The 72,089-nt window shown below is 42.9% G+C and overlaps 2 protein-coding genes across 9 annotated transcripts; one reads left to right on the top strand and one right to left on the bottom strand.

Moving 5' to 3' along the window:
• The first annotated feature begins 23,725 nt into the window (after positions 1-23,725).
• LOC124000176 (lysine-specific demethylase 2B-like) lies at positions 23,726-69,860 on the top strand. Of its 5 annotated transcripts, none has more exons than XM_046306374.1 (21): positions 23,726-23,857; positions 28,203-28,347; positions 29,212-29,290; positions 29,441-29,487; positions 30,083-30,261; positions 30,354-30,460; positions 35,139-35,232; positions 35,654-35,807; positions 36,008-36,123; positions 41,064-41,190; positions 41,521-41,930; positions 42,042-42,128; positions 60,873-61,109; positions 61,237-61,380; positions 64,075-64,161; positions 64,318-64,650; positions 64,944-66,004; positions 67,084-67,247; positions 67,959-68,120; positions 68,400-68,618; positions 69,250-69,860. In XM_046306374.1, the coding sequence occupies exons 2-21, from the start codon at positions 28,221-28,223 to the stop codon at positions 69,429-69,431; spliced, it is 4,116 nt and encodes a 1,371-aa protein (XP_046162330.1). In that variant the 5' UTR covers positions 23,726-23,857; positions 28,203-28,220; the 3' UTR covers positions 69,432-69,860. The 5 variants fall into 5 exon arrangements, with proteins under 5 accessions (XP_046162330.1, XP_046162329.1, XP_046162327.1 ...); XM_046306373.1 differs by lacking the exon at positions 23,726-23,857 and adding an exon at positions 27,436-27,611 and having other exon boundaries at positions 60,876-61,109; positions 64,327-64,650; XM_046306371.1 differs by lacking the exon at positions 23,726-23,857 and adding an exon at positions 27,436-27,611 and having other exon boundaries at positions 60,876-61,109.
• LOC124000177 (calcium release-activated calcium channel protein 1-like) lies at positions 24,802-28,528 on the bottom strand. 4 transcript variants are annotated; one of them, XM_046306376.1, is made up of 4 exons: positions 28,389-28,528; positions 28,171-28,283; positions 26,376-26,541; positions 24,802-26,072 (listed from the first exon to the last, which is right to left on the bottom strand). In XM_046306376.1, exons 3-4 carry the CDS (start codon positions 26,487-26,489, stop codon positions 25,512-25,514), a joined length of 675 nt encoding a protein of 224 aa, XP_046162332.1. In that variant the 5' UTR covers positions 26,490-26,541; positions 28,171-28,283; positions 28,389-28,528; the 3' UTR covers positions 24,802-25,511. The 4 variants fall into 4 exon arrangements, with proteins under 4 accessions (XP_046162332.1, XP_046162333.1, XP_046162331.1 ...); XM_046306377.1 differs by having other exon boundaries at positions 28,398-28,477; XM_046306375.1 differs by lacking the exons at positions 28,171-28,283; positions 28,389-28,528 and adding an exon at positions 26,717-28,043.
• Positions 69,861-72,089: the final 2,229 nt, after the last annotated feature.

Raw genomic sequence — 72,089 nt, 5'->3', positions numbered from 1 at the left:
TGTAGGTTTTTTTTCAGAAGGGGTGCAACTCTCGCTCTCTTGAAGACGGAAGGGACGTAGCCAGCGGTCAGGGATGAGTTGATGAGCGAGGTGAAGTAAGGGAGAAGGTCTCCGGAAATGGTCTGGAGAAGAGAGGAGGGGATAGGGTCAAGCGGGCAGGTTGTTGGGCGGCCGGCCGTCACAAGACGCGAGATTTCATCTGGAGAGAGAGGGGAGAAAGAGGTCAGAGCACAGGGTAGGGCAGTGTGAGCAGAACCAGCGGTGTCGTTTGACTTAGCAAACGAGGATCGGATGTCGTCGACCTTCTTTTCAAAATGGTTGACGAAGTCATCTGCAGAGAGGGAGGGGGGGGGGATTCAGGAGGGAGGAGAAGGTGGCAAAGAGCTTCCTAGGGTTAGAGGCAGATGCTTGGAATTTAGAGTGGTAGAAAGTGGCTTTAGCAGCAGAGACAGAGGAGGAAAATGTAGAGAGGAGGGAGTGAAAGGATGCCAGGTCCGCAGGGAGGCGAGTTTTCCTCCATTTCCCCTCGGCTGCCCGGAGCCCTGTTCTGTGAGCTCGCAATGAGTCATCGAGCCACGGAGCGGGAGGGGAGGACCGAGCCGGCCTGGAGGATAGGGGACATAGAGAGTCAAAAGATGCAGAGAGGGAGGAGAGGAGGGTTGAGGAGGCAGAATCAGGAGATAGGTTGGAGAAGGTTTGAGCAGAGGGAAGAGATGATAGGATGGAAGAGGAGAGAGTAGCGGGGGAGAGAGAGCGAAGGTTGGGACGGCGCGATACCATCTGAGTAGGGGCAGTGTGGCAGGTGTTGGATGAGAGCGAGAGGGAAAAGGATACAAGGTAGTGGTCGGAGACTTGGAGGGGGAGTTGCAATGAGGTTAGTGGAAGAACAGCATCTAGTAAAGATGAGGTCGAGCGTATTGCCTGCCTTGTGAGTAGGGGGGGGAAGGTGAGAGGGTGAGGTCAAAAGAGGAGAGGAGTGGAAAGAAGGAGGCAGAGAGGAATGAGTCAAAGGTAGACGTGGGGAGGTTAAAGTCGCCCAGAACTGTGAGAGGTGAGCCGTCCTCAGGAAAGGAGCTTATCAAGGCATCAAGCTCATTGATGAACTCACCGAGGGAACCTGGAGGGCGATAAATGATAAGGATGTTAAGCTTGAAAGGGCTGGTAACTGTGACAGCATGGAATTCAAAGGAGGCGATAGACAGATGGGTAAGGGGAGAAAGAGAGAACGACCACTTGGGAGAGATGAGGATCCCGGTGCCACCACCCCGCTGACCAGAAGCTCTCGGGGTGTGCGAGAACACGTGGGCGGACGAAGAGAGAGCAGTAGGAGTAGCAGTGTTGTCTGTGGTGATCCATGTTTCCGTCAGTGCCAAGAAGTCGAGGGACTGGAGGGAGGCATAGGCTGAGATGAACTCTGCCTTGTTGGCTGCAGATCGGCAGTTCCAGAGGCTACCGGAGACCTGGAACTCCACGTGGGTCGTGCGCGCTGGGACCACCAGATTAGGGTGGCCGCGGCCACGCGATGTGGAGCGTTTGTATGGTCTGTGCAGAGAGGAGAGAACAGGGATAGACAGACACATAGTTGACAGGCTACAGAAGAGGCTACGCTAATGCAAAGGAGATTGGAATGACAAGTGGTCTACACGTCTCGAATGTTCAGAAAGTTAAGCTTACGTAGCAAGAATCTTATTGACTAAAATGATTCCAAATGATACAGTACTGCTGAAGTAGGCTAGCTGGCAGTGGGTGCGTTGTTGACACTACACTAATCAAGTCGTTCCGTTGAGTGTAATAGTTTCGACAGTGCTGCTATTCGGGGGCTAGCTGGCTAGCTAGCAGTGTTGTTTACGTTACGTTGCGATAAAAGAACGACAATAGCTGGCTAGCTAACCTAGAAAATCGCTCTAGACTACACAATTATCTTTGATACAAAGACGGCTATGTAGCTAGCTCTGTAGCTAGCTACGATCAAACAAATCAAACCGTTGTACAGTAATGAAATGAGATGAAAATGTGATACTACCTGTGAATGCGACCGGGTTGTGAGTCTATACGGTAGACGTTGGCTAGCTGTTGGCTAGTTGTCATCATGAAGTGCTTTGAGAGACTAGTCAAGGATCATATCACCTCCAGCCTACCTGACACCCTAGACCACATATGTCAGAGTCAAGGCCCGCGGGCCACATCCGGCCCGCAAGAAGGTTTTTTACGGCCCCTGGGATGATCTTGATTTATTATTAGAACCGGCCCGCAGACCGCAGCAAGCCGGCAGCCCGCAGATCTTTTACACGCACCAATACTACATTTCCCACAATGCAACGTTTACGTCCTATGCATGGCACAACTACGGGGGCATGATTTGTATGAAGAGGTGTCAAGATGTGTAAATGAGATGGAGCTGCCTTGGGAAAAACTCATGGGTTTGACAACCGACGGAGCACCTGCGATGTGTGGACACAGGAGCGGACTGGTGGAGAAGATACGGGAAAAGATGCAAGAGGAAAACGCGACAGGTGAGCTGACAGCTTATCATTGTATCATACACCAGGAAGCGTTGTGCGGTAAAGCCTTGAAAATGGAGCATGTAATGAGCATCATCACGCGCACAGTTAACTTTATCAGAGCCAAAGGTTTGAATCACCGCCAGTTCAAGGCATTTCTGACGGAGTTAGAAACGGAGCATGGTGATTTGCCTTATCACACAGAGGTGCGATGGCTAAGCCAGGGAAAGGTGCTTCAAAGATGTTTCGAGCTTCGTGAGGAGATTTGTCTGTTCTTGGACAGCAAAGGGAAAGACACAACACAACTCCGAGACGAAATGTTTCTGTGTGAAATGGCTTTTCTGTGTGACATTACGAGTCATCTGAATGCAATGAACTTGCAGCTGCAGGGTCGGGATCGTGTCATCTCTGATATGTACAGTACAGTGAAGGCATTTAAAACCAAACTGACTCTGTGGGAGACGCAGATGCGGAAAGAAAATTTGAGCCACTTTCCCAGCTGCCAGACCATGAAAGAGAAGCTCTCTACCAGTGCGTTCCCGAGCGCACAGTTGGCTGATAAAATAGGTATGCTTGCCGCTGACTTTCGACGCCGATTTGCTGACTTTGAAGCACAAAAAAGCAGGTTGGAACTGCTCGGTAACCCATTTGCTGTTGACGTGGAAAGCTCACCACCAAACCTCCAAATGGAGTTGATTGACCTCCAATGCAATGATGCACTGAGGGCAAAATATGCGGCAGTGGGTGCTGCGGAGTTCGCCCGTTTCCTCCCCGACACAATGCCCCAGCTGCGCATCCAGGCTGCTCAAACATTGTCTATGTTTGGCAGCACATACCTGTGTGAACAACTGTTTTCTTTGATGAACTTGAACAAAACATCACACAGAAGTCGACTTACTGCTGAACACCTCCACTCAATTCTGAGGATTTCCTCAGCTCAGAGCCTTACCCCGAACATTGATGAACTTGTGGAAAAGATGGGACACCACCAAGTATCACCCCCAACCTCAAACAAGTGAACATTACTGTGCAATCACATATTTAGAGTTTTTACTCAGTTCAAGTTTAAAAGTTAAAGTTTAATATTTGTTTTCACTGCATGTTACTTCTCCTTAAACAAAGTGTTGTTTTTGATTAATAGATTTTTGCACTTTATTTTATTGTATTTCAATCCAATTATATTTTAAAAATATTTCAGTTGAGTGGATGATAGAAAATTGCTATTATTGTTTTTTTCTTTGAAGTAAATTTAGCCCACTTTTGCTAAAATAGAAAATATAGGCTACTGATGGTGCCTTGAATACCGGTTTCTTTCATTTAATGTTCATGTTATGGGGATTTTTATATAAAGGAAATTTGTCTTTTGTGTCTGTTGAAAATTAAAGATTACTGACAGAGCCATAAGAAAATATTGCTTTATTTATCTGATCATATTGGAATATATTTGTTAGGTTTTCAGTAGGTTCAATTAGGTTCACTAGACTATATGCGTCATTTAAAAAATTTTCAATGAACATTCGAACAGTCCGGCCCTCGGCTTGTAGCTAAATTTTTTATTTGGCCCTCCGTCCATTTGACTTTGACACCCCTGCCCTAGACCCACTTCAATTTGCTAACCACCCCAATAGATCCACAGATGATGCAATCGCCATTGCACTGCACACTGCCCTATCCATTTGGAAAAAAGAGAAATACCAATTTAAGAATGCTGTTCATTGACTATAGCTCAGCATTCAACAACATTGTACACTCCAAGCTCTCGCCCTGTGCAACTGCATCCTGGACTTCTTTACAGGGCTAGGGTCAGTCTGTTATATCTGGAGTATTTCTCCAGTCTTATCCGGTGTCCTGTGTGAATTTAAGTATGCTCTCTCTAATTCTCCCTTTCTTTCTCTCTCTCGGAGGACCTGAGCCCTAGGACCATGCTTCAGGACTACATGGCATGATGACTCCTTGCTGTCCCCAGTCCACCTGGCCGTGCTGCTGCTCCAGTTTCAACTGTTCTGCCTGCGGCTATGGAACCCTGACCTGTTCACCGGACGTGCTACCTGTCCCAGACCTGCTGTTTTCAACTCTCCAGAGACAGCAGGAGCGATAGAGATTCTCTCAATGATCGGCTATGAAAAGCCAACTGACATTTACTCCTGAGGTGCTGACTTGTTGCACCCTCGACAACTACTGTGATTATTATTATTTGACCATGCTCGTCAATTGTGAACATTTGAACATATTGGCCATGTTCTGTTATAATCTCCACCCGGCACAGCCAGAAGAGGACTGGCCACCCCTCATAGCCTGGTTGCTCTCTAGGTTTCTTCCTAGGTTTTTGCCTTTCTAGGGAGTTTTTCCTAGCCACCGTGCTTCTACACCTGCATTGCTTGCTGTTTTGGGTTTTAGGCTGTGTTTCTGTACAGCACTTTGATGTATCAGTTGATGTAAGAAGGGCTATATAAATACATTTGATTTGACGGGCCGCCCCCAGGTGGTGAAGGTAGGAAACAACACCTCCACTTTGATCCTCAGCACAAGGAGGCATGCTCAGTTACCTTCTGTACTCCCTGTTCACCCATGACTGCGTGGTCACGCACACCTCCAACCCAATCATCAAGTTTGCAGACGACACAACAGTATTAGGCCTGATTACCAACAATGACGAGACAGACGACAGAGGAGGTGAGGTCTCTGGGAGTGTGGTTTCAGGAAAATAACCTCTCACCCAACGTCAACAAAACAAAGGAGCTGATCGTGGACTTCAGAAAACAGCAGGATAGGAGCACCCCCCTATCCACATCGACGGGACAGCAGTGGAGAAGGTGGAAAGCTTCAAGTTCCTAGGCGTACACATCACTGACAAACTGAAATGGTCCAGACACATGGACTGTGGTGAAGAAGGCACAACAGGGCCTCTTCAACCTCAGCAGGCTGAATAAAATTGGTAGTGAGGTTTGCATCACCATCATCAACTACCTGCCCTCCAGGACACCTACAGCACCCAATGTCACAGGAAGGTCAAAAAGATCATAAAGGACAACAACCACCCGAGCAACTGCCTGTTCACCCCGCTATCATCCAGAAGACGAGGTCAGTACAGGTGCATCAAAGCTGGGACCAAGAGACTGAAAAAAGCTTCCATCTCAAGGCCATCGGACTGTTAAATAGCCATCACTTGCACATTAGAGGCTGTTGCCCTATATACAATTGATGTCGGAAGTTTACATACACTTAGGTTGGAGTAATTAAAACTCATTTTTTTTTCAACCACTCCACAAATTTCTTGTTAACAAACTATAGTTTTGGCAAGTCGGTTAGGACATCTACTTTGTGCATGACACAAGTCATTTTTCCAACAATTGTTTACAGACAGATTATTTAACTTATAATTCACTGTATCACAATTCCAGTGGGTCAGAAGTTTACATACACTAAGGTGACTGTACCTTTAACTTCCTATGGCTGCAATCCCATTAACGGGATGATATGACAACAGCCAGTGAAAGTACAGGGCGCCAAATTCAAAACAACAGAAATCTCATACTTATAATTCCTCAAACATACATGTATCTTATACCGTTTTAATGGTAATCTTGTTGTTAATCCCACCACAGTGTCCGATTTCAAATAGGCGTTTACAGCGAAAGCACCACAAATGATTGTTAGGTCACCACCAAGCCACAGAAAAACACAGCCATTTTTCCAGCCAAAGAGAGGAGTTTCAAAAAGCACAAATAGAGATCAAATGAATCACTGACCTTTGATGATCTTCATCAGATGACACTCATAGGACTTCATGTTACACAATACATGTATGTTTTGTTTGATAAAGTTAATATTTATCAAAATATGAGTTTACATTGGCACGTTACATTCACTAGTTCCAAAAACATCCAGTGATTTTGCATAGCCACATCATTCAATAGAAATACTCATCATAAATGTAGATGATAATACAAGTTATACACATGGAATTATAGATATACCTCTCCTTAATGCAACCGCTGTGTCTGATTTCAAAATAACTTTACGGAATAAGAAAACCATGCAATAATCTGAGACGTCGCTCAGAAGAAATAGTCACAATAGCCGCCATGTTGGCGTCAACATAAACAAGAAATAACATGATAAATATTCCCTTACCTTTGATGATCTTCATCAGAAAGCACTGCAGGAATCCCAGGTCCACAATAAATGTTTGTTTTGTTCGATAATGTCCGTTATTTATGTCCAAATACCTTCTTTTGTTAGCTCGTTTGGTATACATATCCAAATGCTCATTCTGGTCAGCGTTACGTCGGACAAAAACTTCAAAAAGTTATATTACAGGTCGAAGAAACATTTCAAATTAAGTACAGAATCAATCATTAGGATGTTTTTAACATATAACTTCAATAAAGTTCCAACCGGAGTATTCCTTTGTGTCTTGATGAGCAATGGAACGCAAGTGGATACCATGAGGAATGCGCGTGATCAGAAAATGGCTGACTGCAAATCACCTGATAGATTCTGCTCTCATTCAGTCCCACAACACAGTAGAAGTCTCATTCAAATTTCTATAGATGGTTGACATCTAGTGGAATCCCTAGGAAGTGCAACATCATTAATATCTCAATGGGATTTCATTGGGAACTGTGGTGAATACATACCAAGCTCAGATTTCTCACTTCCTGTTTTGATTTCTCCTCAGGATTTTGCCTGCCATATGAGTTCTGTTATACTCACAGACATCATTCAAACAGTTTTAGAAACTTTAGAGTGTTTTCTATCCAATACCAATAATAATATGCATATATTAGCAACTGAGACTGAGGAGCAGGCCGTTTACTTTGGGCAACTTATTCATCCAAGCTACTCAATACTGCCCCCAGCCATAAGAAGTAAAAAACAGATTGGAACATTCCAGAAAATGATGTAATGGCTTTAGAAGTTTCTGATAGGCTAATTGACATCATTTGAGTCAATTGGAGGTGTACCTGTGGATGTATTTTAAGGCCTACCTTCAAACTCAGTGCCTCTGCTTGACATCATGGGAAAATCAAAAGAAATCAGCCAAGACCTCAGAAAACAATTGTAGACCTCCACAAGCCTGGTTCATCCTTGGGATCAATTTCCAAACACCTGAAGGTACCACATTCATCTGTACCACTCAGGAAGGAGACGTGTTCTGTCTCCTAGAGATTAACGCACTTTGGTGTGCGAAAAGTGCAAACCAATCCCAGAACAACAGCAAAGGACCCTGTGAAGATGCTGGAGGAAACAGGTACAAAAGCATCTATATCCACAGTAAAATGAGTCCTATATCGACATAACCTGAAAGACCGCTCAGCAAGGAAGAAGCCGCTGCACCAAAACCGCCATAAAAAAGTATGGTTTGCAACCGCATATGGGGACAAATATTGTACTTTTTGGCCATAATGACCATCGTTGTGGTTGGAGGATAAAGGGGGAGGCTTGCAAGCTGAAGAACACCATCCCAACTGTGAAGCATGGGGGTGGCAGCATCATGTTGTGGGGGTGCTTTGCTGCAAGAGGGACTGGTGCACTTCACAAAAGAGATGGCATCATGAGGCAGGGAAATTATATGGATTTATTGAAGCAACATCTCAAGACATCAGTCAGGAAGTTAAAAAATTGATCTTCCAAAATGGACATTGACCCCAAGCATACTTCCAAAGTTGTGGCAAAATGACTTAAGGACAACAAAGGCAAGGTATTTGAGTGGCCATCACAAAGCCCTGACCTCAATCCTATAGAACATTTGTGGGTAGAAATGAAAAAGCGTGTGTGAGCAAAGCCTACAAACCTGACTCAGTTACACTAGCTCTGTCAGGAGGAATGGACGAAAATTCACCCAATTTATTGTGGGAAGCTTGTGGAAGGCTATGTGAAACGTTTGCCCCATGTTAAACAATTTAAAGGCAATGCTACCAAATACGAATTGAGTGTATGTAAACTTCTGACCCACTGGGAATGTAATGAAAGAAATAAAAGCTGAAATAAATCACTCTCTACTATTATTCTGACATTTCACATTCTTAAAATAAAGTGGTGATCCCAACGGATTTTTACTAGGATTAAATGTCAGGAATTGTGAAAAACTGAGTTTAAGTGTATTTGGCTAAGGTGTATGTAAACTTCCGACTTCAACTGTACATTGACTTGAAATCACTGGCCACTTTAAAAATTGAACACTAGTCACTTTAATAATGTTGACATATTTTGCATTACTCATCTCATATGTATATACTGTATCCTATTCTACTGTATCATAGTCTATGCCGCTCTGATATTGCTCATCCAAATATTTATATTTTCTTAATTCCATTCCTTTACCTTAGATTGTGTGTATTGTTAAATATTGTGTGTATTGTTAAATAATATGGATCCTGATTTGACCATACATGAGATGTGTTCAGCCTTAATAGGCTGTGGATATATATATTTCTCTGGCCATGAATGAAGTAATGGCTACTGTCTTTTTTTAACATTATGACTCTATGTGGAGAGAAGGTGGGAGAGACTTGGTTTTGGTGGGAGATTATATAACTGGGTTTTGGCCTTATTTAATCGCTCTTTCCAAGTTAAAATAGGATACATTTTATCTGAAGCCTATAGAGTTGACAATGGTATTCCTCAAGGCAGTGCTATCAGTCCTATTTTGTTCAACATTATGATTAACAATGTGTTTTCGAATGTAGTTGGGGTATTGGGGCTTCCCTATATGCTGATGATGGAGCTATTTGGAAGAGGGGAAAGAATGTCTCTCGGGATCAAATCTATTCAACAAGCTATACTGGATGTTGAAAGATGGTCGATTTATTAGGGTTTTAAATTGTCAAAGTCAGTGGCGAAGTCTTGTTGTATATTCTTCTCGAAGAAGAAAGTTGCTGATAATATACAGTTGTTTCTGTATGGACAGCCTATGGGGAGGGTTTCTATGTAAAAATATTTGGGGCTATGGTTCAATGAGCAATATACATGGAAAGATCATCGTAAATGTTGAAACAAAGTGTAAGAAGGGGGTGAATCTTATGCGCTCGGTCTCTGGTTAGCAATAGGGTGCTGAAAGACAATCGATTACGGATATTTTTAGGGCTCTGATCAGGACAGCAATTGATTACGTGTGTATAGTTTATGGAACAGCGGCGAATACTTGGCTTCGGAAACTGGACAGAATCCAGTATATAGCTTTAAGGATATGTATTGGTGCGTTTAAATCAACATATATATGTGCCTTACTAGTGGAGGCAGGCGAGATGCCTTTTGATATATGGTGTAAAAAAATGGTCATTCACTGAAAAGTTGTTGAAAAGCTGTGAGGTTGAGCATCCCACTGCTACTGTTCTAGATGACTGTTGGGAATATACTAGTAGACAAGGCAGTGGTTTTGGTTGGACAGTTGTAAAGCTTGGTGATGATAGTGGTTTGAGAGAGTAAGAGGCTGGTCCTTCTGTGGTGATAGGGGATGTTCCGCCATGGTTTCTCCCAGATCCTGTTGTTGATCTAACCTTGGTAGAGAAAAGGAAAGATTGATTAGAAGTTGGTGATATAGAGAAACTGGTTGACAATTACATTGGTAGAAATGTTTATCCTTTTTTTTACCGCTTTTCACAGATGGATCCAAGGAACCAGATAGTGGGCGTACAGGAGCAGGCATTTCTGTTCCTGAATTTGATGTGTAGATATGTAGAACACTAACAAATTAACTGTCAGTATACTCAGTTGAACTGTTGGCGATAATAGTTGCCCTACAGTGGGTGGAGGACGTACAACCTGTTAAAATTATAGTATGCTCAGATTCTCTGTCTGTATTGAATAGTTTATAATCTTGTAAATCTAACAGGAGTGAGTCGTATTTTGGAGAATTGAGAGAATGGGTGTAATAGTGAGATTCTGTTGGGTCCCAGCACATTCGGGGGTGGAAGGGAATGAAATTGTAGACCGGTTACCCAAAAGAGCTTTGAAACAATATATAATTGATATTAATGTTCCACTGGGTAGAGGTGAGGCCAAATGTAAGATCAGAGCCATTTGATAGATGTGTAGCAGAGGAGATGGGAATCTGAGCATATTTACAGTGGCAAGAAAAAGTATATGTACTCTTTGGAATTACCTGTATTTCTGCGTAAATTGGTCATCAAATTTGATCTGATCTACGTCACAACAATAGACAAACATAGTGTGCTTAAACTAATAACACACAAATTATTGTATTTTTCTTGTCTATATTGAATACATCATTTAAACATTCACAGTGTAGGTTGGAAAAAGGATGTGAACCCCTAGGCTAATGGCTTCTACAAAAGCTAATTGTAGTCAGGAGTCGGCTAACATTGAGTCCAATCAATGAGACGAGATTGGAGATGTTGGTTAGAGCTGCCTTGCCCTATAAAAAACACTCACAAAATTTGAGATTGCTATTCACAAGAAGCATTGCCTGATGTGAACCATGCCTCGAACAAAAGAGATCTCAGAAGACCTAAGATTAAGAATTGTTGACTTTCAGAAATCTGGAAAGGGTTATAAAAGTATCTCTAAAAGCCTTGATGTTCATTTATTTATTATTTTTATTTAACCTTTATTTAACTAGGCAAGTCAGCTAAGAAAAAAATCTTATTTACAATGACAGCCTACCAAAAGGCATAAGGCCTGCTGTGGGGACAGGGGCCTGGGATTAAAAAAAAAAAAAAAAAAATACAATATAAATATAGGACAAAACACTACTTAAAGAGAGACAACAACATAACAGCAAAACATGACAACACAGCATGATAGCAATACAACATGGTAGCAGCACAAAAACATGGTACAAACATTATTGGGTAAAGTCAACAGCTCAAAGGTCAAGAAGGTAGAGACAACAATACATCATACAAAGCAGCCATAACTGTCAGTAAGAGTGTCCATGATTGAGTCGAATGAAGAGATTGAGATAAAACTGTCCAGTCTGAGTGTTTGTTGCATCTCGTTCCAGTCACTAGCTGCACCGAACTGAAAAGAGGAGCGACCCAGGGATGTGTGTGCTTTGGGGACCTTTAACAGAATGTGACTGGCAGAACGGGTGTTGTATGTGGAGAATGAGGGTTGCAGTAGATATTTCAGATAAGGGGGAGTGAGGCTTAAGAGGGTTTTATAAATAAGCATCAATCATTGGGTCTTGCGACAGGTATATAGAGATGACCAGTTTACAGAAGAGTATATAGTGCAGTGAAGTGTCCTATAAGGAGCTTTGGTGGCAAATCTGATGGCCGAATGGTAAAGAACATCTAGTCCGCTCGAGAGCACCCTTACCTGACAATCTATAAATTATGTCTCTGTTATCTAGCATGGGTAGGATGGTCATCTGAATCAGGGTTAGTTTGGCAGCTGGGGTGAAAGAGGAGCGATTACGATAGAGTCTAGATTTAACTTTAGCCTGCAGCTTTGATTTGTGCTGAGAGAAGGACAGTGCACCGTCTAGCCATACTCCCAAGTACTTGTATGAGGTGACGACCTCAAGCTCTAAACCCTCAGAGGTAGTAATCACACCTGTGAGAAGAGGGGCATTCTTCTTACCAAACCACATGACCTTTGTTTTGGAGGTGTTCAGAACAAGGTTAAGGGTAGAGAAAGCTTGTTGGACACTAAGAAAGCTTTGTTGTAGAGCATTTAACACAAAATCTGGCGAGTGGTATAAGACTGTATCATCTGCATATACATGGATGAGAGAGCTTCCTACTGCCTGAGCTATGTTATGGATGTAAATTGAGAAGAGCGTGGGGCCTAGGATTGAACCTTGGAGTACGCCCTTAGTGACAGGCAGTGGCTGAGACAGCAGATGTTCTGATTTTATACACTGCACTCTTTGAGAGAGGTAGTTAGCAAACCAGTCCAAAGACCCCTCAAAGACACCAATACTCCTTAGCCGGCCTATAAAAATGTAATGGTCTACCGTATCAAAAGCTTTGGCCAAGTCGTGAATCAAGAATCAAGGGCAATGGTGACATCACCGAGGATCAGTCCACGGTAAGACAAATTGTCTACAAATTGAGAAAGTTCAGCACTGTTGCTACTTTCCCTAGGAGTGGCCGTGCTGCAAAGATGACTGCAAGAGCACAGTGCAGAATGCTCAGTGAGGTTAAGAAGAATCCTAGAGTCAGCTTATACTTACAGATATCTCTGGAACATACTACCATCTCTGTTGACAAGTCTACGATACATAAAACACAAAAAAATGGTGTTCATGGGAGGACACCATGGAAGAAACCACTGCTGTCCAAAAAAACATTTGCTGCACGTCTATAGTTTGCAAAAGTGCACCTGGATGTTCCACAGTGCTACTGGCAAAATATTCTGTAGACAGATGAAACTACAGCTGAGTTTTGAGGGAACACACAACACTATGTGTGGAGAAAAAAAGGCACAGCACACCAACATCAAAACCTCATCCCAACTGTAAAGTATGGTGGAGGGAGGATCATGGTTTGGGGCTGCTTTGATGCCTCAGGGCCTGGACATTGACAGAAAAATGAATTCCCAAGTTTATCAAGACATTTTGGCAGGAGAATTTTAGGCTATCTGTCCTCCAATTGAAGCTCAACAGAAGTTGGGTGATACGACAGGACAACGACCCAAAACACAGAAGTAAATCTACAACAGAATGGCTTCAACAGAAGAAAATCCCGACCTCAACCCGATTGAAATGTTGTGGCATAACCTCAATAGAGTGGTTCACACCAAACATCCCAATAATATTGCTTAACTGGTACAGTTTTGTAAAGAGGAATGGTCCAAAATTCCTCCTGACTGATCTGCAACTACAGAAAACGTTTGGTTGAGGTTATTGCTGCCAACCAGTTATTAAATCCAAGGGTTCACATACTTTTCCCACCCTGCACTGTGAATGTTTACATGGTATTAATAAAGACATGAAAATGTATAATTGTGTGTTATTAGTTTAAGCAGACTGTTTGTCTATTGTTGTGACCTAATTTTATGACCAATTTATGCAGAAATCCAGATATTTCCAAAGGGTTCACAAACTTTTTCTTGCCACTGTATATGCCCTCCAAAGAAAGGTCAGTGGACCAGGATTCAAAGATCAGATTAGGAAAGAAGAGGTGATGTTTGTTCAATTGCATTTAGGACATTGTACATTGAACTCGGCAGGGTAGCCTAGTGGTTAGAGCGTTGGACTAGTAACCGGAAGATTGCAAGTTCAAGCCCCCGAGCTGACAAGGTACAAATCTATCGTTCTGCCCCTAAACAGGCAGTTAACCCACTGTTCCTAGGCCATCATTGAAAATAAAAATGTGTTCTTAACTGACTTGCCTAGTTAAATGAAGGTCAAATAAAATTACATCTGGTTGGCAAGCATGTGAAGGGTTTGTGTATGGTCGGTGGAACATGTGTTATATTGTTGTAAGTATGTTGAAGAGAGGGCAAGATTGGCATGTAGGGTCATTGAGGTTGGTTGGGGGGGATTTGGGGGTGGTGAGGGACTATTAGAAGTTAGTAGGGGACTTTTTTTATTTTCTCAGAAGTACTGAGTTAGGTAGGAGGATTTAGAAATGTTGTAAACCGTGATTGACCACACACTCCTGCACAGTAGGTGGCGGCATGCACGTTTAACATTGGTTTGTGGACTGCCATTATATCGTAGACGAAGAATCAGCAGCAGCAGCACTACTCCAGGAACAGGAACCTACCCCTGGCTTAGTTTGTTGACAACATGTAAACTATATTTCATCTCCAATGTTTATTGAAAACATAAATACATTTACACAATGAGCACTTGCTATCTCTCTCATCTCTCAAAATCCAGTTGTTGGTAAGCTAGCTAGCAAATTTCTGCCATATTACTATTAACATGAAATCAGTCAAAACATGTCATGGTATCAAGAATAACATTAAACTAGCTGAAACTAGTCACTTGCTTACAATTCCCCACATGGCAGTTTCTTGTCATTGTTGGCAGCTGTCTGGCCATTCAGAATCACAACAACTCACGGACTTCTGCCCGATTTAAGCGTATGCATCGTTTTTGTGATGTCAGCTAATCCATCTATACTTCAGTGATTGCCACTCATCATGATTCATGTCTATTTTTACCACCTATCTAGCTATCTTGACCTAATGTCAAATTTGCTTTGAAAGACTAGCTAAAATGAGCTGTTCACTTGGATACATGGTACAATTTGTGTTAATCAATGTTTTTTTAGCTGTAAAAGTAATGTGTAATATAAACAGGTCCTTAGCTAGCTAGCCAGCTAACATTAGCTAGCAAGTTTGCACATGAATCAGCAATTATTTTCTTATTTTGTTCATGTTTTGGTTGTCAGTTGAGCAGACATTGTAAACAAACAATATACCTATAGCTTCAAAATATAAACTATTTTCAACTACCTGTACAATGAACACACTACATCAAATCAAATCAAATCAAATGTATTTATATAGCCCTTCGTACATCAGCTGATATCTCAAAGTGCTGTACAGAAAACCAGCCTAAAACATACACACACATAACATGCGTACACATGCATACCGATGCAACTCACATTTTCACACTCACCACAAACACTGATGCTACAGTTTAGTCTTATCTATCCTGTTTCCTTGTCACTTTACCCCTACCTATCAAATCAAATTATATTTGTCACATGCAACAAATACAACAGGTGTAGTAGACCTTACAGTGAAATGCTTACTTACAAGCCCTTAACCAAAAATGCAGTTTTAAGAAAAATAAGTGTTAAGAAAAAAATACAAAATAAAAACAAATTAAAGAGCAGCAGTAAAATAACAATAGCGAGGCTATATACAAGGGGTACCGAAAGAGAGTCAGTGTGCAGGGACACAGGTTAGTCGAGGTAATAAGTACATGTAGGTAGATTTAAATGTAGATTTAAAGGTAGATTTAAACTATGCTTAGATAATAAACAGAGTAGCGGCAGCGTAAAAGGGGGGGAGCATTGCAAATATTCTGGGTAGCAATTTCATTAGCTGTTCAGGAGTCTTATGGCTTGGGGGTAGAAGCTGTTAACAAGACTTTTGGACCTAAACTTGCACTCTGGTACTGCTTGCCGTGTGGTAGCAGAGAGAACAGTCTATGACTAGGGTGGCTGGAGCCTTTGACCATTTTTAGGGCCTTCCTCTGACACTGCATGGTACAGAGGTCCTGGATGGCAGGAAGCTTGGCCCCAGTGATGTACTGGGCTGTATGCACTACCCTCTGTAGTGCCTTGCGGTCGGAGGCCGGGCAGTTGCCGTACCAGGCAGTGATGCAACCAGTCAGGATGCTGTTGATGGTGCAGCTGTAGAACTTTTTTCAGTCTCCTGAGGGGGAATAGGCTTTGTCATGCCCTCTTCACAACTGATCTTCAAGGATCTTGAACTTCTTAACCTGCTCCACTACAGCCCCATCGATGAGAATGGGGGTGTGCTCGGCCCTCTTTTTCCTGTAGTCCACAATCATCTCCTTTGTCTTGATCACGTCGAGGAAGAGGTTGTTATCCTGGCACCACACAGCCAGTGTTCTGAACTCCTCCCTATAGGCTATCTCATTGTTTTCGGTGATCAGGCCTACCACTGTCGTGTCATTGGCAAACTTAATGATGGTGTTGGAGTCGTGCCTGGCCATGCAGTCATGAGTGAACAGGGTGTACAGGAGGGGACTGAGCACGCACCCCTGAGGGGCCCCCATGTTGAAAATCAGCGTGGCGGATGTGTTGTTACCTACCCTTACCACCTGGGGGTGGCTCATCAGGAAGTCTAGGATCCAGTTGCAGAGGGAGGTGTTTAGTCGCAGGGTCCTTAGCTTAGTGATGAGTTTGAGGGCACTATGGTGTTGAACGCTGAGCTGTAATCAATGAATAGCATTCTCACATAGGTGTTCCTTTTGTCCAGGTGGGAAAGGGCATTGTGGAGTGCAATAGATATTGAATCATCTGTGGTTCTGTTGGGGCAGTATGCAAATTGGAGTGGGTCTAGGGTTTCTTGGATATTGGTGTTGATGTGAGCCATCACCAGCCTTTCAAAGCAGTTCATGGCTACAGGCGTGAGTTCTACGGGTCGGTCGGTAGTCATTTAGACAAGTTACCTTAGTGTTCTTGCGCAGAGGGACTATGGTGGTCTGCTTGAAACATTACAGACTGGTATTACAGACTCAGTCAGAGACAGGTTGAAAATGTCAGTGAAGACACTTACCAGTTGGTCAGCACATGCTCTCTCGCATTACACGTCCTGGTAATCCGTCTTGCCCTGCGGCCTTGTGAATGTTGACCTGTTTAAAGGTCTTACTCACATCGGCTATGGAGAGCGTAATCACACAGTCACCCTGAACAGCTGATGCACTCATGCATGCTTCAGTGTTGCTTGCCTCGAAGTGGGCATAGAAGAAAATGTAGCTCGTCTGGTAGGCTCGTGTCACTGGGCAGCTTGCGGTTGTGATTCCCTTTGTAGTTTGTAATAGTTTTCAAGTCCTGCCACATCCGACGAGTGTCAGAGCCGGTGTAGTACGATTCAATCTTAGTCATGTATTGACGCTTTGCCTGTTTGATGGTTCGTCGGAGGGCATAGTGGGATTTCTTATAAGCTTCCGGGCTAGAGTCCCGCTCATTGAAAGCGGCAGCTCTACCTTTTAGCTCAGTGCGGATGTTGCCTGTAATCGATGGCTTCTGGTTGGGGTATGTACGGAAAGTCACTGTGGGGACGATGTCATCGATGCATTTCTTGATGAAGTCAGTGACTTATGTGGTGTACTCCTCAATGCCATCAGAAGAATCCCGGAACATATTCCAGTCTGTGCTAGTAAAACAGTCCGGTAGCTTAGCATCTGCGTCATCTAACCACTTCTTTATTGACCAAGTCACTAGTGTTTCCTGCTTTAGTTTTTGCATGTAAGCAGGAACCAGGATAATAGAATTATGGTCAGATTTGACAAATGGAGGGCGAGGGAGAGCTTTGTATGCGTCTCTGTGTTTGGAGTAAAGGTGGTTTAGAGTGTTTTTTCCCCCTCTGCTTGCACATTTAACATGCTGGTAGGAATTAGGTGAAACGTATTTAAGTTTCCTTGCATTAAATTCCCCGGCCACTAGGAGCGCCGTCTCTGGATGAGCGTTGTCCTGTTTGCTTATGGCCGTATACAGCTCATTGAGTGCAGTCTTAGTGCCAGCATCGGTTTGTAGTGGTAAATAGACAGCTACAAAGAATATAGATGAAAACTATCTCGGTAAATACTGTGGTCGACAGCTTATCATGAGATACTCTACCTCAGGCGAGCAAAATCCTGAGACTCCCTTACTATTATTTTTAGTGCACCAGCTGTTTACAAATAAACACAGACTGCCACTCCTTGTCTTACTGGAGGCAGCTGTTCTATCTTGCCAATGCACCGGAAACCCAGCCAGCTGTATGTTATTCATGTCGTCGTTCAGCCAAGACTCAGTGAAACATAAGATATTGCAGGTTTTAATGTCCTGTTGGTAGGACATACATGATCGTAGTTAATCTATTTTGTTATCCAATGATTGTAGGTTGGCTAATAGGACTAATGGTAAAGGCTGATTACCCTCTCGCTGTCGGATCCTTGCAAGTCACCCCGACCTACCTCCCCGATATCTCTCTCTTTCTCCTGCGATTGACGGGGATGAGGGCCTTGTCGTATGTCTGAAGTAAATCCTTTGCCCCCGACTTGTTAAAGAAAAAATCTTCTTCCAGTATGAGGTGAGTAATCGCTGTCCTGATATCTAGAAGATATTTTCGGTCATAAGAGAGGTGGCAGAAACATTATGTACAAAATAAGTTACAAATAACGCGAAAAAAACACACACAATAGCACAATTGGTTAGGAGAATGTAAAACGGCAGCCATCTCCTGTGCCATTGGAATACATGACTACCTCATACCCCTGAACATCTGCTCGGTATTGGTACTCCCTGTATATAGTTGTTATTTTTAAAAACTTGTTATTCATTGTTTATTTGTATCATTTTATTCGGATCCCAATTAGCATTTGCCAAAGCAGCAGCTATTCTTTCTGGATTCCACAAAAAAAAACACAAAACATGACAAGTAATATAACACTGATACACAAGGATAGTCACACAAATGTAAAATACAATGAAATACAAACAATACAAAAAAACTTAAAAAATGGTATGTTAGTGTGTCTGTGTGGCCTTGAATTTGTTTTGGACTTGAGGACTGTAAATAGACCCCTGATGGCATGTCTTGTGGGGTATTTTTTACATTTATTTTTATTTCACCTTTATTTAACCAGGTAGGCTAGTTGAGAACAAGTTCTCATTTACAACTGCGACCTGGCCAAGATAAAGCTTAGCAGTGTGAACAGACAACACAGAGTTACACATGGAGTAAACAATTAACAAGTCAATAACACAGAAAAAAGAGAGTCTATATGCATTGTGTGCAAAAGGCATGAGGAGATAGACGAATAATTACAATTTTGCAGATTAACACTGGAGTGATAAATGATCAGTTTTTCATGTACAGGTAGAGATACTGGTGTGCAAAAGAGCAGAAAAGTAAATAAATATAAAAAGTATGGGGATGAGGTAGGTAAATTGGGTGGGCTATTTACCGATAGACTATGTACAGCTGCAGCGATCGGTTAGCTGCTCAGATAAAACCCTTTTTCTGTATGTATGGGTGTCTGAGCTGAATATTATTTGATTATGCAGACAATCTGGAATTTTCATTACAGTAATACTTCTCATAACTAGAAGAGAAGCAGTTAATCTATCGTCAACCCTCAACCAGGATAGACTGGCATGCATGTTGATGTTAACTCTGTATGCGCAGTTAAGGGCAATGCCTGCTGTTCTGTTTTGAGCCAGCAGCAGCTTTGCTAGTTCTTTCTTTGCTGCACTTGACCATAATACCGGACAGTAATCAAAAGTGTGTGTATTGACATTCATATTGCACTGTACAGCTTTACCTAAGGATAGGGGATCAATGAAATGGGTTATCAGTCTACTCAATACCCAATATATTTTTTTCTAACATCCTCTTCAGAGCTACGATGCTAATGTTCTCTGGGTGTCACTGAGTAGACTGATAACCCAATCCATAGAAGCTGTACAGTGAAATAAGAATGCCTCCAATGCAATTCTAAAGTCTAATAGATCCAGTGTGATTTCAACAGATTTTTGTCAAATTAAACGTTTGTTGAATTTGTTGAAGAACATTTCAACCTCGTTTAGCATGATCTATTTCAGTATGGCATGATTCCACTATTTATATTATTTGCATTTGACATTCATTGAGAGACCTTTATGTTGAAAGCTAGGCTGTGATTGAAAATAAGAATTTGTTCTTAACTGACTTGCCTAGTAAAAGAAAGGTAAAAAATAAAATATAAATAAAATAAAATAAAAAGCAAACAGCAAATTCCACTGTTGTGGCTAATCTTTATTGTGGTTAGCTTCACATAGGTGGGTCTGACCACCATTAATCAAATAAGAACCACTAGTTCAAGGTAATAATAAAATTTATGCCATTTAGCAGACGCTTTTATCCAAAGCGACTTACAGTCATGTGTGCATACATTCTACGTATGGGTGGTCCCGGGGATCGAACCCACTACCCTGGCGATACAAGCGCCATGCTCTACCAACTGAGCTACAGAGCAAGTGACGTCACTTATTGAAATGCTATTTAGCGAGCACCACAGCTAACTAGCTAGCTATTTCACATCCGTTACACTCACCCCCTTTTGACCTCCTCCTTTTCCGCAGCAACCAGTGATCCGGGTCACGGCACCAATGTAACAGTATAACTCTAGAACGTCCTCTCGCCCATACCCGGGCGCGAACCAGGGACCTTCTGCACACATCAACAACAGTCACCCACGAAGCATCGTTACCCATCGCTGAACCACTACTTCAAGGTCTCAGAGCAAGTGACGTCACCGATTGAAATGCTATTTAGCGCGCACCACCGCTAACTATTTCACATCCGTTACAATAGCATAGATATTGGTGAATCATTGTGACATGAAATACGAGTGATAGTGTAATCAATGTGTAATAACTATGTAAAAAATTAAAAGTTAAATTATGTGACGTGCAGTCATATTCGGGTCCTGATTGGTCAACATGCTTAGACACGTCAAATAGTGTTATTTGACATGTATATTTTTTGACACTCAAAGACCCAAACGGCGTTCCATACCATTCAGTCTTATAGTCATTTATAATGTTTACAAACATTGGAGCAAAACAAGCTTATATTTTGGGTTCTCATGGAGTGTGACAGTTTATACGTTTTTATTTTATAAGTTAGCATTCAGAAGTTATATTCTTCAAGGACCAATTGATATATAATTTAGTCCAAAAATGGATGTAGCAACTACAGATTGACCCTTTTAAGTCTATCAAAAGTGTGCGAGTTTGAGCATATGTCCATTAGGCCTATGGATTTATTTTATCAGCATGAATTGGATTGAACAATTAAAGCCCCACTTTTATTCCATAGGCTTGGATCCGCACTATGCAGCTGTTACAAGAGAGCATTTTTGACTGGCTGTCCACAGGTTTAAAAAACAATGATTGATAGGCATCTTAAACTTCTTGAATTGAACCATTATGGGTTCAGCTACACATTTTAGATTTGTGAACAGCCATCCACAACAACCACAATCCGTAAGCCTCTTTTCCCGCGATTGATCCAACTAATTTGGCGTGTCATCGTATTTGGCTCTGATTTGTGGTCAGACTCGTTCAGGTGGAACAAATTTAAACTTTCGCATTTTTTCAATACTGTTTTGAATGTCATTGAGAAAACAGAAGTGTCATATTTATTTCTCGCAAACATCCTTTCTGAATGTAAAAGTAATCCTCGAAGTAATCATCAAATTTTTCAAAAGTATCCAATCTGATTACAATATTTTTTTCTGATAATGTAAGATGCTGTTTATTCAGTCTATGGAGATGAATACACAAGGGATTAGTTGGAGAGCAAGACGCATGGTACTACTGTTGCATGACATAGCCTAGATTTTGCACACATCAGGTATTAGGCCTAGGTTTAAAGACCTAGGTTTAAAGGCGTTAACCCTCCATCTTCATTGGCCGTGCAGCATTTAGGGTGATATGGCCTCTGTAGGGCATTCACACTTCTTGCGCTTCACGGAACAGTGCAGAGCTGTTTTGAAGGAAGTTGTCAAGGAAGTGAGTTTGTGTTTATAGTAGACCTCCCGCCCCCACTTACCATCAACCAATCATGTCAATGCGGACCTATACGGATCCCTCTGCATTCTTAAAACATTTTCGTTATGCACCGCGATGCGGTACAGAGCTCAATTTGGCCACTGTATGCCTCAAGAGGCTCGGCAATTGCGTCACACCATCCATACCGCGCCCCCGACCACCTTTCGGATCAAGCATAAATTATATTTTACTGCGTCACCATTTAGACCCATGGACCGTGACTGGTTCTCTCCATTTTTCTCTTAATTTTTTTTCAACAGGTTATTTATTTATTTATTTTTTATTTCACCTTTATTTAACCAGGTAGGCAAGTTGAGAACAAGTTCTCATTTACAATTGCGACCTGGCCAAGATAAAGCAAAGCAGTTCGACAGATACAACGACACAGAGTTGCACATGGAGTAAAACAAACATACAGTCAATAATACAGTATAAACAAGTCTATATACAATGTGAGCAAATTAGGTGAGAAGGGAGGTAAAGGCAAAAAAGGCCATGGTGGCAAAGTAAATACAATATAGCAAGTAAAACACTGGAATGGTAGTTTTGCAATGGAAGAATGTGCAAAGTAGAAATAAAAATAATGGGGTGCAAAGGAGCAAAATAGATAAATAAATTAAATACAGTTGGGAAAGAGGTAGTTGTTTGGGCTAAATTATAGGTGGGCTATGTACAGGTGCAGTAATCTGTAAGATGCTCTGACAGTTGGTGCTTAAAGCTAGTGAGGGAGATAAGTGTTTCCAGTTTCAGAGATTTTTGTAGTTCGTTCCAGTCATTGGCAGCAGAGAACTGCAAGGAGAGGCGGCCAAAGAAAGAATTGGTTTTGGGGGTGACTAGAGAGATATACCTGCTGGAGCGTGTGCTACAGGTGGGAGATGCTATGGTGAGGGGGACTTTACCTAGCAGGGTCTTGTAGATGACATGGAGCCAGTGGGTTTGGCGACGAGTATGAAGCGAGGGCCAGCCAACGAGAGCGTACAGGTCGCAATGGTGGGTAGTATATGGGGCTTTGGTGACAAAACGGATTGCACTGTGATAGACTGCATCCAATTTGTTGAGTAGGGTATTGGAGGCTATTTTGCAAATGACATCGCCAAAGTCGAGGATTGGTAGGATGGTCAGTTTTACAAGGCTATGTTTGGCAGCATGAGTGAAGGATGCTTTGTTGCGAAATAGGAAGCCAATTCTAGATTTAACTTTGGATTGGAGATGTTTGATATGGGTCTGGAAGGAGAGTTTACAGTCTAACCAGACACCTAAGTATTTGTAGTTGTCCACATATTCTAAGTCAGAGCCGTCCAGAGTAGTGATGTTGGACAGGCGGGTAGGTGCAGGTAGCGATCGGTTGAAGAGCATGCATTTAGTTTGACTTGTATTTAAGAGCAATTGGAGGCCACGGAAGGAGAGTTGTATGGCATTGAAGCTTGCCTGGAGGGTTGTTAGCACAGTGTCCAAAGAAGGGCCGGAAGTATACAGAATAGTGTCGTCTGCGTAGAGGTGGATCAGGGACTCACCAGCAGCAAGAGCGATCTCATTGATGTATACAGAGAAGAGAGAGAGTAATAAGGATGTAACTATAGGACCTACACTTTTTTCCTTTCCCACTATACTGTATCTGAGGGAGAATGGCTGAAGACAAACATCACGGACAGGGCATGTTTCGTCTAGGTAGGGGCATATTATCTTACATGGAAGTCCCATGACTGTCACCACGGGTGCATTCAAGACAAAGTTGATTTCCAGTGTGCAAATGGAGAGTTGAGGTATATTAAGCAATTGTAGCCTACATTTGTGTGCATCTTTATTAGTGTAGATGAGCTGTCCCTAACTTTTACAATTTGTCTGGAATTAAATGAAACACTGCAAGAACGAAATATTGCACACAAGTCTGTTACTGTGGCAACAGCAATTACTTCATAAAACATGTATTTGGTAGAACGTGAATGAATTTGGTTTGGAATTGCATGGATTTGGATGTCAGGTTTTGAGATTGGCCTCAACACAAATTAGGGAATCAAGGGAAGGGAGTTATTTTACCTGGACAAAGGTCAGCTTTATGAGGGCTTCTGGGTGGACCGAGTGGCCAAATGTGGAACAGTGTCGGACTTTGGAAGAGAAGAGGCAACAACCACAACATACACAACTCCTAAGGTACATACTTTGTATTTTGAAGCATTTAAAAGTTTGTCTTTTACTGGGTGTTGCATGTATGGTGCTGTGCTGTGCACCCTATCAGACCAGGGTTCAAATACTATTTCAAATATCTCAATTACTTTCACATTTCAAAGTATTCTGATATTTAAGACAAGTAGTTTAATATTGGAATGTATTTGGAAAGTATTGGCAGCCATTTGAAAATACTCAAATACACTTCCATGCATTAAACCCAGGTATTTGAAAATACTTTTAAATTACTTCCAAAATAAGTAATTGCTTCAGGCTGCATTATTTGAAAAATAAAGAACACATAAAATATACATGTATATGAACCCAGGGTGATGATCAATTCACTGTATGGTGAGGTATACCACCTTTCTCTGCTTAAGGTACATCTGTTGGATGTAAAATCAGTTTTAATGGAAACAGTCAACATACCACAGTGAATAGGACATCCCACAGAAGGACAACAGGAGGACCACCCTCCTGTTGTGCTTCATCTCTGTTGATCTCTGGACACGTAGTAAAATGCAGTTAATTGTTAAATTAAGAGAGCATATCATCATGAGTAAGATCTTAATAACTTTACTTCTCTGAAACAGGACCGATGAACATGATCAGACTTGTAATGAGGTCACAGCGCCATCTGTCTATCATTCCCCAATGGCAATTTGAGGTATTAATTATATCCTTGAAGCAAAACAAAAAGCAAAAGGTTTAATTATGTGCGTATGACCAAACTTTTCTATAATCACCAAGACCTACCAACTCAATGTACAAATAAGTCAGAGTGTGCACTTTTGACAGGACATTAAACATAACACCCTTTACGAAGCAAATTGTGTTGAGAAAGAATATGTGCAGTTCATTTCTGTATTCACTGTTTAAGCAGCAGTGAAAATAGCCTTTCAATGTCACAAAAACATTGTTCAGACAACCACGGTACAAAATGTTTATTTCAATAACAAATTGTTTACATAGTAGTAAACTGTTGTGAGTTTATGCAGTAACATTTGGACTACAAATAACTTAAGGAGGCCGATTACATTTAATATCAAACGTTAACTCTAAAAAGTAAAATCAGAACATATTCACCTCTTACAGAAGTAATGCCACATTCAAGACAACTCTGAACTAACATTTCCTGCTTGGAAACTCATTGTAGAAAGATGAGGAATGGGTTTCCCACTTCAAAAATATCAGAATCGTCCAATAGGAAGCTCTACGCAAATTTTAACTTGCACGAGGTTCAGAGTTGTCTTGAAAACACCATAAGACCTTCAGTGGTGCTCATAACAATAAAGCAAGCTACCTTGTCACAATAGATTGTTAATGAGAGCCCTCTTCAGCCCCATGCATTATTACCTGCAAGGTAAATGGATTATTTATTTTTTAACTGTCCACAATACAATGCTCCAAGTGCCAGTTAAGACAGTGGTGTTTTTTTCTGTTGAAAATGCGTACATGCGTTAAGTGGCATAGTTTTACAGTTATATGCAAGTTAAAAAATCTAGAAATGTGAACATTTCAAACAGTGTGTAGCACAACACTTTCATATAAATTATGTTGTGTTTTTAATAGCAATGTCAAACTAATGGCAAAACTATTGTCGTGGTAGAGATATCTATCTTGTCAGAGTGGTCAGTCTTTAAGGGAATTGAGAGCTGGGGGATTGCATGAGGGACTCCCCTCTGCCGTCCAGCTCATTCTGCAGCCTGGTCAGGTTGGATAGCTCCTCCAGCTCCTGGAACTGCCTGTCTGTCTTGTGGCTGACAAGGGAACGGTAGAAATGTACAGCAAATACTATAAATATCAGGCCAAAAGGCACCATGATAGAGGTGGAGGTGATGGCAGCAGCCACACCTGCAGATATGGTCCCATTGTTGGGGTTGTGGTTCTTAGGCCTAATGGGTAGAAATTTGACCCAGCAGAGGAGTACAACCTCAGCCAGGAACAGCAGGGTGCCAATGACTGTAGAGAAGGCCCAGGCCAGCTCGATGTGGTGGTGCATTCTCTCATGTGGAGACTCCTTCACTGAGTTGAGGTTGTGAACGTTGCTGACTGCCTCAATGTTAGGCAGGATGCAGGTACTAACCATCAGGGCAAAAAGGTGAACGGCCACCAACACAGTGGTGCAGGCACTGAATGCAATGAGGAGACCAGGTGGGTAAGGATAGGTTGTGTCCAACTGAACCTCCACCATTGCTACCTAGAGAGGAGAAAGGGATAGTAACAGTATTAAATGTATCAGAAAAAAAAATAGCATTCAAGACAGACCGTCTGGAACTAGAGATCTATAAAGGGGGAAAAACGTGCTGTCAAAATTCCATCCAGACATGATCTTTCCAAATGAAGAAAAACTGCAATGCAAAACTAGGGGGTGCAAAGAATCAATACAACATGAGATGAATACACAAGGATTCTGCTTTTGGATGATGCCTAGTCGTAATCATGCTATGGACATCAAAGACTTGCCTTTGCTGCAATGCATCTTTGGGCGAGTATTCCTTACCATAGCGAACCCAGATAGTAGAGCAGACGTTCGACTGGAAGCCTTCAGTTTTGCTCGACTCAAGTAAAGCTTCCTCCAAGACAGTGCTTGCAATGAATGCTCGTTCAGACTCATTGTGCCGATGAAATTGAATAGACTGAACAGGCGTGGTTTGATACGTATGTGGCTGTATAATAATAACGATAGGCGTTAGAAAACCAGAGATAACATCCTCGGTGTCCAAATAAATTGATGTAGAAATTGGCAGCTGTTCAGATACTTTCAATCGATTTTCGTTAGCGCTATGTTGACATTAAATAATGACAAAGTATTGTAAGCATAACGCTGTTTAAACTTCATACCGTCTACTTCTTCTGCAGCGCCTCTGAACCGAACACCTAGACCCTGCTGTTTCGCTCGAGCTGGCTGCACCCATAAGCCATTGCGGCGAAGCTAAATAAACTACGCACAATTCTGCCTATTCATAATAAGTTAGTTGGATCATACAAACAGAAATACTTTAAACTTTCACATTGTAACTAGTTACTCTGAAACGATATTTATAGTGCGTACAATAATTTGGTTACTGTCATTAGTCAGTCATGCAGGGCCATTCGTGGAAAATAGAACCTGGCTATCTGAAACGTATGCCGGTGAAGAATGCGAACCAAAGTGTCAGTTATACTTGCAAATTATTTATAATAATTTGAACGACAGTGGATGATTATAATTGAGCTATTCGCATGACACGTTGATACAAATGTCTAGCTACTAACTAACAATTTGCAAAAATCAATTTAATAATTTTAGACAATGTTCCCACTGACCATTGTGCCCAATAGCGTACATGCATGCAATATATCCATATTGAGGGATCTAAACTAGAGCGAGCGAGCATGCATGCGGACTCCAAGCAGCCTTTGTTGTGCATGCAATTGCAGGTCTATGACAGACCGCGAAAAAGTCGGATAAATAAATGTAATAGCATTTGTTTGTTATACATTCAGAACTATTTTCATAGTTGACGTGAAGAATAAGTAGTGTGGGAGGTGACGCATGACGTTGTCCAACAATGTTTTGATTCTGTCGGTGACGTTATCCAGCACAAAACAAATATGGTTACCACTTAGTTGAGTCGAAACGCAGTGATAATTAGTTTAAATGTGATTATTATAATTTTTTAAATGAAGGGCTGAACAGATACACTAGGCAAGGGCTCAGATCATGGAAGCTGGTGCAGATTCTGGACGCAAGCTGGTGTGTAGCATTATTACCCTATTCTAGCATAGCTAGCCTCGCTTTTAACTGGACTAGCTAGCTAGGTTAGCTGAGATATCAGTGGTAGCCTAGCTTATCATCATTTCATTGACCCTCAGAACAGAAGATGTCATATGTTCAAATTTGACAAACGTCAGCTTTATGTAGTTACTTAGGCTATATTTTATTTGGAAAATGATAGACGTCATTCACAAGCCCACTCAGACTTTTGCGTACCGTTGTTATTGTGCATCTTAGCACGTTATGTTAATGTTTGTCTTGGACATAACGATTGAGATTATTAACTAGCATTGTTTAATCATCTGTAAAAGGTGTTTGCAGCTAAAGGCCCACCTACAACCACAAATACAGCATAGCCACGTGCACCACTGTTTTATTGTGATCTCTCTCGAGCCTACATAAGATAATGTACTGCCTGGCCTATGCTTTTTCTAATTTGAAACGACCGCCCTTATTCAAAGCTATACTTGCATATTCATTGTATACTCAAGTATTTTGAGAACATTATTGGTAAGACGTGATAAATATTGTCTCCTACTTTTATAACCTGTATTTTCATTCCTCTACTAGCGCTCCATCTGCCGGACAATGTACGACGAAAATGAGGACTTCTCTGACGTTGAAGAAATTGCAAATGTCAGGGGTTTTAATCTGGAGGAGAAACTTGTTAGCAATTCGTACAACAGACATTTCGTTCAGTTGATGGACGGCAAAGGTAATTTAAAATAAAATGCTTAATTCATAATTTTAGTTTACCACACTCACTGTCCCCTCACTGGTGGACACGCTTAAAGGCCAGGGCAGTCAAAAACGTAATTTCCTTGTATTTAATATATTTCTACACTGAGGTTGGAATAATACTGTGATAATGCCCATTTAGTGTAAGAGCTGTTTGAAAAGACTGCCTGAAATTTCAGCCTGTTTTGGTAGGATGGAGTTGTGGTGTGCCTTGTGACATCACCAAGTGGTAAATTAGTTAATACACCAATAAGAAAGAGCATTCCAAACCTCTGCCAATAACACTAGTTTTCCCATTTGCCCCTCCCCACTCAGACCACTCCCAGACAGTCTTAGGAAAATGATTGCTTGAGAAATTGTTCTTTGCTTCGAAGCTACTGTATTTTTTTTGTTTTTTGCATTTTTATTGAAAACAATCACAGCAAGGTACTTAATTATTACAGAGAAATTATTTGATATTGAGATAAAAATGTCTGCATTGGGCCTTTAAAATGTTCTTCCTTTTCATCCATTGCATTCACACACATTAGGGGAGAAGTTCCATTTGGTTAATTAGTCTTTGTGCAGGATGTCCTCATACATCTATGGCAGTGTTTAGACAGGAAGCTGAATTGTGATATTTTTTCCACTAATTTGTCTTTTGACCAACCACAACATATCTTTTCACATCAGATCTTTTTCAGAGCTGATCTGAGTGGTCAAAATACCAATTAGTGGGGAAAAAAGACCAACATTGGGTTGCCTGTCTAAACGCAGCCATTGAGACACACACAAATTGTACTCTACTGTACCATGTGCGGAGTGAAGATATAATGAACACCTACACTTTTCTTCTTCTCAGATTTCACTTATGAGTATGTTCAAAGAGAAGCACTTCAGACCCCTCTTATTTTCAAAGCCAAAGATGGACTGGGGCTCAGGTGAGAGATGAGTACAATATGAAGACGTGTGAACAATAAAGTACTATTTAGCCTATTAAATGTTCTTGTTTGCCTTGGTTAAATATTAGGTTTTGTGGAATGGTTTGAAGGTAATATGCTTATCTTGACTTCATTCTTGAAAAAATACAGAATGCCAGACCCGGAGTTCACTGTCAGTGAGATTAAGGGTTTGGTTGGTAAGTCTATCTTTTAAATATTAGGCATGGTACATATTCCTTTCACTGCATAAATACTTCTCTTAGACTCATCATTTAGTTTGGACAGCAGGGCCCACACTGTACTCAACAATACCCTGCATTTGTTGATGAATAAAAAGCATGCTGCCGGAAAAGGTGTCAAGTCAAAAAGTGTGTGGGTGTTGATGGAAACTTTTTTAAAGCCTCTGTAGCTCAGTTGGTAGAGCATGGCGTTTGTAACGCCAGGGTAGTGGGTTCAATCCCCGGGACCACCCATACGTAGAATGTATGCACACATGACTGTAAGTCGCTTTGGATAAAAGCGTCTGCTAAATGGCATATATATTATATATATTAATGCAGGGTTCTTTCACTTATGGAACAAACATTAGATGACTCACTTTACCAAGATGCATTTCAGAAATATCCAGTGCAGACACAATACACATAGGCCCATCCATCTATATTACAGAAAGTCAGACTGAAATCAGTTATAGTTAAATGGCACTTTTTACTAAATGACCTCTAATAGGATCTCTCATGTGACATGGTAGTCTTCAGGTTTACGTTAAGACTGCGGTGTTTGTGTTTGCAGGTAGCCGTCGTGCCGTTGATGTGATGGACGTGAGCACTCAGAAAGGCTCTGAGATGAGCATGGCCCAGTTTGCCCGCTACTATGAGACGCCTGAGGAGGAGCGGGACAAACTCTTTAATGTTATCAGCCTGGAGTTCAGCCACACCAAACTGGAGAACCTCGTCAAGAGGCCCACTGTGGTAAGATGGCACCGCCAGTTTTTGATTCATTTATCCATTATGAACAAGGGCAAATTTGACAGTGAATGCCAACTGTCAACTCTCTCTTATAGGTGGATCTAGTGGACTGGGTGGACAACATGTGGCCCCTTAAACTGAAACAAAGACAAACTGAAGCCACTAATGTCATCTCAGAGATGAAGTACCCCAAAGTACAGAAGTAAGTCATTTATCTTTTAGAAATTCAGTTAGTTATTGTGTGCAATGTCAAAGTTACTTTTGAGGTGTGGACCTGTTACAAAAATGCAGTTGATTGTACATAACAGGAAAACACTGAAGCACATGCCAAAGTTTCTTTTAAAAAGCTGTGAGAAAATTGCTGCTTTGCTGGGAGGAAATATTAGCTTAATCCTCCTTTTTCCAAAGTCCCTTTGCCCTCTCTCTTTTAGCACCTTGCTGTCATTCACTTCCTCTGATGGTTCTAGATGGTTGCTAGGCAGCAGGGCTCTTTCATGGTAGAGGGCGGTTCTTCACAGGATGCCGAAGTGACTTCATGGCTCCTCCTCAGCCAATCCGCTACCAGCATTATGACATAGAGGGCATTCAAGAGCCAATTGTGCCCTCCCTTTTACCCTCACTCTTCCCCTCTCTCTTTCTAGCTCTCTCTTTCACTCTAATATTCTCTCTCCTTCTACTCTCACTCCTCTCTATTTTTTACTTAATGGTGCAGGGCAGAAATAAAATCCGGAGCAGTTCTCTCCTGTCTGGTCGGTGACCAGCGCATGGGGGGTGGGGTGGGGGGTGGTCCTGAGCGAACCGGGTCAGAGAGAGGAATAGCTGTCGGGTACGTCTCTGTCTTTTATTGGGAAAAGCTGTTCAGATTGAGAGATGTCGGGAGTACTCTACCATGTCATTTGATTTATTTACCCTGTCTTTAATGGAGACGCTCAAGGGCTGGTGTGATTGATCGTGAGTGGTGTTTTGTAGTGGGATGTTGGGCTTCTATAGCCCAGGGTCTGCTCACTCTGTCCAGAAGAGAGCCGCAAACTGCTGTGCAATAGGCTGGGGATCTGTGTGTGTGATTATGTGAGTGTCTCACAGGTTCAGCAGATGGGCCTTCAGTGAAGTCTGTAAGCCAGACAGTATTGTGCGTCTCGACATGTTCTGTTCAGTGTCGGTGATCTGTGTCTATATGGATGAGGTGACCTTCTCCCTCTGAGTGGGAGCATTTATAATGTGCTTACACTGGCAGTTTCCACCATTACCTCAGTCAAGGTCACACTCCGGTCTCCAGCCCATGTGAACCCTCTCCTCCGGTGTGTCTCTGTGGGAAGGTGCAGATACACTGCTGTGGGATGGATGACAAGCCTGTATCTGTCTGACTGGCCTCATACAGTAAGAGTCAGCCGGGGCTGGAGAACTATAACTTAGCCATGCAACTAGACCAAATCAAATTATATGTATGGTCAAAATGAGCCGTGCTGACAGGATGGGAAGTGGTCTGCATTTTATGAGCTACTGCTACTGACTGGATCAGAGGAGGCAAACAAGCTTGTATTGATCAGCTGCCTGGTGTTATTGAGGCTCCTGGTGGACTCGTGTTGCCAAGAGAGTTTGTTCCCCCTGCATCAGGACCAGGGTTTATGTTGATCAGTGCCAGGTATAGAATTAGTATATGGTTTATTCATCACTCATTTTGGATGTCCCATGGATGTCCCATGGCTTGAAGAGTGGAATTTCTACCCTGCCATATCCACAGTAGAAGTATCACAGCCTTTTTACTAGGGCTGTCATGATACCAGTTTCCATGACAAAAATGGAAACATGAAGCAGACCAAAACTCTAAACTATTGTGTGCTATAGCTTGGAATTATTATTATTTTTTGACTCTGGATGACAACATAATGATGTTTGTTTCCAACATTAGGGCTGTGATACTGGTATCGTCTCATCCCTACTTTTTATTTGGCCATTTTTTAATCTATCACACACTCTGTGTATACCACACAGAGTGTGTGATAGATTAAAAAATGGCCAAATGGCACTTGTTATTAGCAGATTTCAATCTGATAAACCTTGAGCGTAGACTAACTGTGCTGGCTGCAAAATGATACCAAGAGAACAGATGCACAATTTTACAGTAGCCTACATACAAATCAAACCACCTAACAAAAATCATGACTGTGGCTCTAACAATAATGTGCCATGTAATGATAGTATGGTTGGGATGATACCAGTATCGTGAAACTCATTAGTATCGTGGCAAGGAAACAAAACACAAAGTGTCACCAGGTGGTGAGGTTAGGTAACAACATCTCCACCTCGCTGATCCTCAACACTGGGGCCCCACAAGGGTGTGTTCTGAGCCCTCTCCTGTACTCCCTGTTCACCCACGACTGCGTGGCCATGCACGCCTCCAACTCAATCATCAAGTTTGCGGATGACACTAAAGTGGTAGGCTTGATTAACAACAACGACGAGACGGCCTACAGGGAGGAGGTGAGGGCCCTCGGAGTGTGGTGTCAGGAAAATAACCTCACACTCAACGTCAACAAAACAAAGGAGATGATTGTGGACTTCAGGAAACAGCAGAGGGAGCACCCCCCTATCCACATCAATGGGATAGTAGTGAAGAGGGTAGTAAGTTTTAAGTTCCTCGGCATACACATCACGGACAAACTGAATTGGTCCACCCACACAGACAGAGCATCGTGAAGAAGGCGCAGCAGCGCCTCTTCAACTTCAGGAGGCTGAAGAAATTTGGCTTGTCACCAAAAGCACTCACAAACTTTTACAGATGCACAATCGAGAGCATCCTGTCGGGCTGTATCACCGCCTGGTACGGAACTGCTCCGCCCACAACCATAAGGCTCTCCAGAGGGTAGTGAGGTCTGCACAACGCATCACCATCATCAACTACCTGCCCTCCAGGACACCTAGACCACCCGATGTCACAGGAAGGCCATAAAGATCATCAAGGACAACAACCACCCGAGCCACTGCCTGTTCACCCCACTATCATCCAGAAGGCGAGGTCAGTACAGGTGCATCAAAGCTGGGACCGAGAGACTGAAAAACAGCTTCTATCTCAAGGCCATCAGACTGTTAAACAGCCACTACTAACATTGAGTGGCTACTGCCAACACACTGACTCAACTCCAGCCACTTTAATAATGGGAATTGATGGGAATTGATGTAAAATATATCACTAGCCACTTTAAACAATGCTACTTAATATAATGTTTACATACTCATTACTCATCTCATATGTATATGTACATACTTTACTCTATATCATCTACTGCATCTTTATGTAATACATGTATCACTAGCCACTTTAAACTATACCACTTTGTTTACATACTCTACATTACTCATCTCATATGTATATGTAACAGTATAACTTTAGACCGTCCCCTCGCCCATACCCGGGCGCGAACCAGGGACCCTCTGCACACATCAACAACAGTCACCCACGAAGCATCGTTACACATCGCTCCACAAAAGCCACGGCCCTTGCAGAGGTTTCAGAGCAAGTGACGTCACCGATTGAAACGCTATTTAGCGCGCACCGCTAACTAAGCTAGCCGTTTCACATCCGTTACATATATACTGTACTCGATACCATCTACTGCATCTTGCCTATGCCGTTCTGTACCATCACTCATTCATATATATTTTATGTACATATTCTTTATCCCTTTACACTTGTGTATATAAGGTAGTAGTTTTGGAATTGTTAGGTTAGATTACTCGTTGGTTATTACTGCATTGTCGGAACTAGAAGCACAAGCATTTCGCTACACTCGCATTAACATCTGCTGACCATGTGTGTGTGTATGTGACAAATTTATGTTGTCATTCAGTCACATTAATTTATTTTCCAAGCTATAGCACATTAAGTTACATACAGATGTTTTTTAAAGGATCAAAGAGTTTTGTCTGCTTCATGTTTTCAGTTTTGTCATGGAAAACATATTGCGATATTGGTATCGTCCCGGTCGTAAATGATAGTGTTCCATTTTCTCCACTGAAGCCCTGGCTGGAGTCATAGCCTCGCAAGCCGCCTGATTTCGCGAGCTTACATTGTTTTACTATAGCGCAGCGGTAATCATTCTGGTTTATATGAAGCTACTGGAGTCAGTGGTCGGGTCCCATTCTATTAATAGACCTGTTCTCATTCTTATCTCACTGAATTACTGAATGATTTATGTCCCACGGAGCCCTAATCATTCCACAATTAACTTCCAGAGGAGAGGCTGTTGTGAGCGATTCTCTAAGCTTATTTTTGGTTACTGATTTTTGTTGTTGGTGTTTGTTGGAATAGGGTACTGGCAGTAGAGAGTAGCGGATTTCAAACAGATATTGTGGTTGAGCTGCTTGTTTCTTAGAAATTAATCACAAAGACACTTTCATCCAAATAGCTTTCATATTCAGTTGTACATTGCACAGCTGGAATGTTGAAATGGTACAATTTACTGTATAGTTTCTGGGGTAAGAACAATGAACAAAAAACGAGCTCACTTAACATTTCTAACACACTTTTTTGATATAATTGGTGACCGTACTGCACATCTTTTATTTCCCCCTTTCAGTTTCTGATGTTCATTCAGCTCAGCCCCCAACCCACAGTCTTCTTAGTTAAATTTGAGTCATTTAGCAGATGCTCTTATCCAGAGCGAATTGCGGGAGCAATTAGGGTTAAGTGCCTTGCTCAAGGGCACATCAACATATTTTTCACCTAGTCGGCTCAGGGATTCAAACCAGGGACCTTTTGGTTACTGGCCCAACGCTCTTAATGTCTAGGCTGTCAAACATAGGAAATATGCTCCCCTAGGTTCGTCATAACTATTCAGATCCAGTGGGTCATCATTCACCCGTCTCATGTCCCTCTGTAGGTACTGTTTGATGAGCGTGAAGGGCTGCTATACTGACTTCCACATTGATTTCGGGGGCACGTCTGTGTGGTATCACGTGTTCAAGGGAGGAAAGGTAAGTTGTCATGTTTGTTTTCCAGATTGTATGTGGCAAAATAATGCATCCTGAGGCTCTCTGGTATACCCTCCCCCAATCCTGGTACTGTACATGTATTCTGTTTCTGTCGAGGCGCTACAAATGAACCTGTTCCTTGTTTGTCTCAGCAATTGCTGCAGAGTCAGCAGACCTCAGAGGATTGTTGCTAGGGTGTCTGTATGCACACCTTTCACGGATCACATTATACAAACTTGCAAAGGTCAAGCTAAGGCATGAAGAGGAAGTGAGGGGGAAGAACATTATGTGAAAGGATGAACAAATCTCCGAAATGTGCTGACTTCTCTAATATAAGCTGTAACCTTGAGAAATATATCGCCCTTGTTGTTAGATGACAACCAAAGCCACATCCCCAACTTTTATCTCCCTGTCCTGTGCTCAGGTGTTCTGGCTGGTGCCTCCGACACCTCATAACCTTGCCCTGTATGAGGACTGGGTTCTGTCAGGCAAGCAGAGTGACGTCTTCCTGGGAGATCGTGCAGATGGCTGCCAGAGAGTTGAGCTAAAACAGGGCTACACCTTCTTCATCCCCTCCGGTGAGCTGCCTAGCATTTTGCTTTGATCTATTCCTATCATAATATCATGAATATCATTGTAACAAACCATACAGTATATGCACTGCTTTATTCAGGCATGTGTTTGAGAACATGTTTGGGCATACCATGTCTGTCTGCCTGAGCATGTTTTGAGTGGGTCAGCTGGTTCTCATGATGTTTCCCTGGCTGTCCCGTTTCAGGCTGGATTCATGCAGTCTACACCCCCGAGGACACACTGGTGTTCGGAGGCAACATTCTGCACAGCTTTAACATTCCCATGCAACTCTCAATCTATGAGATAGAGAACAGGACTAAGGTAGGCTGTCTAATACAGGTGTTCCAGTACTGATGCTTCACTCCACCTCTGACCTGCTCCATTAGTGAAACCATTAGTGAAACTAAACTGTGTCTCTACAATGAAGATGGATGGGAAAAAAGCCTCACCTCATACAAACACGTCTAGGTCACTTAGTGTGCTATGTCAATGAGTATGAGAACTGAATAGTCTCTTCCTCAGCCCCTACCTCTGTTTTTTTACAGATCTGAACTGGATAGGGGAAGTTGGGAAGCTAGGGATTGAAACAAGGCAGGAATGTGACACAAAGGCCCAGGTGCTGAACATTCTGTCATTTGCATTACCATCCAATTGAGAAACAGACTGATGTGCTAATGATGGTGCGGATGAGGTCTGTGCCCGCAAAAAAAAATCCATCCATATTCATGTGGAAATAGTCTGTGACAGCGGTTCATGTAAAATCAGAATATAGCGCTAAAAGGGCAGAAATGAATCACGGAGCTTGTTGTGTCATATTGGCTTAATCTCTCGTGGAGAGATCCTGTGCGTAAACCAAAGAATCTGACGCTGACTATTTGGATGTATAATTGGGCAAAGGTGGTGCTTAAGCAATTTTAAACTCCAGGGGTGATAAACACAGGTTAAATTAGTGGAGGGGAGGGGGTTTTGGCTGAGAGTTTCTTTTTGCTAGGGTGGAGACTTCGCAAACTGAACCGTATGGAACCAACGCAGCTGATCAAATTACCCAATATTTACATTCTGGGTTAACTGAGATTACATACTGGCAGCCTGAGACTGAAATACTTAAAGGAAATAGTGTTTCTCTTCTTTTCACAAACTCCCAGGGGCTTCTTATGTTGATGAAATATAGTGTATATGAGCCTATTGCTTTTGTGTGTATGCATGTGTTTGTACTGTATATGACCTAATGAGAGGAATGTCTAGAAATATTTCACTATTTTTATTCCGGTATTCTTTCCAATAATAAGATCGGAGTAGTTGCTGTAATGATATGGAAGCTTGTCCTGCAGGCTTTGAGATTTATATGGATACTTGGCTAAATGTAGCCTTCTCAGTTATGATGGATAGCTGGTTAGAAGAGTCAGCTTTGTTGAAAGTACAGTACTATTTTTGTTTCTGCTGGAAAAGAGGTATGAGAGCAACAGAGACAGTTTCATATGCTCCCCAGGGCTTGGCACGTTGCGTTCACTCTATTTTTACACCTCAACACAGAAATGGAGCTGGAGAAAGAAAGGATTATCACTGAAAAGTGTTGATCTGTATGAAATCATCTCAGCGAGATAATTATAGCTATGTTTCTTAGAGGAGAGTGGGAATCAGATCATGCTGCTGTGTCTGAGAGGGCAAGCTCTCCCTGGAGAGATGGGAATGAATGGAAGAGCTTGGCCTTGAACAGGGCCTCTGGTTTGCCAGTGTGTGTTTAACGTTGTCTCTATCAAATGCAGTTGAATTGTTCAACTAGTTTCTTACACGACATGACCAAAAGTATGCAATCCAGTCAGACACAAGCATTAGTGAGGTCGGAAGCTGATGTTCGATGATTATGCCTGGCTCGCAGTAAGCTTTCCAATTCATCACAAAGGTGTTTTATGGGGTTGAGATCAGGGCTCTGTGTAGGCCAGTTAAGTTCTTACACACCGATCTCGACAAACCATTTCTTTATGGACCTCGCTTTGTGCACTGGGGAATTGTCATGCTGAAACAGGAAAGGGCCTTCCCCCAAACTGTTGCCACCAAGTTGGAAGCACAGAATCGACTAGAATGTAATTGTATGCTGTAGTGTTAAGATTTCTCTTCACTGGAACTAAGGGGCCAAGCCCGAACCATGAAAAACCGCCACAGACCATTATTCCCCCTCCACCAAACTTTACAGTTGGCACTATGTATTAGGGCAGGTAGCATTCTCCTGGCATCCGCCAAACCCAGATTCGTCCGTTGGACTGCTAGATGGTGAAGCGTGATTCATAAAATCACATTTTATTTGTCACATGCGCCGAATAAAACCGGTGTAGCATTCCACAGTAGGGTTGAGTTTACAAGCCCTTAACCAACAATGCAGTTTCAGAAAAATATTTACGAAATAAAGTAAAAATTAAGAGCAACAATAAAATAACAATAACGAGGCTATATACAGGGGGTACTGGTATTGAGTCAATGTGTGGGGGTACAGGTTAGTTGAGGTAATATGTACGTGTAGGTAGGGGTAAAGCGAAGATGTATAGATAATATACAGCGAGTAGTAGCAGCAGCGCCAAAAAAGAAAGGAGAGGGGGGGGGGGGGGTCAGTGCAAATAGTCAGGGTAGCCATTTGATTAGCTGTTCAGCAGTCTTATGGCCTGGGGGTCGAAGCTGTTAAGGAGCCTTTTGGACCTAGACTTGGCACTCCGGTACTGCTTGCCGTGCGGTAGCAGAGAGAATAATCTATGACCAGAGTGGCTGGAGTCTCAGGCAATTTTTAGGTCCTTCCTCTGACACCACCTGGTATAGAGGTCCTGGATGGCAGGAAGCTTGGCCCCAGTGATGTAATGGGCCGTACACACTACCCTCTGTAGTGCCTTGAGGTCGGTGGCCGAGCAGTTGCCATACCAGGCAGTGATGCAACCAGTTAGGATGCTCTCGAGGGTGCAGCTGTAGAACCTTTTGAGGATCTGAGGACCCATGCCAAATATTTTCAGTCTCCTGAGGGGGAATAGGTTTTGTTTTGCCCTCTTCACGACTGTCTTGGTGTGTTTAGACCATGATAGTTTGTTGGTAATGTGTCACCAATGAACTTGAAGCTCTCAACCTGCTCCACTACAACCCCATCGACGAGAAAGGGGGCGTTCTTGGCCCTCCTTTTCCTGTAGCCCACGATCATCTCCTTTGTCTTGATCACGTTGAGGGAAAGGTTGTTGTCCTGGCACCACACTGTCAGTTCTCTGACCTCCCTATAGGCTGTGTCATTGTTGCCGGTGATCAGGCCTACCACCGTGCTTGGCCATGCAGTCCTGTCAAGAAGTCCAGGATCCAGTTGCAGGGGGAGGTGTTTGGTCCCAGGGTCCTTAACTTAGTGATTAGCTTTGAGGGCACTATGGTGTTGAACGCTGAGCTGTTGTCAATTAACAGCATTCTCACATAAGTGTTCCTCTTGTTCAGGTGGGAAAGGGCAGTGTGGAGTGCAATAGAGATTGTGTCATCTGTTGGGGTGGTAGGCAAGTTGGAGTGGGTCTATGGTTTCTGGGATGTTGGTGTTAATGTGAGCCATGACCAGCCTTTCAAAGCACTTCATGGCTACAGATGTGAGTGCTATGGGTCGGTAGTCATTTAGGCAGGTTACCTTGGTGTTCTAGGGCACAGGGACTATGGTGGTCTGCTTGAAACATGTTGGTATTACAGACTCGGCCAGGGACGTGTTGAAAATGTCAGTGAAGACACTTGCCAGTTGATCAGGGCATGCTCCGAGTACACATCTTGATGATCCGCCTGGCCTTGTGAATATTGACCTGTTTAAAGGTCTTTCTCACGTCGGCTATGGCGAGCGTGAGCACACAGTTGTCCGGAACAGCTGGTTCTCTCATGCATGCTTCACTGTTGCTTGCCTCGAAGCGAGCATAGAAGTCATTTAGCTCGTTTGGTAGGGTTCATCACTCCAGAGAACGTGTTTGACCTGCTCCAGAGTTCAATGGCGGCGAGCTTGACACCACTCCAGCTGGCACTTGACATTGCACATGGTGATCTTAGGCTTGTGTGCGGCTGCTCTGCCATGGTAACCCATTTCATGAAGCTCCCGACGAACAGTTATTGTGCCGATGGTACTTCCAGAGGCAGTTTGAAATACGGAGTGTTTCAACCGAGGACAGACGATTTGTATGCGTTTCAGCACTCTGCGGTCCTGTTGTGAGCTTGTGTGGCCTACCACTTTGCAGCTGAGCCGTTGTTGCTCTTAAGACATTTCCACTTCACAATAACCGTACTTACAGTTGACCAGGGCAGAAATTGGACAAACTGACTTTTTTGAAAAGGTGGCATCCTATGATGGTGCCATGTTGAAAGTCACTGAGCTCTTCAGTAAGGCCATTCTACTGCCAATGTTTGTCTATGGAGATTGCATGGCGGTGTGCTTGATTTTTAAAATATTTTTTATACCCCTGTCACCAATGGGTGTGGCTGAAATAGCAGACTCCACAAATGTGAAAGTACTTCCACATACTTTTGTATTATATAGTAGCAGTCAAAAGTTTGGACATGGTTATGGTAGCCATGCTGGTTAAGTGTGCTTTGAATTCTAAATAAATCACTGACCGTGTCACCAGCAAAACACACCATCACACCACCACCTCCTCCTCCTCACGATGGGAACCACACATGCGGAGATCATCCATTCACCTACTCTGTGTCTTACGGAGACACGACAGGGAACCAAAAATCTCAAATTTGGACAGATCAAAGGACAGATTTCTACTGGTCTAATGTCCATTGCTTGTGTTTCTTGGACCAAGCAAGTATCTTATTCTTATTGGTGTCCTTTAGTTGTAGTTTCTTTGCAGCAATTCGACCATGAAGGCCTGATTTACACAGTTTCCTCTGAACAGTTGATGTTGCGGTGTGTCTGTTACTTGAACTCTGTGAAGCATTTATTTGGGCTGCAATTTCTGAGGCTTGTAACTCTGATTAATTTACCTTTGCAGCAGAAGTAATTCTGGGTCTTCCTTTCCTGTGGCGATCCTCATGTTTTAGCCTAGAGTAAATGATAACTGTCTAGTCCCAGACATTAGGCCTACTGCTTGAGTATTAATACAGAAGGAAGTAAATAAACCACCAGACCTACAGTGAAGATTAGGCGTTAACTCTTGTTAATCATTACAAAATGGTAGCAGACTAAACATGGGAATGACTTCCCTCATTGTCTTTTTAGATACTTTTGTTCTCTTAATTACATTTTCTCTCCAAACTCGTTTCAGGTTCATTCCAAGTTCCGCTACCCGTTCTACAATGAGATGTGCTGGTATGTCCTGGAGAGGTACGTGCACTGCCTGACCAAGCGCTCCCATCTCGCTCCGGAGTTTCACAGAGATCCTCTGCTAATCGGTGAGTGAGCCCAACTAATGGAGCTGTTTAACCAGTGCCCCGGGTGTGTCAATGAATGCTGCTTCAATCTTTCTTCTATCCCGAGAGCTCCTGCCTTGCACTCTTGTTGTAATTACCACTCACAAGTGGGTAACACTCTAATCCTTTGCTAAGAGCCAATGTTATAACACTTCTGACCTCTGTTTAATCAGTGAGACTGCGTTATCACAGAAATGATAGCTAGCATGATGAAAGTGACAGAAATTATAATCTGATCGGAATGGTTACACATATGGAACACATCAGACTGGTCCTTTAGTCTTCTCTCATCCTCCTCCTGCACTTCTTCAGATTTGGAGACGAAGTTGAGCACTGAGAGCCCCTCCTCTGACTCGCGGAGTCAGGACATGGACGAGGAGGACTCCTGCGAGGCGCAGCAGGAACGAGATGAACGGAGTGACAGGTCAGCATTTGATGACCCCTGCTCTCCTGATAACAGGAAGGGTAAACCCAGCGCCCCTCAGCCTCTTAAAGCTGCCTTTGATGATAGCTGCAACCCCACCTCCATCCAGCCTCCAGAGTTCCCCAAAACCCCCTCTGGTTCGCCAGGCTCAGAGTCTCAGAGTAAATGGACTCATTTGACTGAGTTTGAACTGAAGGGCCTTAAGGCCCTGGTGGAGAAGCTGGAAGCACTCCCCGAAAATAAGAAATGTGTCCCAGATGGTATGGAGGACCCCCAGGCCCTGCTGGATGACATGAAGGTATGTGCCTATCCCAGCTCAGCTCTAATGTATTTTCTGTCTCTGTATAAATATCTGGAGGTACCATTACAAAACACAGGAACTTACATTACTCTTTTACCCGTTCCCCAGGTTGTCTTGAAGGAACATGAAGACGATGATCCCAAAATGGCTGCCACTGGTGTACCTGTGGTGTGCTGGCCTAAGAAGTCTTCCAAGGTGAGAATGCGGTGTTTATAGCCTCAGTATTGTCATCCATCTGTCATCTGAAAGCCTGCCCATATTCATACTCTGTCTTGGCCTAGTAGAGCAGGGTGTATATCGTGATTTTGGTACTCGTGTCTCTCTCCTCTCTCTCAAACTAGATTATCTTCTTCCCTAGAGCAGTGGTTGTACTTATTTGCATAATTTTGATTTAGCGGGCTGCAGAATTGCCTAACGAGGGAGATAATGAGATTTTCTGTATTTTTTTGCTCCTCATCTCTTCCATGTCACAGCTGGGTCTCATCCATAGTGTCTGTCATTGTTGGATAATTAACACTGCTCTGCTTCATCTTGTTTACCAAGTGAGGGCTTTGAGTTTACTGATAAAAGGTTAACTACAACTATGCTCCTTATGGGTGATCTATCTAGGCCTATTGATCAGCTTGACAAATAATTTGCAAATCATTCTGATTTATTATTTTGTATCGAAGTCCAAAAATGCTTAATTGTGTCACTGCATCTCATTAGACATCACTTCTACTGTTGTATTGACTAAGACAGAATGTGGATTGAGGGGAGGAGTGGCGGCATGATAGAAAATTATCTGTGTGATGCCCCTTTTGATCTTTAACTTCCTGTACTGCATTAAAAGCTCCAACCACAGTACAGCTGGACATAAAGTAGAAGCCAGAGCAGAGCAATCAAAGCCAGATTCACTGATGCAGCGGACAGGCAGGAAAGCAACAGACTAGATCAATCCCTTACAAAGAAGTGTGCTGTGGACACAGTAGCACATAGCTGCATATGGGATGGATTTTGATCATAGAAATCTGTTGTCTGCTGCTCCCCCTACACGTCGTTGATCAATTTAAAGGCCAGCTGTTGATTCTGTGGGCTCTTTGTGTGTTCCTTTTGGAATAAAACACCATCTGTCTCTCTATTGGCTGAATTTGTCTGGTCTTCCTTCCCAGTGATCCGGCTCATGTAGGAATATCCCCAAACTGGTTCTGCATTCTCCTTCCTGACTGGAAGAAGGTGGGGCTCCACTGCACGTATTCAAATACCTTATCTGCATATGGTCTCCCCATTGGCTGCACTGTCTCCCTGTACTCCTTCCTCCCAGAGACCTAACCATTCCCTATTCATGAGCTAGCCTGCTCTGCTCTGCTGTGTATATTGCCTTTGCTGGAAGATTGTGGATCAGGAGGGAGGGCTGTGCGGTAGACGGCAGCAGCAGCTGGATGAGGAGGAGGCTCAGGCTGGGGCGGGCTGCAGCCATGTCAGTTTGCTGTGAGTTGGACAGGGTATGAAAAACAGCCATGGCCATGTCGCTGAGCACTGACGATGAGGATTACGACTCAGAGGCTGAGCAGGTTGGTTAGCGCACTGAACTCCTCGGGACATAGCAGAGGAGAGGAGAGAAATGTGTCTGTCTGTGAGGCACAGTTAATTGAGCTGATTGTTGTATGGAAAGGGGCCACCTGAAGAGAAATGCTGCTTCTGTTTCTGTTTTAGCCTCCTTTCTTGTGTTCTTTATTTTCTTCCCTGTGCTTGTAGGTTGATTTACAGGTTGTGTGTGGGTGTGTGTGTGCCTGAGAAATGCAGTAAGGAGGTGAGATGGCACAGACCGTTCAGACAGCAGCGTCAGTCCTCAGGGAAACTACTGGTTGTTCCAGAACAGGGAAGAGAAACGAGATAAACAAGAATGTGTGTGAGAGATCAGGCAGAAAGATGCAGATTATAGATGAATATTTAATAGGTTCAATTGTATGAACAGGGAAGAATACATCTGATACATTTAATATATTTATTGTGCCTGCAATTGTGTATGATAATGAGGGAATATAGTTGATGTGTACCGTATGAATTGGCTATGGCATGTAAATGAGCCAGGAGATCGTGCATGTAAACGCTGAGGAAGATTGTGTTTGTGTATAGACTCCTCTGCCACATAGTCACAGCACTGCATTCCACAGCCCCTTCCAATTATACACTGACTGTGAGTGTGTTTATCATTGGATACAGTTGAATTATTTTCGATCCTGCCACAGATGAGATGGCAGATGATATTTTTTCCCTCCCTGTTGCTGTTGATATCAACACAATATTTGTATGTGGTGTTCTTGTTCGATAGGGATGTGCATGTTTTTGGTGTTAAAAAAACAAAACGTATCACCTCCATCTCAACGGTCTGGTTGCAGATTATTATATATTTTTTTTTACAGTACCTATGAGATAGGTTGATTGAGATAAATGCTTTTGAGTTGTTATATCAAGAGCAAATTCATTAGGCTTGTAAATGCCCCAGAAGCCCACAATAACAGTGTCAATGTTTGGACAACTGTTTTTTTTTTGACAGTACCTCTGGGCGCTCACTGTGCCTCAGTCTAAGAGAGCCTTGCATCTAGTATTCCTCACTCGCATTTCCTCTTGAAACTTACCAGCAGTGGTGTTTTGTCTAAGATCACACATCGTGTTTGTTTGTGCTGTATGACTGATTGGGCGTATGCCTGTGTGGATATGGGCTATTCAAGTTGAGCAGGTCTTCCTGTGTTCCACTGTGACGCAGTAGGTTATTACACTGTGGCACATACTCCAACTCCTCTGCTGAACCTCAGCTTTGCTGAGCTAAGGAATAGCACGCTGGTTTGTAGAGGAATGTTCATCGTCATACCTTAGGTCTAGGGTCCTGTGTCTTGGTTAATCATGTCACATGACCTGGATTTTCAGCATTTATTTTAAGCCTTTTCCAGAAATGAGAATTAGACCAAAAATGAAAGCAATTGTCTGAGGATGGTTCTGGACCATCTGACATAAAAAGAAAATGGGACAGCTTTGATAAAAAAGTTTTAAATAAAGATTAAAATCCATGTCATGTGACATGATTAACCAAATCACAGGGCCCTACTAGCTAGCTACATAACATGCCTACATGTGTGCTCTGGTAATACATGACATAGTTTACAGATAACAAACTTTTTAGGCATGGAAGGCTTTGACACTGATGAGATGGATAAGCTATACATTTCTGTCATTGCATGTCCTTGCAAGGAGATATTATGCTCCCTGTACAGTCTCCATTTGGGATATGATGAGGAACATCTTATGTCACTCAGTGACCTGGGCTTCCTGAGACTGATTGATGGGTCAGTTCAGTTTCTGTAAAGTTAGTTTCCCTTCCTCTTTTTAGATGGAGATTTACACCCTTCTGTCACTGCCCTGCAGGATTCCCAATCCTATTATGTTTTTGTGTTGCTGGGAGACGAGAACATTTTCAAGACAATGTGGAGAGCTGTCTGGAACATATTTTCTCATGTAAGGTCCGTGGTCCTTTGGGGTCAGGTCCGATCTGACAGCGATAGATCTACTCCTTTGAGGCAGGTTAACTTGAAAATCACTGAATACTGTCAGGTAGCCTGTTGGGTTATGACTTTTGATATGGGCAAATGGATCCTCTGTCATTGTCTATGGTTGTTTGTGACAGATATGTCAAGGAGGTGACCGGTGACAGGACAGATCATAGAACACTGTATGTTAGGGCTGGGAATTGCCAGGGACCTCACGGTACAATATTATCACGATACTTAGGTGCCGATAAGATATGTATTATTATTCTATATGTATTGCGATCCGATACTGCGATTTGATGTTTCAAACATATTGCTGACTGTACAATGCATTCGGAAAGTATTCAGACCATTTAGACTTTTAACACGTGTTGTTACATTACAGCCTTATTCTAAAATTGATGAAAAACATTTTCCCATCAATTTACACACAATACCCCATAATGACAAAGAGAAAACAGGTTTTTAGAAATGTTATCAAATTTATAAAATACAAAAACCATATTATTATTATACCTTATTTACATAAATATTCAGACCCTTTGCTATGAGACTCGAAATTGAGCTCCAGTCCATCCTGTTTCCATTGATCATCCTCGAGATGTTTCTCCTACTTGATTGAAGTCCACCTGTTGTCCAGAAGGACAACCATCTCTGCAGCACTCCACCAATCAGGCCTCTATGGTAGAGTGGCCAGACGGAAGCCACTCCTCAGTAAAAGGAACATGTCAGCCCGCTGGGCTTTTGCCAAAAGGCACTTAAAGAAACAAGATTCCTCTGGGCTGATGAAACCAAGATTGAACTCTTTGGCCTGAATGCCAAGTGTTACATCTGGAGGAAACCTGGCACCATCCCTACGGTGAAGCATGGTGTTGGCAGCATCATGCTGTGAAAATGTTTTTCAGTGGAAGGGACTGGGAGACTAGTCAGGATCGAAGGAAAGATGAATGGCGCAAAGTACAGGATCTGAGACTGGGGCGAAGGTTCACCTTCCAACAGGACAATGACCCTAAGCCAAGACAATGCAGGAGTGGCTTTGGGACAAGTCTCTGAATGTCCTTGAATGGCCCAGCCAGAGCCTGGATTAGAACCTGATCGAACATCTCTGGAGAGCCCTGAAAATAGCTGTGCAGTAACACTCCCCGTTCAACCTGACAGAGCTTGAGAGGATCTGCAGAGAATAATTGGAGAAACTCCCCAAATACAGCTGTGCCAAGCTTGTAGCGTCATACTCAAAGACTCGAGGCTGTAATCACTGCCAAAGGTGCGTCAACAAAGTACTGAGTAAAGGGTCTGAATACTTATGTAAATGTGATATTTGGCATGGGTCCCCAGATCCTCAAAAGGTTCTACAGCTGCACCATCGAGAGCATCCTGACCGGTTGCATCACCGCCTGGTATGGAAACTGCTCGGCATCTGACCGCAAGGCACTACAGAGGGTAGTGCGAACGGCCCAGCCAAGCTTCCTGCCATCCAGGACCTATATAATGGGCAGTGTCAGAGGAAAGCCCATAAAATTGTCAGAGACTCCAGTCAACCAAGTTATAGGCTGTTTTCTCTGCTACCGCACGGCAAGAGGTACCTGAGCGCCAAGTCTCGTACCAAAAGGCTCCTCAACAGCTTCCACCCCCAAGCCATAAGATGACTGAACAATTAATAAAATTGCAAACGGACAATATACATTGGACCCCCCCCTCCCTTTTTGTACACTTCTGCTACTCACTGTTTGTTTGTTACCTATGCATAGTCACTTCGCCCCTACCTACATGTACAGATTATCTCATCTAGCCTATACCCCCGCACAAAAACTCGGTACCGGTGAACCCTGTGTAAGCCTTTTTATTCTTATTGTGTTCATTTTTATTATTATGTATTATTTTAGTCTACCTGGTAAATATGTTATTCTTCTTGAACAGCACTGTTGGTTAAGGGCTTGTAAGTAAGCATTTCAAGTCTACACTTGTCGTATTCGGCGCTTGTGACAAAGTTTAAAAAATATATATTTTAATTTTATCTTGATACATTTTCAAAAATGTCAATCTGTTTTTGCTTTGTGATTATTGGGTATTGTATGTAGACTGATTTAGGGGAAAAACAATTTAATTCATTTTAGAATAAGGCTGTAACGTAACAAAATGTGGAAAAAGTCAAGGGGTCTGAATACTTCCCACTGTATGTCTGCTGCAAAGAGACAAGAGAGAGCATAAGAAAACGAGTCTTCTTTAGTTATCTGCACTTCCTCTCTGGCTCAGTCAGGCCCCGAGTCTGTAATCCAAACAGAGATCCTTGGATTCCACCACAGATTATAGATGCCCCCAATATCTAAAATAAAAGATTATTTTGCCTAGATCTCTGATCACCCCAGCCTAGCCACTCTGCTTGGTGTACACTTGTTTTAGGATAAGTCTAGAACAAGGCAAGGTTTAGCCTCTGACCCTGAGGTTCTTCTCTGATAGGTTATTTGCGTTTTCTCTTTCCAGTGGTAGCAGCACTTGGTTGGCTACCCAACTGTCTCTACATGTCACAGGAATAGTAGGAAGTCTGTTGTTGCTATGCTGATCCTTGGAAAATGTGCACTGCTAATGTTGCTATAGAAATCTGATACACCTGATTGGCTGTGGCTGTTTTTTGTTCCGTTCCTTGCTGTAATTGTGATCACTTATTTCTCTCATCTCTTCCTACTGCTCTCACTAGGCTAGGTGGAGAATGTTATGATGACATAACCATTCTATTGAATTCAAACACCTCATTACATCATGCAAATTCTTCCGAAGCGGTTTGTGGTTTTATTCTTGCAAAACCTGTTAGTCCCGCTGGTTAGTCATTGAGTGAGGATAGGGAGGAGGTGGAGTGTGCACAGCTTAGTGATTTAGTATGAAGATCAAAGGGATTAGTGAATTAGCAATTTCAATGTTGTTATTATTCTGACTCACATAGTGTTTTGCATAATGCTCTTCAGATAGAAATATAAAGCAGTACACACCCAGTGTTGCTGGTGCAGCTCTGAGCAGTCAGTCAGCATTCACCTGCATTTCCTTAGTACATGCCCTTTCCAACTGAAAATCACAGGATGGTGGGAAAGTAACACATGTTCTGTACCGTGGGTTGCTGTGGAAACAAGTGCCTGTTGGATATCTACCATTTGAATTCACAGTAACCACATTTCCTCTGGTATAGCTCGTGCCCCATCACCATATACTGTACACAGCTAGGTTATATACTGAACAAAAATCTAAACGCAACATGTAAAGTGTTGGTCCCATTTTTCACGAGCTGAAATAATAGATATGAAGTCAGTATGAGGGTTAGCTCAAGATAGAATGAAAGGTGGCTAGTGCATGGAAGATTATCTGCAGAGTTCAAAAACTACTTGCACTCAACCATGAAGAGGAATAACCCAAAGAGGCCTAGATGCAAAAATAATATCATTAATTTAATCCACACTCAAAATAATACAGAAAGTGCAAGGTGCTAATAAAACAAATTCAATAAACTGAGCATACGTTTTGGCCTCATGCCTTCATCAGTGCTGTACAAACAAATTAAGAAGACACGCACTTAAAACATCTGCTGTGCGTAACAGGCACAACAGGTGCAAGCAGATAGTTAATTAGAGATTGGCAAATGGGGAGTCGATGCATAATAAAAAGGAATATGTAAAGTATCAAAAATTGACAATTTGTAAGGTATAATTGGAAAAAGACAATAATCTGGGCTACATAGCAACATCAGAAGCAATAGATATGAAATACTTGAGTTGGCTAAAAAGCTCAGAGATCCCATACGCACAGAAAGCTTATTTCTCTCAAATGTTGTGCAGACATTTGTTTACATCCCTGTTAGTGAGCGTTTCTCCTTCGCCAAGACAATCCATCCCCCTGACAGGTGTGGCATATCAAGAACCTGATTAAACAGCATGATCATTACACAGGTGCACCTTGTACTGGGGACAATAAAGGCCACTCAAAATGTGCAGTTTTGTCAAATAACACAATGCCACAAGTTTTGAAGGAGTGTGCAATTGGCATGCTGAAAGCAGGAGTGTCCACCAGAGATGTTTTCAGAGAATTTAATGTTCCTTTCTCTACCAAAATCTGCCTCCAACTTAGTTTTATAATTTGGCAGTACGTCCAACCAGCCTCACATCCGCAGACTACGTGTATGGTGTTGTGTGGGCGAGCGGTTTACTGATGTGAACAGAGTGCCCCATGGTGGGGTTATGGGCAGGCATAAGCTACGGACAATGAACACAATTACATTTTATACAGTGGGGCAAAAAAGTATTTAGTCAGCCACCAATTGTGCAAGTTCTCCCACTAAAAAGATGAGAGGCCTGTAATTTTCATCATAGGTACACTTCAACTATGACAGACAAAATTAGGAAAAAAAAATCCAGAAAATCACATTGTAGGATTTTTTATGAATTTATTTGCAAATAATATAAGTATTTGCTCACCTATTTGGTCACCTACAAACAAGCAAGATTTCTGGCTCTCACAGACCTGTAACTTCTTCTTTAAGAGGCTCCTCTGTCCTCCACTCGTTACCTGTATTAATGGCACCTGTTTGAACTTGTTATCAGTATATAAGACACCTGTCCACAACCTCAAACAAACAGTCACACTCCAAACTCCACTATGGCCAAGACCAAAGAGCTGTCAAAGGACACCAGAAACAAAATTGTAGACCTGCACCAGGCTGGGAAGACTGCATCTGCAATAGGTAAGCAGCTTGGTTTTAAGAAATCAACTGTGGGAGCAATTATTAGGAAATGGAAGACATACAATACCACTGATAATCTCCCTCGATCTGGGGCTCCACGCAAGATCTCACCACGTGGGGTCAAAATGATCACAAGAACGGTGAGAAAAAAATCCCAGAACCACACGGGGGGACCTAGTGAATGACCTGCAGAGAGCTGGGACCAAAGTAACAAAGCCTACCATCAGTAACACACTACGCCGCCAGGGACTCAAATCCTGCAGTGCCAGACGTGTCCCCCTGCTTAAGCCAGTACATGTCCAGGTCAGTCTGAAGTTGGCTAGAGAGCATTTGGATGATCCAGAAGAAGATTGGGAGAATGTCAGATCAAACCAAAATATAACTTTTTGGTAAAAACTCAACTCGTTGTGTTTGGAGGACAAAGAATGCTGAGTTGCATCCAAAGAACACCATACCTACTGTGAAGCATGGGGCTGTTTTTCTGCAAAAAGACCAGGATGACTGATCCGTGTAAAGGAAAGAATGAATGGGGCCATGTATCGTGAGATTTTGAGTGAAAACCTCCCATCAGCAAGGGCATTGAAGATGAAATGTGGCTGGGTCTTTCAGCATGACAATGATCCCAAACACACCACCCGGGCAACGAAGGAGTGGCTTCGTAAGAAGCATTTCAAGGTCCTGGAGTAGCCTAGCCAGTCTCCAGATCTCAACCCCATAGAACATCTTTGGAGGGAGTTGAAAGTCCGTGTTGCCCAGCAACAGCCCCAAAACATCACTGCTCTAGAGGAGATCTGAATGGAGGAATGGGCCAAAATACCAGCAACAGTGTGTGAAGACTTACAGAAAACGTTTGACCTCTGTCATTGCCAACAAAGGGTATATAACAAAGTATAACAAAGTATTGAGATAAACTTTTGTTATTGACCAAATACTTATTTTCCACCATAATTTGCAAATAAATGTATTAAAAATCCTACAATGTGATTTTCTGGATTTTTCCCCCCCTCATTTTGTCTGTCATAGTTGAAGTGTACCTATGATGAAAATTACAGGCCTCTCATCTTTTTAAGTGGGAGAACTTGCACAATTGGTGGCTGATTAAATACTTTTTCTGCCCCACTGTAGATGGCAATTTGAAAGCACAGAGATAGCATTTCGCTACACTCGCATTAACATCTGCTAACCATGTGTATGTGACAAATAAAATTTGATTTGATTTTGATTTGAACGTGACGAGATCCTGTCCACCGCAATCATCTCATGTTTGAGCTTGATAATGCACGGGCCCATGTCGCAAAGATCTGTACACAATTCCTGGACGCTGAAATTGTACCAGTTCTTCCATGGCCTGCATACTCACCAAACGTGTCACCGATTTTGAGTACGTTTGGAATGCTCTGGATTGACGTTTACGACAGCATGTTCCAGTTCCCGCCAATGTCCAGCAACTTCGCACAACCATTGAAGAGTGGGACCACATTCCACAATCAACAGTAAGATCAACTCTATGTGAAGATGTTACATTGCATGAGGAAAATGGTCACACCAGATACTGACTGGATTTCTGATCCACGCATCTACTTTTTAGATTTTTTTTAAGGTGTCTGTGACCAATGAATGCATATCTGTTTTCCCAGTCATGTGAAATCCCATAGATTAGGGCCTAATTGACTGATTTCCTTATATGAACTGGATCTCCAGTAAAACTTTTTAAATTGTTGCATGTTGTGTTTTTTATATTTTTGTTCAGTGTATATACAGTACAAAAGTACATGGACACCTGCTCGTTGAATATCTCTTTCCAAAATCATGGGCATTCATATGGATTTGGTCCCTCCTTTGCTGCTATAACAGCCTCCACTCTTCTGGGAAGACTTTCCACTAGACGTTGGAGCATTGCTGCTGGGACTTGCTTCCATTCAGCCACGAGCATTAGTGAGGTTTGGCACTGATGTTTGGCGATTCGGCCTAGTCGCAGTCGGCATTCCAATTCATCCCAAAGGTGTTCGATGCGGTTGAGGTCAGGGCTCTTTGCAGGCCAGTCAAGTTCTTCCACACTGATCTCGGCAAACCATTTCTTTATGGACCTCGCTTTGTGCACTGGGAAATTGTCATGCTGAACCAGGAATGGGCCTTCCCCAAACTGTTGCAACAAAGTTGGAAGCACAGAATGGTCTAGAATGTCATTGTTTGCTGTAGTTTTAAGAATTCCCTTCACTGGAACTAAATCAACTTGCGTACGCACGTGTGTGTCCGGTTTGGGCATGGTGTTAGGCTTGTGTGCGGCTTCGGCCATGGAAACCCATTTCATAAAGCTCCCGACAAACAGTTCTGAGGCTGACGTTGCTTCCAGAGGCAGTGTCGAACTCTGTAGTGAGTGTTGCAACCGAGGACAGGCGATTATTACGTGCTAAGCACTTAACTTCTCGCTGCCCGGTTCTGTGAGCTTGTGTGGCCTACCAATTCGCGGCTGATCTGTTTCTAGATGTTTCCACTTCACAATAACAGCACTTACAGTTGACCGGGGCAGCTCTAGCAGGGCAGACATTTGACAAACTGACTTGTTGGAAAGGTAGTATACTATGACGGTGCCACATTGAAAGTCACTGAGATCTTCAGTACGGGCCATTCTACTGCCAATGTTTATCTATGGAAATTGCATGGCTGTGTGCTCCATTTTTATACACCTGTCCGCAATGAGTGTTGCTGAAATAGCCGAATCCACTACCTTGAAGGGCTGCCCACATGTTTATGGCATAGTGTATCTATGCCCATAAACATATATCAGTATGTGCTTCTTGGTGAAGTACATTATAACTCTGTGATCTATGGGTGAACGGTCGTGTTGAGTGCAGTATCTCTTTGAAGCATACTGAACAAAAGTATAAACGCAACATGCAACAATTTCAACGATTTTACAGTTAAATAAGGAAATCAGTCAATTAAAGTTAATTCATTAGGCCCTAATCTATGGATTTCACATGACTGGGCAGGGGCGCATCCAATTAGAATTAGATTTTCCCCACAAAAAGGGCTTTATTACAGACAAATTCTCCTCAGTTTCATCAGCTGTCTGGGTGACTGATCTCAGACGATCCCGCAGCTGAAGAAGCTTGATGTGGAGGTACTGGGATGGGCTGGTTACACATGGTCTGCGGTTGTGAGGCCAGATGGATGTACTGACAAATTCTCTAAAATGGCATTGGAGGTGGCTTATGGTAGAGAAATTAACATTAAATTCTCTGCCAACAGTTCTGGTGGACATTCCTGCAGTCAGCATGCCAATTGCACACTCTCTCTCAAAACTTGAGACATCTGTGGCATTGTGTTGTGTTACAACTGCACATTTTAGAGTGGCTTTTTATTGTCCCCAGCGCAAGGTCCATCTGTGTACTGATCATGCTGTTTAATCAACTTCTTGATATACCACACCTGTCAGGTGGATGCATTATCTTGGCAAATGAGAAATACTCACTAACAGGGATGTAAACAAACGTGCACAAAGTTTGGTAGAAATAACCTTTTTGTGAACATTTCTGGATCTTCAGCTCATGAAACATGGAACCAAGACTTTACATGTTGCGTTTGTATTTTTGTTCAGTATAGAAACAAACCTCCAATAGTCTGCCTAATATAGATGAGATCACAGTACCCTTCAAGTTTTATTTGTCACGTGCAAAAGTACAGTGAAATGCGTAACGTGCAAGACCTACTCTGCAGTATTCAATATTAAAATAGTATAACAAATATAATATTTATATGATATCAGTGTGATTTTGAATATGATTTCAAATATGAGTTTGTTTACAGTAGCTAATATCCCCTGGGTCTTCTCCTTTTTAGTGACCAGGCATAGCCTGTATGTCCTTGTTGTTTGCATACAGTACATCTATATAAGGGATTGTTCTGTATAGAAAATGCTTTGGTGTTCCACCTAAGTGTTTTCCGGCCCGCCTAAGTTCTAATTTTGAAATATGTAGAAAAGGTAATGTACCTATATACAGTACCAGTCAAAAGTTAGGACTCACCTACTCATTAAGTTTTTTTCTTAATTTGTACTATTTTCTACATAGTAGAATAATAGTGAAGACATCAAAACTGTGAAATAACACACATGGAATCATGTAGTAACCAAAAAAGTGTTAAATAAATCAAAATATATTTGAGATTCTTCAAAGTAGCTTTGAAGAGCTTTGCACACTCTTGGTATTCTCTCAACCAGCTTTTTTATTTTATTTTAACTTTTTTATTTAACTAGGCAAGTCGGTTAAGAACAAATTCTTATTTACAATGACGGCCAAACCCGGACAAACCTGGGCCAATTGTGCGCCGCCCTATGGGACTCCCAGTCACGGCTGGATGTGATACAGCCTGGATTCAAACCAGGGACCTCTTCCACTGAGATGCAGTGCCTTAGACCGCTGCGCCACTCGGGAGCCCGAGAGTGTGCAAAGCTGTCATCAAGGCAAAGGGTGCCTACTTTGAAGAATCTGAAATATAAAATATATTTTTATGTAATACTTTTTTGGTTGCTACATGATTCGATATGTGTATTTCATATATGTATTTCTACAATGTAGAAAATATTGAAAAATAAAGAGAACCCCTTGAATGAGTAGGTGTGTCCAATCTTTTGACTGGTAGTGTATACAGTGCCTTGCAAAAGTATTCATCATCCTTGGTGTTTTTCCTATTTTGTTGCATTACAATCTGTAATTTAAATGGATTTTTATTTGGATTTCATGTAATGGACATACACCAAATAGTCCAAATTGGTGAAGTGAAATTAAAAAATATAATGTTTCAAAAAATAAAAAAATGGAAAAGTGGTGTGTGCAAATGTATTCACCCCCTTTTGTTCTGAAGCCCCTTCTGTGTAGCTCAGTTGGTAGAGCATGGCGCTTGTAACGCCAGGGTAGTGGGTTCGATCCCCGGGACCACCCATACGTAGAATGTATGCACACATGACTGTAAGTCGCTTTGGATAAAAGCGTCTGCTAAATGGCATTTATTATTATTATTATTATTATATTAAATAAGATCTGGTGCAAGCAATTACCTCCAGAAGTCACACAATTAGTTAAATAAAGTCCACCTGTGTGCAATTGAAGTGTCACATGATCTGTCACATGATCTCAGTATATATACACCTGTTCTGAAAGGCCCCAAAGGGCACCACTAAGCAAAGGGCACCACCATGCAAGTGGCACCATGAAGACCAAGGAGCTCTCCAAACAGGTCAGGGACAATGTTGTGGAGAACTAGAGATCAGGGTTGGGTTATAAAAAAATATCGGACACTATGAACATCCCACGGATCTGCATAAAATCTATTATAAAAAAATGGAAAGAATATGGCACCACATCAAACCTGCCAAGAGAGGGCCGCCCACCAAAACTCACAGACCTGGCAAGGAGGGCATTAATCAGAGAGGCAACAAAGAGACCAAAGATAACCCTGAAGGAGCTGCAAAGCTCCACAACGGAGCTTGGAGTATCTGTCCATAGGACCACTTTAAGCCAAACACTCCACAGAGCTGGACTTTACGGAAGAATGGCCAGAAAAAAGCCATTGCTTAAAGAAAAAAATAAACAAACACGTTTGGTGTTCACCAAAAGGCATTTGGGAGACTCCCCAAACATATGGAAGAAGGTACTCTGGTCAGATGCGACTAAAATGTAGCTTTTTGCCATCAAGGAAAATGCTATGTCTGGCGCAAACTCAACACCTCTCATCACCCCGAGAACACCATCCCCACAGTGAAGCATGGTGGTGGCAGCATCATGTTATGTTTTTCATTGGCAGGGATTGGGAAACTGGTCAGAATTGAAGGAATTATGGATGGTGCTAAATACAGGGAAATTATTGAGGGGAAACCTGTTTCAGTCTTCCAGAGATTGGAGACTGGGATGGAGGTTCACCTTCCAGCAGGACAATGACTCTAAGCATACTGCTAAAGCAACAGTTGAGTGGTTTAAGGGGACATGTTTAAATGTCTTGGAATGGCCTCGTCAAAGCCCAGACCTCAATCCAATTGAGAATCTGTGGTATGACTTAAAGATTGCTGTACACCAGTGGAACCCATCCAACTTGATGGAGCTGGGGCAGTTTTGCCTTGAAGAATGGGCAAAAATCCCAGTGGCTAGATGTGCCAAGCTTATAGAGGCATACCCGAAGAGACTTGCAGCTGTAATTGCTACAAAAGGTGGCTCTACAAAGTATTGACTTTGGGTTTGGGGTGAATAGTTATGCACGCTCAAGTTTTCAGTTTTTTTGTGTCTTATTTCTTGTTTCTTTCACAATAAAAAATATTTAGCATCTTCAAAGTGGTAGGCATGTTCTGTAAATCAAATAATACAAACCCCCAAGAAATCCATTTTAATTCCAGGTTGTAAGGCAACAAAATAGGAAAAATGTCAAGACGGGTGAAAATTTTCGCATGCCACTGTATAAAAAAAAAAAAAATCTTTGAGAACTAACTCACCAAAATAAAAGCTAGGGGGAAAAAAGAATACATTTGGGATTATTTATTTTATGTTTGAGCATAACACAGCGTAAGCCATGGCAAAATGCATAGAATTGCATGAAATTTAGAACTGCACATTTTCACTCATCTCCACGGCAGGATGTTAAATTGCATGGAATTTGCAACATTTTCTCTCCGCTCCATGTGTAGAATTGCAGGTAATTGGCTTAAAATGCAAACATTACTCTGCACCACCAAGATTGGGGGCCTCAAATGTTCTTGCACATGAACCGGACCGAATTTGGCTGCGTCGATGGGCCGACCATGGCATTGCCACATCCCCCTGCCACACCCACCTTTTTGACCCAGAAAAATAGTTTTATGTGTGTGTGTGTTTTATGAGCAGCACATACAATGTTGGCTCAGAGCCAGAAATAAGAGGGGAAAATAAACACTGAAGAAGAAATAGACTCAATAATGGAAAATGTTCCACATCAAAGCAGCCCCCCTCCCCTCCATCTCTCACTGCCTTCAATTTAATTTTACAGCATATTTAAACTTGTGCCCTCTCGTTGTTACATAAAAGTGTTTTGGCATACAATGTTGCTAGGGAAACATGGAAACACTTTCAAACCAAGCTTTTAAGATGTTGGAGTGCAGATGATTTGAGTTAGAAAAATTGCATGTTCTCACTTGAGTGTGGTCAGATGTTGATAACTTCAAATTGTATTAGTCACATGCGCCAAATTCAACGAGCCCTTAACCAACAATGCAGTTAAAAAATAAGAATAAGAAATAAAAGTAATAAGTAATTAAAGAGCAGCAGTAAAATAACAATAGCGAGACTATATACAGGGGCGTACCGGTATAGAGTCAATGTGTGGGGGCACCGGTTAGTCGAGGTAGTTGAGGTAATATGTACATGTAGGTAGAGTTGTTAAAGTGACTATGCATAGATAATAACAACAGGGAGTAGCAGCGGCATAAGGGGGCGGGCAATGCAAATAGTCTGGGTAGCCATTTGATTAGATGTTCAGGAATCTTATGGCTTGGGGGTAGAAGCTGTTTAGATGCATCTGGGACCTAGACGTGGCGCTCTGGGACAGCTTGCCGTGCGGTAGCAGAGAGAACATTGTACGACTAGGGTGGCTGGAGTCTTTGGCAATTTTTAGTGCCTTCCTCTGACACCACCTGGTATAGAGGTCCTGGATGGCAGGAAGCTTTGCCTCAGTGATGTACTGGGCCGTACGCACTACCCTCTGTATTGGTGGCAGAGCAGTTGCCATACCAGGCAGTGACGCAACCAGATGCTCTCGATTGCTCCCATGCCAAATCTTTTCAGTCTCCTGAGGGGGAATATGTTTTGTCGTGCCCTCTTCACGACTGTCTTGGGGTGCTTTCTTGGACCATGTTAGTTTGTTGGTGATGTTGACACCAATTAACTTGAAGCTCTCAACCTGCTCCACTACAGCCCAGTTGATGAGAATGGGGGTGTGCTCGGTCCTCTTTTTCCTGTAGTCCACAATAATCTCCTTTGTCTTGATCACATTGAGGGAGAGGTTGTTTGCACCACACGACCAGGTCTCTGACCACCTCCCTATAGGCTGTCTCGTCGTTGTCGGTGACCAGGGCTACCACTGTTGTCATCGACAAACTTAATGATGGTGTTGGAGTTGTGCCTGGCCGTGGAGTCATGAGTGAACAGGGAGAACAGGAGGGGACTGACCATTCACCCCTGAGGGGCCCCTGTGTTGAGAATCAATGTGGCGGATGTGTTGCTATCTACCCCTACCACATGGGGGCGGCCCGTCAGGAAGTCCAGGATCCCGTTGCAGAGGGAGGTGTTTAGTCCCAGGGTCCTTAGCTTATTGATGAGCTTTGAGGGCACTATGGTGTTGAACGCTGAGCTGTAGTCAATGAATAGCATTCTCACATAGGTGTTTCTTTTGTTCAGGTGGGAAAGGGCAGTGTGGAGTACAGTAGAGATTGCATCATCAGTTAGGATGGTATGCAAATTGGAGAGGGTCTATGGTTTCTGAGATAATGGTGTTGCGGTGAGCCATGACCAGTTTTTCAAAACACTTCATGGCTACAGACGTGAGTGCTACGGGTTGGTAGCCATTTATGCAGGATTCCTTAGTGTTCTTGGGCACAGGGACGATGGTGGTCTGCTTGAAACATGTTGGTATTACAGACTCGGACAGGGAGAGGTTGAAAATGTCCGTGAAGACACTTACCAGTTGGTCAGAGCATGCTCGCAGTACACATTCTGGTAATCCGTCTGGCCCTGTTGACCTGTTTTAAAGGTCTTACTCACATCAGCTGCGGAGAGCGTGATCACACAGTAACGGAACAGCTGATGCTCTCATGCATGTTTCGGTGTTATTTGCCTCGAAGCGAGCATAGAGGTAGTTTAGCTCGTCTGGTAGGCTCGTGTCACTGGGAAGCTCTCGGGTGTGCTTCCCTTTGTAGTCTGTAATGGTTTGCAAGCCTTGCCATATCTGACAAGCGTCAGAGCCGGTATAGTATGATTCGATCTTAGTCCTTTATTGACGCTTTGCCTGTTTGATGGTTCATCGGGGGCATAGCGGGATTTCTTATAAGCTTCCGGGTTAGATTCCCGCTCCTTGAAAGCGGCAGCTCTAGTCTTTAGCTCAGTGCAAATGTTGCTTGTAATTAATGGCTTCTGGTTGTGGTATGTACGTATGGTCACTGTAGGGATGACGTCATCAATGCATTTATTGATGAAGCCAATGACTAATGTGGTGTACTCCTCAATGCCATCAGAGGAATCCCGGAACATATTCCAGTCTGTGCTAGCAAAACAGTCATGTAGCTTAGCATCTGCTTCATCTGACCCATTTTTTTTATTGATTAAGTCACTGGTGCTTCCTGCAGGAATCAGGATTTACGGTCAGATTTACGGTCAGATTTGCCAAATGGAGGGCGAAGGAGAGCATTGTATGCGTCTCTGTGAGTGGAGTAAAGGTGGTCCAGAGGTGTTACATTTATTTATTTATTTAAAAAAACAAAAAAAACATCTTCCTCTGTTTGCACATTTAACATGCTGATAGAAATTTGGTAAGACTGATTTAGGTTTTCCTACATTAAAGTCCCCAACTACTACGAGCACCGCCTCAGAATACATGGCGGAATACAGCTCATTCAGTGCGGTCTTAGTGCCAGCCATCGCTATCAAAGAGTCTTTTGGCAACAGCAATTAGCTGCTAGGGCATTTACCATGAAGATATTAACTTTGTCTGTTAGCTTGCTAACGGACGTATGTACATTTTTGTAATATAATGTCTGTGGTGGTATGTTGACCGCTACGAAAAATACAGATGGACTCTCTAGGTAGGTAGTGTGGTGTATCGCTTATCAGGAGATGCTCTACCTCAGGTGAGCAAAACCTGGAGACTTCCCTAGATATCGTTCACCAGCTGTTATTTACAAAAATCCATAGCCCGCCGACCATTGTCTTACCAGACGCCGCTGTTTTATCCTGCCGATACAGTGTAGAACCAGCCAGCTGTATGTTGATAATGTTCTCGTTCAGCCATGACTCCATGAAGCATAAGATATTACAGTTTTGAATGTTGGTAGTTTAATCTTCCTTGTAGGTCATTGATTTTATTTTTCAAAGATTGCACATTTGCTAGCAGAATGGAAGGCAATGGGGTTTATTAGATCGCTAATGAATTCTCCGAAGGCAGCCCGCCCTCTGGCTCCTTTTTCTCTGCATTCTCTTCACTCAAATGACAGGGATCTAGGCCTGTTTCCCATGGTTCTTTGTTTTCCGTGGTAGATGGTTAGACCAGCGAACTAGGTATCACAGGTCATAATAAAAGCTCTGCTTGTGGCGCAGAACTTAGTTGGTCAACTGCTGGGATTGATTAGATGTGTCAATTCACCTGGTTTCCCTAAACAGCTGCCAATTCCGGGGTCAATATGACAGCAAATACTGCAACACCCTGCAGACCTGATCCTGTATTACGAAGTCTTTTAGAGTAGGACTGTTGATCAAGTGTCAGTCTTTTTGATCATAATGAATTGGGAGTAGTGGGACTGATTGGGACCTGATTCCAGATGAGCACTCCTACTCTGAGATTCTTTGTGAATATAGGCCCAGATCCATCTGTCTATACTAGACCTTGCTTTCACTTTTTGGGTTGTTCTACTATAAAGATACCGGACTCTCCTACCTGTTCCTCTTCTCCATTCAGCAGCAGAGACCTCCCAACAGGCCCAAACCCAAAATGGCGGCCTCGTCTCCTGCGCCTGCGGTCAAGCTGTCGGCCAGCCGGAGCACGTCTGGGGCCCGGAGAAGGAGGACGCGATGTCGGAAGTGTGAGGCGTGCCTGAGGACAGAGTGTGGAGAATGCCACTTCTGTAAAGACATGAAGAAGTTTGGAGGGCCGGGTCGCATGAAACAGTCCTGCATCATGAGGCAGTGTATCGCGGTAGGCCTCATACTAACCTGCAGAGTATTTGGACATTCTTTGTATGTGTGCTGACATTTTATCTGGTGACTATGTGCAGAGGGGGAGTTTCTAATATACTAATGTGGTGTTTGTTTGTTGTCTCCAGCCTGTCCTACCCCACACTGCGGTGTGTCTGGTGTGTGGGGAGGCAGGGAAGGAGGACACGGTGGAGGAAGAAGAGGACAAATTTAACCTCATGCTCATGGAGTGCTCCATCTGCAATGAGATAGTCCATCCCCTCTGCCTAAAGGTAAACTGCTCAAGACAGAATGCTGTTAATGAGCATCTTATCTGGTTGATTTAATTGATTCAGTGTGAGCACTTACATTACTGCAGTGTATTTGTTTATGGTTACCCTTCCTCCTATAGAGCAGGGGTCGGCGACTGAGAGTTTGGTTTTGTCCCGCACCCCCCAAAAAAAAGTATTTCGAATTTTTAAGATTTCTGTTTTTGGTCAAAAGCATGTAAAGTCACCAGGAATTCAGCAAAAAACGAGTTTAATTTAGGAAATCTGTTCCCAGGTATTCCCACAAATAAAGAGACATACGTGAATGTGTCTCAATGTATTCAAGGTATGAAATTATTGTTATTAGGGGTTCACAGCAAAGCCGTGGCGCAGTTATAAGCAGTCTCACTTAAGCTCCCATATCCTCTGCTCCGTTTGCCATTTGTTACGTTACAGCCTTATTCTAAAACCGATTACATGTTGTTGTTTTTTCTCAATCTACACACAATACCCCATAATGACCAAGCAAAAACAGGTTTTTAGAAATGTTTTCAAATGTATGAGAAAAAAAACGGATATCACATTGACATAAGTATTCAGACCCTTTACTCAGTACTTTATTGAAGCACCTTTGGCAGTGATTACAGCCTCGAGTCTTCTTGGGTATGTTGCTACAAGCTTGGCACACCATTCTTCTCTGCAGATCCTCTCAAGCTCTGTCAGGTTGGAGCGTCGCTGCACAGCTATTTTCAGGTCTCTCCAGAGATGTTCAAACGGGTTCAAGTCCGGACTCTGGCTGGGCCACTGAAGGACAAGGAGACTTGTCCCGAAGCCACTCCTACATTGTCTTGGCTGTGTGCTTAGAGTTATTGTCCTGTTGGAAGGTGAACCTTCGCCCCAGTCTGATGTCCTGAGTGCTCTGGAGCAGGTTTTCATCAAGGATCTCTGTCCTTTGCACCGTTCATCTTTCCCTTGATCCTGACGAGTCAGTCTCCCAGTCCCTGCCACTGAAAAACATCTCCACAGCATGATGCTGCCACCACCATGTTTCACAGTAGGGATGGTGCCAGGTTTCCTCCAGACGTGACGCTTGGCGTTCAGGCCAAAGAGTTCCATCTTGGTTTCATCAGACCAGAGAATCTAAATCTTGTTTCTCATGGTCTGAGAGTCCTTTAGGTGCCTTTTACTGAGGAGTGGCTTCCATCTGGCCACTCTACCATAAAGGCCTGATTGGTGGAGTGCTGCAGAGATTGTTGTCCTTCTGGAAGGTTATCCCATCTCCACAAAGGAACTCTAGAGCTCTGACAAAGTGACCATCAGGTTCTTGGTCACCTCTGTGAACAAGGCCCTTCTCACCCGACTGCTCAATTAGGCCAGGTGACCAGCTCTAGGAAGAGTCTTGGTGGTTCCAATCTTCTTCCATTTAAGAATGGTGACCACTGTGTTCTTGGGGACCTACAATGCTGTAGAAATGTTTTGGTATCCTTCTCCAGATCTGTGCCTCGATACAATTCTGTCTCTGAGCTTTACGGACAATTCCTTCGACCTCATGGCTTGGTTTTTGCTCTGACATGCACTATCAACTGTGGGACCTCATATAGACAGGGAATTGCCTTTCCAAATCATGTCCAATCAATACATTTACCACAGATGGATTCCAATCAAGTTGTAGAAACATTTCAAGGATGATCAATGGAAACAGGATGGCCCTTGAGAAAAGCTAAGGGTTCAGTTAAAGAGATGGCTGAGTTATTGATAAATCAAGAAATGCTGATTTCATATGTCAATTTTAAATCCTTTGTAAATCCTGTGTAATGTCATCAAAGACATTACATTGATGAACCATGTTAAATTTGGCATTGATATCTTAACAAATAAGCAAACTAACAATTCACTTGTTTAACTATGTAATGCTACAACTTAAAATAATCATAACAAATCTTCTCATTGACAAAAGCCAGATTCACTCCAAATTTGGTTGTTGGACTCATCACAATGATCCATCAATGTTCGCCAGTAGATGCATATTAGCACATATTTTAAAATATGCCAAAACTACTTAAAAAAAATATATTCTTCTCATGAGCCATAGGACCAAATAATACCAAATTTGGTCCTGATCAGTAAAAGATGGCTAAGTTATTGACAAATCAAAATCTGATTTTAAGTACTCGTTTAACCCACTGTAAATCCACATTTAACAGTGGCCTATCGACTTGAAACTTGTCATTGTTATCATGGACGTCCTTAAGATGTACCACGCTGAATTTGGTATTGATATATATTTTTTTAAACCAAGAAATATATTAACAACTCACTCTTTGCCTATGTAACGCTAATGATTTTGTATTTAGTGCACATAAAGGAAGATACAGTAGTACCTACATGATAGTGCTTTGTTATCCAACTGATCTTGTGTTCCTTTTGTCACCCTGTGAACCCAGTTCATTGCTGCTCCCAGCTATATGTTTCACCCCCCAAAAATATGAGGGTCTAAGTTGTGGTCAATTTGCAGTGTACATATTATCATAATTATGTTCCGGCCCCCCATCATCCGCTCCGACAAAAATTGGTCCGCAGATTAACCTAGTTGCCTAAACCCTTCTATAAAGGACTTATTCTGCAAATGATAAATGATAGCTTTGTTTTGTACTTTATCACTTTTACTTGTGCTTCCTATCACCTTCACCCACTCACTACTTGTGCTCTCTTGTTCAGGTGAAGAATTCTGGTGGAGTTGTAAATGAAGAGTTGCCAAACTGCTGGGAGTGTCCAAAATGCAACCATGCAGGGAAAACCGGGAAAGTAAGCATCTATGTGGTTGTGGAAATGAATGTTCTAGGCAGAATATCTACGCTCTGCACTGTTCAATAAATCACTTTTATTATAAGAAGACTTGAATTGTCTGGAAACAAATAGGCAAAAGGTATAAAGTTTTCTTCCCTTGTTTCTTCCCTTTTGGCTGTCAAGCAAAAAAGAGGACCAGGATTCAAGTACGCGTCCAACCTTCCCGGGTCGCTGCTGAAGGACTCGCGATTGAACCGTGACGTTAAGGAAGAGTCCGACCTGCCCAGTGTGCCAACATCACCCACTGCAGTGAAGAGGAAGGCAGAGCGTGATGACACCCCCAAGAGGAAAGCAGAGGAATATCCTCCTCTGAAGAAACGTTCTCCCATGTTGTCTCTGGGCGGGCTACCTCATCCCCGACCCAGGCCTGAGGACAACCCTCTGAGGAAGAAGAGGAAGCTGTTCGACATCAAAGATGAGGACGAACCTCCTGTTGTCAAGAAAAAGGTCATTTATCCAACAGGCTTTAGGCTGGCCATGGATAATTATTTTTATATTGACTGTCTTTACTGAGCATTCCTCTTGATTTGATAAGGGACAGATTTGATAAGGCCCAGAGTTTATTTTGTCAAGATTCTATTACTAAACAATAACCTTTTGATTTGAGAATTTGTAGTCCACTTACTTGACAAACACTGTTTGGAGAAAAATATATGATAAATAAGGTCTTTTATAAAAATGCAAATGAACTGTAAAGATGATTATTTGATAATTGATATGCTCCCCATGTTCCCTTACAGAAGAAGCCCCCAAAACCTGATGACACCTTCACCTCCAAGCTCTTACGGCCCATCAAGCAAGAGAAAGTTGATGAGGACGAAGACCATGAAGATGACAGATACCCAGGGGACAGGGTTGCAGCTAAAGGGAAAAGAGAAGAGGAGGAAGATAAGGAGGATGATGAGGAGGAAGAAGAGGAGAAAGATGGTGTAGAGGACAGTAAAGATGGTAAAGTAAAGACTATGCTGAGTCCACTGCTACGGACGTCTGCAGCCAGAGAGAGTGACCAGTCCTGCTCCAGCTCTCCCCGGGCAGGGCCCAGCAGTGAGGGGGGCGATGCCCCAGACAAGACACTTGGCCAGCTGAAGGCACACCAGCGACGCCGCCTACCCAACAAAGAGCTGAGCAAGGAGCTGAGCAAAGAGCTCAACCTGGAGATCCAGAAGACCGAGGACTGCTTGGCCAATCAGAACCGCAGACCACTGAAGGGGGAGAACAGCCCAACCAATAACAACCGTCGACCACTGAAGACTGAGGACTCCTCTATCAATCAGAACCGCAGACCACTAAAAACAGAGGACTCCCCCACCAATCATAACCGCAGGCCAATTAAGACAGAGGATGGCCTATCCAATCACAACCGTCGACCATTGAAGACAGAGGACTGCTTGTCCAATCAGAACCACAGGCCAATGAAGACAGAGCCTGAGAGTGACGGGGAGGAGCCTAAGCCTAAACGGCCACTCGACAACGGCAGCAGTGACCTCGGAGACTGGCTCCACCCCAGGGGGCGGGAGGTGAATGGGACGCCCCGCCAGCTCTCGCCCCTGGGGTGGAACCGCAGCCCTCCGATCACACCTATTTGCCCGCGCCCCCCTCCCTGCCACTCACCGCCCAAGTGTGTACAGATGGAGCGTCACGTGATCCGGCCGCCTCCCATCAGCCCCCCACCAGACAGACTTCCACTGGATGACGGACAGGCCCACGTGATGCGCAGGGAGGTGTGGATGGTCGTGTTCAGCCACCTCGCACACAGAGACCTGTGTGTCTGCATGCGTGTCTGCAAGACCTGGAACAGATGGTGAGCTGAAGCTATCGGAGGTCGTGTCTACACTTGACAATTACATGCAACTTCTGCTATCAGAATACGAAGATCGCATGGGTCTAGACGCACAAAAGTCACTTTGGTCGGATTCTGTTCAGATCTGTCTGACCACTTCAGGAGGTGGTCAGGGATGCTTGTGTGTGGATTTGTCCTCAATCTAGACGCAATCAGGCTACCAAAAGCGCATACAGTGGACGACGTCATCAGTGTCTAGAAAACCGAAAGGCACTTTTATATTTATTTATAAAGCCCTTCTTACATCAGCTGATATCTCAAAGTGCTGTATCGAAACCCAGCCTAAAACCCCAAACAGCAAGCAATGCAGGTGTAGAAGCATGGTGGCTTGGAAAAACTCCCTAGAAAGGTCATCATTATAACATTGGAGGAAATGCGTTCCTAGCGTGTGAGGATCGTGTTTGCTGGCCTCATAAATGCTTTTAATTGGCTAGAGTTATGCAATCCCTTCAGCATTGCTTGCTAGCTACAGAGGTTAGCTGGCTACTTAGCTTTACAGTAGTTAGCTACTGCCGTCTGTTGTTGTTGTTACCATATTTAGCTTATTCCACCATTTGTAAAATGCATACTGGCATTTGGTTATAGTGCAGGAACGGACACAATGTGGACACATTTAAATGTAGACTCGTGACGTGTTCGGAATTCCATGATCAGACCTCCATTATCAGAATACTAAAGCTGCATAAACTGTCATGTCCAGACAGGGCCTGATAGACCAAAGCGTCTGATACGAAGTTGGACAAGTCAATCTTGTGAATAGTGGGTTGTGTTTTTCAAAGTGGCCCTTGTTTATTGGAAAGACCGTATGAACACTAAGCTGTAAGGCTCTCTAGCCTAGAGCTCTCACCTCAAGTGTAGTCTTTCAAATCAAATCAAATCAAATTTATTTATATAGCCCTTCGTACATCAGCTGATATCTCAAAGTGCTGTACAGAAACCCAGCCTAAAACCCCAAACAGCAAACAATGCAGGTGTAAAAGCACAGCTGGAGCCATGGTGGCTGTGTGATCTTGTGGTTACCTTCGTCCCTACCTCCTCAGGTGCTGTGATAAGAGGCTGTGGACGCAGATCGATCTGAACCGCTGTAAGTCCATCACTCCCCTCATGCTGAGTGGCCTCATCCGCAGACAGCCTGTGGCTCTGGACCTCAGCTGGACCAACATCTCCAAGAAGCAGCTCAGCTGGCTCATCAACAGACTGCCAGGTATATTAAACACCAGCCAGCAGTGTTGTAATTGAGGCAATGTGCATATCCCTCTGTGGCTTTATAATAGAACGGTCTACAGTATACAGTATACACCTAGCCATTATACTGTGTCTCTGTCCATGGCTCTGGGTACACCCTGCAAACCTGATGTCACCACTGCAGCCGGTTACTGTGCTTCTCTGTACTGAGAGCATTGATAGGAACGTATTTAATGTGACTAGTTTGGTGATAATGTAACGCTGTCTTTGTTTCCTTGGTTGGGTGAGCTGGAAGTTTCAGAGAATGCTGCCGTGTGGCTGCGACTCTGCTCCATAATAATGGTATCCCCAGGGGTTCCTCAGTGTTTCTGACGATTGGCTTTGTTTCTTCTTAGAATTAATTATGTGGCAACTGTAATTACATTTACATAGTGATGGTTTTTGTTTGCTTGATTTTGCACCCTCAGGTTAATGAACTGTTGGAGACTATTAAGATCCCCCCCCCAAAGGATTGAACGGGGCAGCAGATTTCACGTTTTCACGTTTTCACGTTTTGAGTTACTTAATTAGGACTGACTTAGTCCAAGGGAGGCAAACCCACTTCTGTATTATTATGGCGTTTTGGTTTCGGGTCATTTTGACAGTGCTAGGGTGTGTTTAGTAGGAATTGAGAGAGCGAGCGATGTCGTTGAGTTTGACCCCTCTTTACCCCTGACTGTTGTCCCTGCAGGTCTGCGGATGCTGCTGCTCTCAGGCTGCTCCTGGGTGGCTGTGTCTGCCCTCTGCACCGCCAGCTGCCCGCTGCTGAGGACCCTGGACGTCCAGTGGGTAGAGGGTCTCAAAGACGCCCAGATGAGGGATCTGCTCTCACCCCCCACAGACAACAGACCAGGTAGGTTTTCGCCATCCTGCACTGTGTTAGTGACCATCTGGACACATGGTGTGAAGTATTGAACAGTATGTCAATCTGCTTTGCAGTCCAGTCAGGCTGCTGCAGCCCATCCATGTCAGGCCTTGCTGTGCTCTCTGCTGAATGTTTGTGTCGATCTTTATAGCCACACAGCTGGAATAGCTTGCATTCGATTTTGCCCCTAGTAGAAGTAAAGAAGCTTTAAAAAAGGAAGAAAATGAACTTGACAAGCATTCAATCTTTGTCTCTCTCCCTCCCTAGGTCAGCTGGACAACAGGAGTAAGCTGCGAAATGTGGTGGACCTGCGTCTGGCCGGGCTGGACATCACGGACACCTCTCTGCGCCTCCTCATCCGCTACATGCCCCAGCTGACCAGACTGGACCTGAGCTACTGCAACCACGTCACTGACCAGTCAGTCAACATCCTGACCGCTGCAGGGACCACCACCAGAGACTCGCTCACTGACATCAACCTCTCCGGTAGGGGCATACAAGGCCATGTCACAATGCCTACTATCACTATAGACATTGGCCATGTCAGAATGTCTCTACTAAAAGTAATCACTGTTAACAGTACTATTCACTATTTAGAACATACTGGTGACAATCCGGACATGGCCATTGACCTCTCATTGCAAAGTTCATTCATTGCTTCATAGGTCTTATTGAATAACAAATGTTCCCGACTGAGATTAATGTGTGCCTCGTAAAGTCATATCTCGACCCCATAAACACCAGTATAAAGTATGAATAGCTTTAATTGTCTCTATTTCTGATGCACAGTTGGAGCCATGGGGTGGAGTAAAACTAGGCTCCATTCCAAACACCATAACTGAAGTACCCCCATGGTTCTCCTCTCCCTGAGTAGTGCTGTTAAAGGTTGGGTCAATGTGGGACAGACAGACAGGGCACCACTGTTTTCTAATTATCCACTGTCAGTCACTGTTAATGGGTGAAGCCGTCACCCATTGACTGCACTCAATATGCTCATGACGATGGTGAGGTTTTGGTTGGAGCCTTTATTCTAGAAAACAAATGACTGTTATGGCCAAGTATATAGTATAAATCCAACAACCTGATACTGTATCTTCCTCCTCCCTGATCTCTGCAGTGTGCAACAGAGTCACGGACCAGTCCCTGACTTACTTCAAGCGCTGTGGAAGCATCTGTCATATTGACTTGCGATACTGCAAGCAGGTGACCAAAGAGGGCTGCGAGCAATTCATTGCTGAGATGTCAGTGAGTGTACAGTTTGAACTAGTAGAGGAGAAACTACTGCTGAAACTCAGCTAGTGGACAAACAGCAGGTTGACGAAGACTGTACAGTATGCACTGGCTAGCTAGGAAACTCGTCAGAATAAGGAACTGGCAAGGGTGATGTTATCACCATGGAGACGGTGTTGTATTTCACACACCTCTGTGCAAAAACACAACCCACATTGGAAATGGCAAAGGACATTTTAAAAGTGACTGTTGCCCTGATACTCATTGAATGGCTCTTGTGCTGCTGAAGCAAGAATGTTTTCCAAAACAGGATGTTCAACATGTAAGGCAGGACACCTGGCTGTACTGGAAATTTGACAGAGCATGTTTTTTTGTTTTTTTTCCTTTGTCTTTGCTAAGATATTGAAGTATTTATTTTTTCTTTCTGCAAGTGAACTCTATACATGCATACATACAGTGGGGCAAAAAAGTATTTAGTCAGCCACCAATTGTGCAAGTTCTCCCACTTAAAAAGATTAGAGAGGCCTGTAATTTTCATCATAGGTACACTTCAACTATGACAGACAAAATGAGGGAAACAAATCCAGAAAATCTCATTGTAGGATTTTTAATGAATTTATTTGTAAATTATGGTGGAATATAAGTATTTGGTCAGCTACAAACAAGCAAGATTTCTGGCTCTCACAGACCTGTAACTTCTTCTTTAAGAGGCTCCTCTGTCCTCCACTCGTTACCTGTATTAATGACACCTGTTAGAACTTGTTATCAGTATAAAAGACACCTGTCCACAACCTCAAACAGTCACACTCCAAACTCCACTATGGCCAAGTCCAAAGAGCTGTCAAAGGACACCAGAAATAAAATTGTAAACCTGCACCAGGCTGGGAAGACTGCATCTGCAATAGGTAAACAGCTTGGTTTTAAGAAATCAACTGTGGGAGCAATTATTAGGAAATGGAAGACATACAGTACCACTGATAATCTCCCTCGATCTGGGACTCCACGCAAGATCTCACCCTGTGGGGTCAAAATGATCACAAGAACGGTGAGCAAAAATCCCAGAACCACACGGGGGGACCTAGTGAATGACCTGCAGAGAGCTAGGACCAAAGTAACAAAGCCTACCATCAGTAACACACTACGCCGCCAGGGACTCAAATCCTGCAGTGCCAGACGTGTCCCCCTGCTTAAGCCAGTACATGTCCAGGCCCGTCTGAAGTTTGCTAGAGAGCATTTGGATGATCCAGAAGAATATTGGGGGAATGTCAGATAGTCAGATGAAACCAAAATATAACTTTTTGGTAAAAACTCAACTCGTTGTGTTTGGCGGACAAAGAATGCTGAGTTGCATCCAAAGAACATCATACCTACTGTGAAGCATGGGGGTGGAAACATCATGCTTTGGGGCTGTTTTTCTGCAAAGGGACCAGGATGACTGATCCGTATAAAGGAAAGAATGAATGGGGCCATGTATCGTGAGATTTTGAGTGAAAACCTCATTCCATCAGCAAGGGCATTGAAGATGAAACGTGGCTGGGTCTTTCAGCATGACAATGATCCCAAACATACCACCCAGGCAATGAAGGAGTGGCTTCGTAAGAAGCATTTCAAGGTCCTGGATTTCCAGATCTCAACCCATAGAAAATCTTTGGAGGGAGTTGAAAGTCCGTGTTGCCCAGCAACAGCCCCAAAACATCATTGCTCTAGAGGAGATCTGCATGGAGGAATGGACCAAAATACCAGCAACAGTGTGTGAAAACCTTACAGAAAACGTTTGACCTCTGTCATTGCCAACAAAGGGTATATAACAAAGTATTGAGATAAACTTTGACCAAATACTTATTTTCCACCATAATTTGCAAATAAATTCATTAAAAATCCTACAATGTGATTTTCTGGATTTTTTTTCTCATTTTGCCTGTCATAGTTGAAGTGTACCTATGATGAAAATTACAGGCCTCTCTCATCTTTTTAAGTAGGAGAACTTGCACAATTGGTGGCTGACTAAATACTTTTTTGCCCCACTGTACGTACATACATACATACATACATACATACATACATACATACATACATACATACATACATACATACATACATACATACATACATACATACATACATACATACATACATACATACATACATACATACAAATACATTTAAACTTTTTTTCACAATTCCTGACATTTAATCCTAGTACTAATTCCATGTCTTAGGTCAGTTGGGATCGCCACTTTATTTTAAGAATGCGAAATGTCAGAATAATAGTCGAGAGAATGATTTATGTCAGCTTTTATTTCTTTCATCACCTTCTCAGTGGGTCAGAAGTTTACATACACTCAATTAGGATTTGGTAGCTTTGCCTTTAAATTGTTTAACTTGGGTCAAATGTTTCGGGTAGCCATCCACAAGCTTCCACAATAAGTTGGGTGAATTTTGTCCTGTTCCTCCTGACAGAGCTGGTGTGACTGAGTCAGGTTTGTAGGCCTCCTTGCTCGCACACACTTTTTCAGTTCTGCCCTCAAATTTTTTATAGGATTGAGGTCAGGGCTTTGTGATGGCCACTCCAATACCTTGACTTTGTTGTCCCTAAGCCATTTTGCCACAACTTTGGAAGTATACTTGTGGTCATTGTCCATTTGGAAGATGCCTTTGCGACTAAGCTTTAACTTCCTGACTGATGTCTTGAGATGTTGCTTCAATATATCCACATGCTTTTCCCAC

Source organism: Oncorhynchus gorbuscha, linkage group LG16, assembly GCF_021184085.1.
Source record: "Oncorhynchus gorbuscha isolate QuinsamMale2020 ecotype Even-year linkage group LG16, OgorEven_v1.0, whole genome shotgun sequence".
Lineage (NCBI taxonomy): Eukaryota > Metazoa > Chordata > Actinopteri > Salmoniformes > Salmonidae > Oncorhynchus > Oncorhynchus gorbuscha.
Note: the sequence above shows the minus strand (reverse complement) of the source record. Positions and strands in the feature narration are given on the sequence as shown.

What these genes read in the sequence shown, in the direction of transcription:
- LOC124000177 (XM_046306375.1), bottom strand. Translation starts at nt 26,790, where the DNA reads ATGGGTGCAGCCAGCTCGAGCGAAACAGCAGGGTCTAGGTGTTCGGTT. An exon ending in CGCTGCAGAAGAAGTAGACG is followed by an intron (nt 26,542 to 26,716) that starts GTATGAAGTTTA and finishes ATTATTATACAG; the next exon opens with CCACATACGTATCAAACCAC. An exon ending in TACTATCTGGGTTCGCTATG is followed by an intron (nt 26,073 to 26,375) that starts GTAAGGAATACT and finishes TCTCCTCTCTAG; the next exon opens with GTAGCAATGGTGGAGGTTCA.
- LOC124000176 (XM_046306370.1), top strand. Translation starts at nt 27,579, where the DNA reads ATGGAAGCTGGTGCAGATTCTGGACGCAAGCTG. An exon ending in TCAGTTGATGGACGGCAAAG is followed by an intron (nt 28,348 to 29,211) that starts GTAATTTAAAAT and finishes TCTTCTTCTCAG; the next exon opens with ATTTCACTTATGAGTATGTT. An exon ending in CCCTGCTGGATGACATGAAG is followed by an intron (nt 41,931 to 42,041) that starts GTATGTGCCTAT and finishes CCCGTTCCCCAG; the next exon opens with GTTGTCTTGAAGGAACATGA.